A 72,089-nucleotide genomic window follows, 5' to 3' on the forward strand; every position below is an offset into this window, starting at 1 on the left:
CATCTCTACTTTTTGGACGTAGGTTTTTTTGGGGTTAAGTACCACAATTTTATCTTCTAACTTATCTACTGAATTTTAAACTCCTACTTTCACAGTATTTATTTACAAGAGCTCTTTTTTTATCCCTTCCCCAGAATATTTTTAGTGTTATTTTTAAAAATAACATTCTCTTTTTTTTTCATGGGTTAAATATTTCTATACCTGTGGACATTAATTACAGGTATTTATTTTAGTCATTGCTTTAGGTCTTTTTCCTGCGTTATTTCTTTTTCTTTCAAGTTTTATTATATTTTCTCTCGTTTGATTCCTTTTCTCCCTTGTTACTGGGGTTTTTCCTATAATATTTTTTATGCTTGTGATCCTTGATTATCAGTTCATATTTTGGAGAGAGACAAAAAAAAAAAAATTGAAAGCTCTTTGAGTACCTAAAGGGGTGGCTGTCAAACAGTGGGCTTCACTGTAGGGTTTTCTGGCTGGGCTGTTTCATCACTGGGGAAATTGCCCCGTTTGCTACCATGTATAAGTCATTTCTCTTAGTTACCCCTCTGAGGAAACTTCCCGGGTTCCATCTGTAAGTTATAAGCCTTACTGCCAGTTTCCTATGACTGAGGAGGGTAGAATACTGAATATCTCAGTGTTTGGTTGGTAGTCATTCACAGAATTTGTTTAAGACTAGTTTTGACACTTGCTGCTGTATCTGGTATTCCTGAATGTGGTTCAACCTTTCAAGAATGTATTAAATAGGATAGGCTAAAGTGCTGTAACAAATAGACACCAAAATGTATGTCTCAAACACAGTAGGATTTTATTTCTTGTTCTGTAAGAGCTAAAATGGGTTTTCCTAATTGGCAAGCAGCTCTTCTGTATGTGGTGAATTAAGGACCCAGGCTTCTCGAGCCTGTGGCTCTGCCGTCCTTAGAGCCCCACCAGCAACTGCACCTAGTGGGCAGAAAGGGAGAGAGAATTGACAAGGGGAAAGTACTTAGCAGATAGTGAAAAGTAAAACGCATGACTGTAACTTAGAGAGGGAAGACGTTGCTAAGTGCTGAGACAATTTCCTACTCCGTTTCTCACAGGTTTTAATTATCCGCCAAACGCTGTGAGTTAAGCTTTATCTCCAAGTGAGAAAGGTGAATTTCTGAGAGAGAAGTAATTTTCTCAGGTTCACTGCTGCTCAGTGGCACAGCCAGGGTTTAAAGCCAGATTTTAAAACCAGTTCAGTTTACCATTATTTTAAATCAGTTGAGTAATCAATTCACTTTTTTGTTGTTTTTTTTTTTTTTAACATCTTTATTGGAGTATAACTGCTTTACAATAGTGTGTTAGTTTCTCCTTTACAACAAAGTGAATCAGTTATACTCAATTCACTTTTTAATCTCTTTTAGCTTTACTTGACCATCATGGAATGCTTTTACAGAGTCTTGATAATTTTTTATGCTTTATTTATTCTCAACATTGTATTGAGGGCCAGAGCATTAATGCAAGGCAAGGGGCTGACAGGCTGTGTCCAAACCCATGGGGCCTGCTGTCTCTTTCGCCCCTTGTTAGCTCCTTCAGGACATTGCCTAGGATTTTCCCGTACACACTTTATGATTGAACCTCACGTGTCCCTCTGTCTCTAATGAAGGTTGACAGACACATGGTTTATAGCAAATCAACACTACACAGATTAAAATTCCTTCAGAAAATCATTCTGTGCTGTCTTTGCAAGATAGCTTAACGACATTAGTTGAAGTAGTCTTCCTATTCAAGGTGACTTTCTTCTTATATAGACACTGGATATTAAAAAATACAGTTCCCAATTTTCCCACTCTCTTGGAGTCATTGGAAGTTCGCACTCAGCACAAAACAAACATTGAAAATAGTTAGAGAAAAGTCATAATTTTACAGGCTGCCTTAGTGTAAATTCTATTTCAAAGTCTATTTCATTGAATAACGGTCCTGAGCCTGGGAGTGTTCTGGAATGAGACCTCTTGGTAGATTCATGTGACTAGAGTCTCGTTGTGATTACCTCTTCAGTGAGAGCTAGGCCCTCATTTGGTTGGTTAATTCTTTCCTCATTCCTGTCTCGCTGACCTTCTCGTTCTTAAGAGGTTCTAATAAACACTGACTGTTCTCAAATCATATATCTTATTCCTCTCTGTTTCAGAGAACATCAATGATACCTATTTTGCAGACAAGAGAATATCAGATTCTAATGTGCCTGATATCATGTAGGAGCTGTCGTGTATATTAATGTCTTTTACTTAATATTTTCTTTCTTATTCTCTTTCATTTCACTTTGTAAAGTTCATATTTCCATTTTACAGATTAAAACAAAAACAGCAACCAAGAAGCTCAGAGAGACTAAGAGACAAAGGTAACAAAGTAAGTTGCTCACATATGGTTCATTCATTTTAATACTCCCCAATAATCCAGTGTTTGAGTATACTGTTGGGCTGTATGTGCGGGTTCTGCTTTAGCGGGTTCTGCACCTGCGGATCAAAAACGTTAAAAAAAAATTCCATACACTTCAAAGAGGAAAAAACTTGAATTTGCTGCCCACAGGCTACTATTTACATGGCATTTACATTCTATGTACAACTATTTCCGTCGCATTTGCATTGTAGTAGGTATTATAAGTATTCTAGAGATGATGAAGTATAAGGAGGATGTGCATAGATTGTATGCAGATACTACACTGTTCTCTATAAGGGACTTGATCATGGCAGATTTGGGTATCTGCTGGGGTCTTGGAACCAATCCCCTGAAATACCAAGGGACATTTGTACTATTACTTTGTTATTTCTTCCCTATTGATTTTTAAGTGTTTCCATATTTTTATTTTATAAATAATGTTTCAGTGAGTAACTGGTACATGGGAGTAGCTGGCAGGTAAACATGGTCCCCTAACAGTTTATTGTGTAAGACTTTTAAATACAAAGGCATCACCGGCACTTGGTGATCTTACATTAGTCAAGACCAATCTCCAGTTAATACTTGAAAATGTAGATCCTATGTGTGGAGCATGGCAATTATTGTTTCTGCTTCTTTCCTACTGCGTTATCAGTATAGGTCACTAGGAATTCTATATGACCCTGACCCTGTATAATGGGTGTATAAGACCGTTCTTATAACAAGAATCTGTTAGAATTTTTGTTTCTGTTAGATTAATATGCTATATTGTTGTTTTCCAGTTTACTTACAGCCAGAGAATTTAATGTATTTGAGTAATTTCATACCAATATTTCTGCATTTAGTAAGTTTTCAAACCAAAGCAGTCCTTTGCGTGAGAATTTACAAGCTGCTGCTCTTATGTCAAAAACTGAACCAAAGTGAACCCCGTTAGGCTACTTTCAGACCTTTTTAAAATTAAATTAAATTGAATTAAGTTAAATTCCATTTGTTTATTTATTTATTTATTTTTGGGCCGGGGCTTCCCCGACCACGGTTTGAACCGAGGCCCCCTGCAGTGGAAGTGCAGAGTCCTAACCACTGGACTGCCAGGAAATTCCTTCTCAGACCTCTTTCAGTAGTTTCATTTTGGTACCAGACTTTTTCATGAACTCAGAGAAATCGGTTTTTCATTTGCACTGTCAGTTTTTTTTACCTCAATGATGTTTTAACTCTGAACAAAATAATTTTATTTTTTGAACAGGTATTTTTCCCTGGGCTATTCTTCAGATATTGCATGTGTGCACGTGTGTGTCCGCCTTGATTAAGTCCTCAGTTGCATCGGTGAACCCTCAGATTCTCAGTGACTTTCTCTTTGCAAGAAGAACATGTTAGTGGACATAATTACGTCCACCTGTGTCACCTCTGCGACGTCCTCTGTCCCGGCCAGCTTTGTCGTGTTCCTGATCCAGGGGTGCGTCAGCAAATAGAAGCACCTGTAGTTCATCAGTGGAGTGAAGCCCATCATTCTACTGGCTCTCCAGTTCTGTCTAGGACACGGTAAGAATGCTGGTCTGCCGCTGCTTTATAAACCTCCAGTAGGGCTCTGGATGGAATGGATGAAAGGGGCCCTGGCCATCACCTGGAAATGTTCTAGCTAGTCCAAAGATGAATGAAAGAGAAAAAGGCAGACCCAGTTGTACACTTTCACGTGACCAAACATGGCCTTAAGCACACGGCTGATCTCAAGCCAGAGGAAATCCGTCCACACAGCCTGCAATTCATCCCACCACCACCTCATTCCCTAAGTGACAACTTTTCAAAAAACTGAGGTGGAAGACCCTTAGTCAAAACTCAAAACCTATGCCTCTGACATGTCTGATAGATTTTAGCCTTCAGAGTCAGGGTGTTCTTTGTCTTACTAGGAACTCATCTGTCCTTCAGATTCCTGCGGGCCAGGTAAGTGAGAGGCGACCGTGCTTCCTGCTTTTCAGGTTTCCCATAGATAGCTAATTCATAATTTATTGTTTGTGCAGTATGTTAGAAACATAAAATAACATAGCTGTAAGTACAAGCTACCAGGAGAGCTGAGAAGTGCCAAATCTAGTTTGAGAAGGCTGAGACACCCAACTGAAATAAAAACTAAAGTTGTCTGTAAGAAAATCCTAGTATGTCTGTGATGGTACTGAAGAAATTCTTCTAAGGTTACTAGCAGGCTATTTACTTGAGGTGACAATATTTACAATAAAGATAGATAGTACATTATTACCGTCTCATTACCTTATGGCAACACAACAATAGCTCCAGAGATGAGGATAAAAATATAAAACACAATAGAAAGAATCAGATTGTATATGTAGGCTTTTATTAGGGCAGACATTTCTATAATTTTAAATCTCATTAAAACAAACAGGTGACCTAACACAACATTGTAAATCAACTATACTGAAATTAAAAAAAAACCAAATCGATGACCAATTATCTTTATTAAACAGTGATCCAAAAAGAAGTAAAAATTAGTAAAATTAACTGTAAGTGAAGACACTGCAAGCACATAAACCAATGAGTTATCAATGTGCTTTAATACCAGGACCTAATAACATTATTTTCCAAGTAATTGATTAGTTATTAATGTAAAAAACATAAGTAACATAAATGACACAGATGATACTGTACTTTCTGTAGTAAAGAAATGTTTAATGGATTTTTTTATGGATCCCAATGGGTATTATGTAGAAAACCTTACTGAACAAAAACTTTTATAATCTCAGAAAAACAGACATGATGAAAAGGTTGATAATTTATGCATATAATTTAACGATGCTATCACAGGTATGGAAATGTAACAATCAAGTGTATGTAAGAAAATGGTATAAAAGCAGAGGGTTGTCAAAATAGAGAACAAGAGATATTCTGAAACAAATGAAAAATCAAGATACTGTAGTAATGGCCACTATTTTTAATGTGTGACAGGTACTGAAATATCAAGGGGAAAATGAACAGACTGTTTCCTGAAGTGGTGGTGACAGTGGCTAGAGAGTAGCTTTTAAGAAATGCAAGGGACATAGCAAATTAGCTTACCACCTCCTCCAAATAAAAGTGAGAATCTCTTGGAAGAATTTAAGCACCGTTAACAGACACGTCTTATGGCAGTTCATGCAATGCTTTGTATTTCCACGGAAAACTATTTCAATGGTGAATATGACGTAGGAATCAGAAGCATATTTTGCTGAGACACTAGGTAATTGACACTTTCCCGAACTGAAAAAAAATTCATAAGAAGGTATATAAAGTTGTTGACTAAATGAAATATGTTCTAAGAATAACTCGTACCTAGTGAAATAGCCTACCAGCTGCCACAACTCTGGGATCCTCATGAGACTGGTGTCTCCCAGCTGCTCGGCTATCCGCACTCTCGTTCCACCAAAGAACATGAACTGCAGAAATAAATAAACCAGAAATACACTGTAAAGACTGTGGCATTCCTCAAATAAGAAAGAAAGAAACATTAATCAGAAACTAAAAGTCCTATTCTTTAAATCAAAATAGTGATTATCAAAAAGGTAGCACTAAGTATGTTAGTGATAAGATTTCAGAGGAGTCAAAGATTTGGGAGAGAAATTTATAAATTAATTAGTCAAACTGGTTTTATAGAAGAAGAAACAGAAGGATTTTACTTTATGTTGAAAAAGCAAGATTATCAAAAAACTATGCTCCCTACTGAATATTTGGCTGATGCAAAGAAGAAATTTGAACGTAGCTGAAATTTAACCACCCAGGGAAAACCTTTATTAATATTTATTGTATTTCTTTTTTTTTTTTTTTTTTTTTTTGCGGTACGCGGGCCTCTCACTGTTGTGGCCTCTCCCATTGTGGAGCACAGGCTCCGGACACGCAGGCTCAGCGGCCATGGCTCACGGGCCCAGCCGGTCCGCGGCATGTGGGATCTTCCCGGACCGGGGCACGAACCCGTGTCCCCAGCACCGGCAGGCGGACTCTCAACCAATGTGCCACCAGGGAAGCCCTATTGTATTTCTTTTAAAAGATGAGAAATATAAAATTAGGGTCTTGCTGTATATTATACTTTGTAATTGATTTTAAAAAGTCAGCAATGAGAAGTTTCTATGACAATGCTATTAATTTTTTTTTTCTTTTTCTTACGTGGGCCTCTCACTGTTGTGGCCTCTCCCATTGCGGAGCACAGGCTCTGGGCGCACAGACTCTGTGGCCATGGCTCACGGGCCCAGCCGCTCCGCAGCATGTGGGATCTTCCCGGACGGGGGCACGAACCCGTGTCCCCAGCACCGGCAGGCGGACTCTCAACCACTGCGCCACCAGGGAAGCCCTATTGTATTTCTTTTAAAAGATGAGAAATATAAAATTAGGGTCTTGCTGTATATTATACTTTGTAATTGATTTTAAAAAGTCAGCAATGAGAAGTTTCTATGACAATGCTATTAATTTTTTTTTTCTTTTTCTTACGTGGGCCTCTCACTGTTGTGGCCTCTCCCATTGCGGAGCACAGGCTCTGGGCGCACAGACTCTGTGGCCATGGCTCACGGGCCCAGCCGCTCCGCAGCATGTGGGATCTTCCCGGACTGGGGCACGAACCCATGTCCCCTGCATTGGCAGGTGGACACTCAACCACTGCGCCACCAGGGAAGCCCAACAATGCTATTAATTTTTAACATGTGAATTCTGCCCCATAGATATAACAACTTTTTATACCAGCCCCTTATTGTTGCTTATTTATATCATTCAAAAGAGTGTGGTATTCTACAAAATACCGAAATAAATGTTCTTTTACTTAATTATTTAAAAATTTAAAAATAATTATAATGTAGTACATGTTGGCTGTATAGCTTTTGGAAAATGCAAATAAATAAAAAGAGAAAGCAGGAATAGTGTCTAATCCTACCACCCAGAATTCACCACTTTGCTATTTTGGTGTATCTTTTCCATATTTATGTATATATGTATGTATTTTTACATATTTATAGACACACAGCATATATGTTATGCTTATATGAGATGCATGATATATATGATGTCTATGTGTGTCTGTGTATTACAAGTATATTATATACATAGGGTCATACTACATTGTTTCTGAAGTTTCCTTATTGTAAACAATGCTGACAAAAACTTCCTTAGAGCAGCACCTATCATGTATATTTATAAAAATAACAATGTCAAAGACAAATGACTACTTACATGTATTGGGTGCTTCCTATGTGCTAGGCCTGGCTCTAAGCGTTCTGCATGTGTTAACTCATTGAGTCTTCACAAGAATCCTAGGTGGTGGGTTATGATTATCATTATTTTATCAGTGAGCAATGTAAGGCACAGAAAGCTTAGGTAACTCACTCCAAGTCACAAAGTTAGTAAGCGGTGGAGCTGGGATTCAAACCCAGGCAGTCTGGATCTCATTATTTCCTCAGTGTAAACTCCTAAAATTTAAATTGAGAGAACCAAAGGGAATATCTTATATAGGTACAGTGTACGTACTAGAAGTTGTCCAGAAATGATGCACTGATTTATACTCAGCATATGACTATTCCCTTTTCTCCACTGAGAATGAATTTAAGATTAAAAAATGTGCCTACTCATTTTCAGTTTTTTCTTATAAAAGTTATATATGTTCATTATAAAAATTAAAATACCACTTAAAAATTATTTTCATCATTCAAGTGACCACTATATATTTTATATCCTTTCAAATTTCCTTCCTGTGTAACTGAACACATCTATTCAACTGTGCATATTTCCTAGAGTATCGGCAAAAATAATTTTAAAATTAAGGCTTTTCATTTATATTGCTGAATTTTGTGGTGGGGAATTATTAAGCCAGCATATGCTACACAGTAGGGGTACTTATTTTTTCCCAGCTTCTCTGGTACTATATCTATGTCTTTATTTGGTGAAAATGGCATCTCCTTATAGTTTTATTTAATCTACGTCTTTCTAAATATATATTTAGTAGTCATCTGTCCATCTACCTTTGCATATGTTTTTACATTTTTTTGCTTTCTTTTTTTTTTTTTGCGGTACGCGAGCCTCTCACTGTTGTGGCCTCTCCCGTTGTGGAGCACAGGCTCCGGACGCGCAGGCTCAGCGGCCATGGCTCACGGGCCTAGCTGCTCTGCGGCATGTGGGATCTTCCCGGACCTGGGCACGAACCCGTGTCCGCTGCATCGGCAGGCGGACTCTCAACCACTGGGCCACCAGGGAAGCCCTCTTTTTGCTTTTGAATTTCATTTCTGGTGTCTCGGGGCATGCAGAAAGATTGATGAGGCTTTTTATAAAAAAATTCATCACTTGATTTTTTTTGCCTTCCTTGTTTTCATTTGTTTTTTGGTTTAGAAATATAGTTCTCATCCATATTATTTTTAAAAAGCATCTAGGGGGACCTCCCTTGTGGTCCAGTGATAAAGAATTCACCTTCCAATGCAGGGGACGCAGGTTCGATCCCTAGTCAGGGAATTAAGATCCCACATGCCGTGGGGCAACTAAGCCCGCGCATCACTACTGAGCTTGCACGCCTCAACGAGAGAGCCCGCGTGCCGCAAACTACAGAGCCCACACGCCCTGGAGCCCTCACACCACAACTAGAGAGAGAAAACCTGTGCTCCACAACTAGAGAGAAGCCCGCGCACTGCAACGAAGGGCCCGCGTGCCGCAGCTAAGACCTGATACAGCCAAAAAAGAAAAAAGCATCTATATTTTATTTTAGTAATTTTATGACTTTTCTTCTACATTGAAATCTATAATCCATTTGAATTTTATTTTAGCATGTGGTATGAGATAGATATCTAATAATTTTCATAATTTTTCTCCTCTTCATATATTTTCTGGCTTGAAAATATTTTTTTCTGTATATTCGGATTCTTTTCTTAGGATATATTACTAGAAGTTAAATTTCTGGGTAAAGATCAGATGCTCAGTTTTGAATATGTTAGGTTTGAGATGTCCACTGGACATTCAAGGAAGGAAGTTGAGGAGGCAGATGGAAATAATGAATTAGCTATTCTTGGTCATTTATCCTTCCAGATGAACTATACAGGCATTTTCTAAAGTTTGCCACAAAAAACTCCGTGAAATTCAGATTGCAGTAACTTTCAAAGTTAACATTGAAAGCCTCAAATGGGTGTTTATTAAGTAAAGATATGCACTATATATCTGTCTGCCATATGTTACTCTCAGTGGAGTGTTAGGAAGTCATTAATCATGCATCTGCATTATTTCTAGAATATATACGAATATGAATATATATGTATACGCATATATACATTCACCTACATATATATGAATGACACAGGAATAGAAAGACCAAAATGTTAACAATATTGTTTCTAAGTAGTGGAAAATGGTTTTTTTTCCACCTTTGGTCATGGCCATGATATTTAGTCTCTGTAAAAATATGTATTACTTTTTCATTCAGAGACAAACACTCTATCCCAAGTAATGTTATTTTAAAAAATCAATAAAAATATATTTAGAGGAAAAAAAAGATGAAGAACAGATTTTTCTTAGGCTCCTTGCAGTTTTTTAATCTTAGAATTTTGATGTCTCATGGAAAACAGCAGTTCAACATTTCGAAGAGCCTTCGTAAGTGGTTAACATTCTAAATAAATATTACATAAAACAGGTATTTTCAACCCTTAAAATGACAAAAAAAACCTAAATATTTGGTAATAAAATTTAAATACATGGCATAATCAAAAACAGTGACCAAATACTGGAGGAACTTAGTAGGTCACCAGTACACTTTAAATTTCATAGAAGAAATGGACAACTATACCTCTGTTGAGTGCTCCATATTCTGTATGGAAAACTCCAACTAGTTTTGAGTAGCCTAGATCGACATGGGCATTAACCGCTCTTTTAAATGCGTCACCCCACAGAGCTGGCCCATCAGGTTTCATCTGAAAAGTTACCAGCTCGCAGACTCCTGGAATAGGGAGAAAATAATGACTTTATACAGGGTATTCAAGAAATTTCTCATCAGGTTAGCATGGTTCCAGTGGAAGGCTAATCTACATATCCAGATTTGGAGGATCAAACATAAAAGTGTTTACACATATTTATGATTTCTTTGCATTTCTTGCATTTTTTCCTAGCTTTTATGTTTAGAAAGTCTTTCTCTATGTTTAAGTGTGAGTTATTAAGCTTATCATAGAGAACAAAGAAAAAGGAAGCTATATTAAGCTATTATCAGCACGATTTTTAATCTGTAAAAGTCATTTAAACAAATATTGAGAATTTATGATAGGATTAGGATTTTTGAGCTGCCTGAGTCTAATTCTAGGTAAGACATGAATAAGAAACGTATTTTCTGATCTCATATATTTCCTTCTTCTTTACAATTCTGAGAGGAAACACTTTTTTGTTTGTATAATTTCCCCCTACAGGTTTCCATTTCTAACAGGAACAGCCAGCAAACAAAGGACCCAAAGTGATACGTGAAATTTTGAGGGGAAAAAAAATGAAGAAGGTGGTTTTATTGTTCCTAAATATCCAGGTAAACACTTGAACGTCAGTTTACCTTCTGGTCAGAAGTATGGAGCAGGTAGAAAAAAAGAAACTAGGGAACAAGTAGATTTGAGAAGTAAAAGGAAAAAAAGTACAAAGCAACTAAAGAATTATAAACAACATAGAGGCAGATAACCAAGATGTGACACTGTTCTAGGAGCCACTAAGTTCACATAGACAGTGCTGAAGGCTGAGGGGAGGTCCAGGTGGATAGGATCCAAATAAGACATTTCAAATCTCTTGTCATCTAAGATAACACTACGAAGTTAGGATTATGGGGGAAAGAAAACTTAAATTAGTTTATGCTTTTAAAAAGTCTGCCTTTTGTTTAAAATTAGGTTGAGGTAAATATTTCTCTTAAGTCAGTAAGAAAGTGAAATCAGCAAGAAGATAAATCTTTAATAATTATTTTCAAACTGAGAAATAAGAGGAAACCAAAACAGTTAAACTACAGTAATTCAGCTTACCAGTTTAAATTAATCCATTCCCCCCAGTTTTACAAGCAAAGATATACTTACTGTTTTTAGATTAACTGTGATTTGTGTAAAAAAAATACTCAGTTATGAGAAAATATCCTACATGTTCCTTACCTACCTGTACACGTGTTCTGTGTTCTAGATCGCCAACTTCTCAACCTCTCTTCCCACGTAAACTTTTCATATTCATACCTAAACTTTAACAGTTTTTCCAAATTGGAAAAAATTTCATTATTTAATGCTCATTGTTTTAATTGTAAGCAAAGAACTCAAATTCATTTTTATCTCTATAATCACAATATATTCTAATATAAAACAAAGGATTATTTTTTCCTACAGAACTTTAGTTTTTATAGCTTAAAATCTTCAGTATGTTCTTCATTAAAATTCAATGTAATTTAGAGAGGCAAACTTACCTTCTTGGGGTGGTTTTTCTAATTTGCACCATGGCACCAGATAAGTAATTTCACTCTCTTGTTTATCAGTAAGCCCCAAAATTGGAATGAGTAATTGTTCTCGCCATTCCTTATCATTGGCCAAGGCTTTCCCAACTTCAGTTTGATGAGCAAAATTGTCTATGGGAATAACAGGAGTAAGAAAAATAAAAATTTTTTATTTAAGATCACCTGTACACCTTTAACATATATAATATTGTATATCAACTATACATCAGTAACAAAATAAAATCACCTGTGCTACTTCTGGGTTTCATTCAATTTAGCAAATGTTTACGGAGGCCACATAAGGACAATATGTTATATCACTAGAGATACCAACATAAGTAGTTAGTTGCTCATGGTCTAAAAGGGGAGTGGCAATGCAAACAACCAATGATGTCATGTAGTAATGGGCTTTGTAGGTGCTACCATTTAGTAGGTAGTTGTGAGACTTAGGTAGGTTATTGAATCATTCTGTGCCTGTCTCTTACTCTGTGAAATAGGGATAATGATATAGTATCTACCTCCTGGGCTGTTGTGAGGATTAAAAGAATTGGTACGTGAAAGGAGCTTAGAACAATGTTTGGCACCAAGTGAGCACTCCATATATATTATTGATTCTTATTACGTGAGGCATTTAAGTTATAGTGTTAGTTTAGAGGAAGACTGTTTATTCGGTATTGCTGGTGGTGGGTAGTCAGGTCAAGGTACAACTGAATTAAATTTAACATAAATGAAATTAAGATTTGCTTTTTCAGCCTCTTTGAACAAACAGCTTCCAAAGAAACAGTGCTAATTCTCACTTACTGACACCCATTCTTTGTACCCAGTACTGTTTCTCTTCTGTTTGTTACCCAGACAGGCATATACATGTAATAACATATAGGCCTAGTACTATATTTATTATTAGGGCCTAAGGTTAATGGTAAAAGAGTTTTCTATGGTTTATGCTAGAGATAAGGAATAACGTCTATGTTAGAGCTTAAGTAAGTTATATCACGATCTTACTAGTAATTTTCTTAATGGGACATAATTCTCCTTGTTGCACATTAAAGCATAAATTGTGTTTTAATGGGGTTTGTCCTATTACAACAGGGAAATCCTCTAAACTATGGCCGTGTTAAATATAGAATGAGCACTTTTCACAATAAAGTATGGGATGAATATTAACTTTGGACACTATATTATGACTCTTAACTTGATGGCCAGACACTAAAGGAAATTACTAAAAGTTCTCTGGATATCATCAAGTCCTATGTGGCCTTCAGAAAGATTAGACACCGGAGTAGCAATCTCGGGATTCCTGTAACCTGTTCTGCGTTGTCCACTAAACCAGCAGTAAGTCAAACTTCAATATGGAGAGAATGCTAATTCCTTTGCCTTTACTTCCCGAGAGCAGCGTAATGATAGTAAATTCCCTGAAACCTTGGGGTACACAAACAAAAGCGGTTCCCTAAATTTAACAGATTATTCAATCTGAGTTAGGTGAGGCCTGGAAGTTAACTATTATCCCCATGAACCTCAACTAACCTCAACTAGAAATACTAAATTGTTTCTACTAAAATCCTGACATCCAGTTGCAGATTCAACAATAAGAAAAAATAACTCTCCCTTTTATGATCTCTAGCCACTTGGGCTCTTGCAATCAATGCTTTAAATTTTTCATAAATGATCTATACAATAAACCATTCTGTGTTCTTTCTGAGCATTAAAGGCTAGTTCACAATGTCATGATTTGAAATGTGAGATGTCACACTTTCCCAACGATGATACATAGGAATTGGGGCAAAAGTTGCTCGAGATACCAGTGGGAGGAGTAATCACTGAATTCAGTTTTTGTTGTTGTTGTATCTGTTGTTCCTCTCTTTAAAAGTTGAATTTAACCTTTATTTATAGGAACATAGACCCAAGAGGTAAGTGTCATGTAACATTTAAAAGAGTGAAAAATCTATACTGAATACTTAAGCTGGAAAAATCATACCATACTTCCAAATATGAAACACTTTATTGATCCTGCCTCCAAATTCTACACTCCAGAATCCAACCAATTCAGAGTGAGCTGTCTGAAGATGTATGTTTTTCTTAACATTTTCCAGAAACTCATTCATCTTTGAAGGTTTAATGCAGTAAGTACGAAACTCATAGACTGTTCCATCGTATTGTCTGGGGCCTGTAGCAAAAGATGAACACACCTGAAGAAACATAAGGTAAATTTAAGTATTTGGGGACCTTAAGGCTTATACTATCATGTTACAACCAAATCTGAATCGGCAAAGGAGGGACACTCATTAGACTCATACTCCATGTTCGTACCTCTATTGTCATCTCTCCTTAGAATTTGCTGAGATGTCAATAAAGATAAGTACTCTTAAGTGTGCTGAATATACAGCTTCTGCTTCCTAGCAGGGGTCCCTTAGACACCTTTTCATGAAAAGTTAATCATAAGAAGGCACTAGGGCCTTAATGAGAGTCCTTCATCCAAGAACTACAACTAGGATTCTAGTTAATTACAAATGGTTTACCTTATTTATCCAATATTCTATCTTTAGTCAATACTATATGTGTTAACAGTTATACATTTAAATGCACTTTATAAAATACACAGGTGTTCTGGCAGTAGTGATGGAAATACGTTTACTTGCAGAAGAATCTTTAGGTTTTTTTTTAAAACCTAAGTTTCAATTCAGGTCAAAGTATTTTCCAAATTCAATGAAGTACATCACTGGTAAATAATAGAACTGGAATGTAACTAATGTTAAAGGGGAATCCATAATCTATTAAATTGCACTATAACATGGTGGTAGACTGTATGAATTCTATAAAGGAAAAATCAACAGGTCAGAACTGTCTGAATCATTATTAGGTTTAATTATAGATGCAGTGAGAAGAAGGGCACTTAATCCATCCAGTTACACTAGGCTGATGGAAATATCCTTTAAGAACCATTAGTTCTTTTTGTATTAGAGGTATGCTCACTATATAAAGTTTTGCTATGTTTAATCTTCTGAGTCTTAGTGAACTTAACTTTGGTAGGAAGTTACCTGCCAGAAATTATCCCCTGTGAATGCAAATGTGTGTATGTAAATACATATACGCACACGTGTATACACACACACTCATATGGCATTTGTGTTTACAATTTCATGTTATTGTAGTTTTGGATATCATGTGCCAATTCCTGAAGCCGATTAATCAGAATTATCTAATACAAATGTTGGTTACAAGCAAAGCTATGGACAAATTTGGGGCTTATGTTGACCAGCTGGTATGTCAAATGAAACCAGTAGGCTCCTTTCTCTGACATATTTTTGGTTATAACACACGATTGCCTATGTATGTGATTTAATTGTGCATAATGTCATATTTATAATTATCTACTTGAGTTCATTCCACTCATGTCCCCTATGAGTTATATTTCTATTGCCCAAGTGTCTAAGCTTACAAATGAAAGCAGGTATTCCCACCAAAAACAACTGCAGCTACTCCTACTTTTGGTGGACATGTTTTTTTGTGTCATTTTAACCAAATTCTCATAAGACAATATTACACAAACAACTGCCTGGTATAATAGTTTGATAAGTATTCTAAATAATATATATCAGAAAATGAGCCAGTGGGGTATTTGTAACAGTTGCTTTTTTAGTTGATTTTTCAGGAATTTGTATTGATACTTGGAAACAAGTGTGTGGTCAAGGCACATAATTTTGTTATCTTTCACCAGAGAAAGAAACAAGTAACAAAGGAAGCCCAGGGAAAGGTTAAACAGCAGTTGACATCAGTATGTGTGTGCTGGGGGGAGGTGATTTTTGTTGCAGGGCAGAAACTAGAACTGTGCTGGGAGAAGAATCATGAGTACTTCAAGCTCCCTTATATTCATGTCAGGGCACATTTTCAGCAAAAATAACTTCCAAGTCACCTATAAGAGAGCATTTGATCGACATTTAGTAAAGTCAGAGTTCAGAATAAACTTGTAAGGAATAATTTTGGCCCTGCACCGCTAGGGAGATTCAGGATAAAGACTGTATTGCTAATCTTGAGTGATGGGGCCATTATGGCTCCTCCTTAGTCTTTACAGAAAGTCAGTCTCTACGTAAATCACCTTCTTGTCCTATTGCTTGAGAAAGGAGTACAAAGCTAAACATCAAAAACATTTGCAAATGAAGCAACTGACAAAGGATTAATCTCCAAAATTTACAAGCAGCTCATGCACCTCAATAACAAAAAACAAACAACCCAATCTAAAAATGGGCAGAAGACCTACACAGACACTTTATACAGATTGCCAACAAACACATGAAAGAATGCTCAACATCATTAATCATTAGAGAAATGCAAATCAAAACTACAATGAGATATCATCTCACACCGGTCAGGATGGCCATCATCAAAAAATCTATAAACAATAAATGCTGGAGAGGGTGTGGAGAAAAGGGAACCCTCTTGCACTGTTGGTGGGAATGTAAATTGATACAGCCTCTATGGAGAACAGTATGGAGCTGCCTTAAAAAACTACAAATAGAACTACCATACGACCCAGCAATCCCACTACTGGGCATATACTGGGCACCAAAAGAGAAAACCACAGATGGGGTGCCTTAAACAGCAGAAATTTATGTTCTCCCAGTTCTAGAGGCTACAAGTACAGAATCAAGGTGCTGTCGGGGTTGGTTTGGGTCAGACTTCTCTTTCTGGCTTGTGGACAGCCACCTTCTAACTACATCCTCACATGGCCTCTTCTCCGTGCACACACACACACCCAGTTCTGGGGTCTCTTCCTCTTCTGAGAAGGACACTACTCCTGTCAGATTAAGGCCCCACCCTTATGGCCTCATTTAACCCCTAACCTCCTTAGAGACCCAACCTCCAAATACAGTCACACTGGTGGTTAGAGCTTCAATATATAAATTTTGAGGGAAAAAAAAAAAAAAAAAAAAATTTTTGAGGGGACAGAAACGGGTCCGGAACATTATGCCCTTTGGTCCCCCCAAAATTTACGTCCTTCTCATGGGCAAAATACACTCACCCCATCTCAATATCCCCAGAGGTCTTAACCCATTCCAACACCAATTCCAAGTCCAAAGCCTCATTAAATTTCACCTGATCAGGTATGGGTGAGAAACGGCACATAAAACTAACCATCACAGAACCTATAAAGAAAACTGTAACACACCGTTGAACCACGTAACAGAAAAGCCAAACAGTCCATTTCTTTAAGTGAACTGAAACATGTTACGTAATTCCAACTCAGATTACCGTAGAATTCTTTTTTCGGAACTTAACGATAATTTTGACATTCATGTGGGAGGAATGAGTGAGGACGAGTAAGTTTCAGAAAAGCAAATTACTAGAGGTATAGAAAGACTTTCCTTATCTGATGTCAAAGCATGCCGTAAAGCTATTGTAGTAAAATAGTGCAGCATTAGTACAGGAATAGACGTTGAGTCATGGAATATAATTAGAGTAGAGAAACAGACCCATGTAAAATGAGTTTAACAGGCCATCATAGAGGGAAGAATAGTTCAAACAAAAATAAACAGTATAAAACTACAGAAAGTTGTTTTTTTTTTTTTCCGAGACATTAAAGAAGATTTAAATAAATGAAAAGACATCCTATATTTATGGATCAAAAGACTTACTATTATTCAGATGACAGCACTCCCCAGGCTGATCTACAGATTCAACACAATCCCTTTCAAAATCCCAGCTTCTCTGCAGAAATTGACAAGCTGATCCTAAAATTCATGTGGAAATATAAAGGACTCAGAATAGCCAGAACAATCTAGAAAAAGAACAGAGTTGGAGGGCTCAGACTTCTCAATTTCAAAACTTACTACAAAACTGTGATAATCATGAGAGTGTGGTACTAGCATAGCATAGACACACAGATTGATGCAAAGAGAGTTGCAAGTGTGGCGATAAATCCATGTATCGGTGTCAACTGATTTTCTGCCAAGGTGACAAGACCCTTCAACGGGGAAGGAATAGTCTCCTCAACAAATGGTGCAGGACAACTGAATAGCCACATACAAAAGAATGAGCTTGGATTCCGAGCCTACAACATATACAAAAAATTAAGGCAAAACTTATCAGACACCTAAACTTAAGAGCTAAAAACTCTAAAGCTCCTGGAAGAAAGTGTAGCCATAAATCTTCATGCTTTGGATTAGGAGATGGTTTCTTAGACATGACACCAAAACACAAGCTACAACCACAACAAAAATAAATTCGACCACATCAAAATTAAAAACTTTGTTTGCTACAAAGGACATGATCCAGAAAGTGGACAGCCCACAGAGTGGGAGAAAGTATTTTAAAATCATATATATGAAAGGGGACTTGTTTCTAAAACAAAACATACAAAGAACACTCAAACTCAATAATAAAAACGCAAATCAACTAATTAAAATATTGAAAAGGATCTGAATAGACGTTTCTCCCATAAAGACTTACACATGGCCAATGAGAACAGGAAAAGATATTTAGCATCATTAGTCATTGGGGAAATGCTAATCACAAAGAGAGAGAGTAGCAAGTGTTGATGAGGACATGGAGAAATTGCAACCTTAATACTTTGCAAACGGGAATGTAAAATGGTCTAGCCACTTTGGAAAACAGTCTGACAGTTCTTCGAAAGGTTCCATGTATGGGTTACCATATGACCCAGTGATTCTACTCCTCGGTATGGACCGAAGAGAAACGAAAACAGGTTCACCCAAAAACTTGTGCGTGAATGTTCACAGCAGCATTGTTTATAAGAACCAAAAAGTGGGAGTAACTCAAATCAAAGCCATAATAAAGCTCCCAAAATTGGAAATAACTGACCGATAGGTAAATGTGGTGTATTTGTACAATGGAATATCATCTGGCCATTAAAAAGAATAGAGTACTAATATGTATTACAAAGGTGATGAACCTTAAAGACATCATGGTCAGGGAGGGAAGAAGGCAGATACAAAAGACCACAGATTGTATGATTCTCTTCATACGAAGTGTCTACACTCGGTAAGCCTCTAGAGAAAAAAGTAGCTCAACAGTCAGTTGTGACAGGCCTGAGGGGGAGAGGCCATGGGAGGAATTGGGAGTAGATGCTAAAGGGGACAGGGTTTCTTTGGGGGATGGTGATAATGTCTTAAAGTTGACTGTGGCGATGGTGGCACAACTCTAAAAACCATTCAATTGTATACATTAAACAGCGACTTGTACAGTATGTGAATTATATCACAATAATGTTGTTAGAAAAAAAAAAAGATTGTATGAGGGAAACTGGTCAACTAACGTCAGAAAAGAAAGCAAAATGAGAGCTCAAACTCACATACATCACGTACGTCAGAATAAATTCTGACTTGATTAAAGTGCTCAGTGGAAAAGTAGCTAAACTGGACTAGAACTATCAGGACGGGAAAGACCTTTTCAAGCATAAAACACATTACAAGAAAAATTAATAGGTGCTATGAGTACAGAAAAATTTAAGAACTGCATGTCAAATTTTTTTTTTTTTTTTTCTGTAACTGAACTCACCTCAACACAGAGCCTTCATTTTTGCTCTGAGCAGGAAAACCCAACCTTGCCCATGGCTTCTGGTTTTAAGCACAGTCACTGCCGAACCTAAGCCTGGTCAATTACAGACGGGCCCTGTCCTTTCCCCTTCTGCCCAGAGGTGGTCGAAGTTTCTGGGGGAAAAGAGGAGGAAAGGAAACTTCTGGCTCTGAAGGAGGGCTGTCTGGTCCTTAGAGCTGGGCTTCCATCCTCCCTCACTTCCCTCGGGGACAGCTGACCCCCTCCCCTCCCTGTAGCTAGTCCTCAGCAATGCCGCCGCAGCACACGGTTTTGGAACCCCAGCATGCATGAGCTCACGACGTTGTTTATACCGCATTGTGCTTTTCTTCCAGTGTCCTGGACGTTGCCTGGGTCGCGCTGTGAGGATGCAGCAGCAGCATCATATAATTTGTCAACACCCCAAGGTTGTTCTGAGTCCGGCTGTGATGACAGGAGGTACCGGCCCCGCCCTAGGGCAGCACACAACCTCTGCCACCTCAGTAGTGACTATGATCGCCTGAAAGTGGCATCCTCTGTCCTCCGTACCGCCTCTCACAATGGACAGTTCCTACTAAATTATGATTTCTCATGGTGCCACCCTCGATAGTATGTATTATACCAAAATACTCATTAACATGCACTATTTATCATTACAAATTATTTGGATGTTCAACATACAGGGACACCGCAAAGAGAAAGGAAAAAGTAGCACTGAGAATAGACAGGTATCTTTCCCTCTATACACAAAGCTGATGGAGCCTCATAATATTTCATTTAGGTTTACAGATTAAATCTGTCACCTAGTGTTTCCAAGGAACTACTTTATTCCTTTGTTTAGACACTGTTTGATTAGGACGTTGGCACAGAATCACGTCCAACGTTATTAGCAGAGAATAAAATTAACTTTTATCTCGTTAAGGGGCTGACACACACACACAAATGCTTCCCTCTTTTATAGAAGTCTGAGCTGACAGATGATTTAGGGATAGAAGAACTCTGTTTGTGATTTTCCCTGGCGGGGAAGGGGGGCGCCCCAACTCCCACATTGTGCAAGGGTCAAGTGTATAGTGCTTCGAGATGAGCAGTGAGTCTTTCTAGAAAACATTCATGGTGCTGGGATTGAAATTCCCCTTCACTTGCGACAGGCCTTGGAGTTTCCAAGGTCACTTGATGAAGACAAAAATCAACCATTTTACAGTAACTTGTAAGACTGTGTTAGCCTAATGAGGCTGAGCCACACAGAACATAAGTAATGGGACACCTCAGAGATCTCAACGATGTACTTCCTTCTTTCCTTTCCTTTCTTTCCTTCCTTCTGTCCTTTCCTCCTTCTCTCCTTGACTCTTTCCCTCTTTCCCCTTCCTTCCCTCCCTCCCTCCCTTCCTTCTCTAAGGCCTACATAGGTTACAAGCAGTGGGCAGCATTATCGGGACAGTGGAAAAGGTACACCTTTATTTCCAACTCAGATAAATTTTTCTAGGAAATCCCCTCTATTTTCTTGGCAGTTTGAAATACGTTGTAATCTTTAGTAACTCCGCAAGGACACCGAACAAAGTCCACATTTTACAATCTAAACACTAATGTAAGGCTTGGGTCCTCTCTCATGTACAGGGTGATGAAATCCCAAATATTCTGGGCTTTTACATATCAACATTTTGGGATTTTACCATTTTTCCACTATTGTCCTTTATTCTGCCCGAGGTCTAATCCAGGATCCCACATTGTGTTTGGTTGCCTTGCCTCTCTAGCCTCCTCCAATCTGTGATGCTTCCCCAATTTCTTCTTGTCTTTCATGACCTTGACACTTTTGACCATGACACTGGCTACAGGTTTTGTAGAATGTCCCTCAATCCGGGGTTATCTAGTGTTTTCTCAAGATTAGAGCGAGGTTATGCATTACTGCCCTTCTTAATGCATACTAACAGGGGGAACAACAGGTCACTAAGTCCTATTACTAGTGACTTGATCCTTGGTTCAGGTAGTTTCTGCCAAGTTTCCTGTCTATTAAGTTCCTATTTTTCTCCTTGTAATTAATAAATACTTATTTGGGAGACAACCCTTTGACACTGTACAAATACTCTGCTTCTTCTTAAAGTACTATCCCTCAATGTTAGCGTCCACTGTGCATTGTGCCTACAACAATTATCACGAAGTTGTTCTAACCGTGACCTTCTATTTCCTTCGTTCCTTCTACTTCTGCTAATTGGAATCCTCTGGAAGGGAAGAGTTGTCCCTTCTTCCCCATTTATGCACTTTATAGATATCCATATAGACTCCAGGGGATGCATATATATCTAGACATAGTTATAGATATCTGTATCTACATATATATCAAGGGACTGAAATCCAACACTGTCATTATTTTGTTGCTCAAAGCATGCTAGCTTTGGCCATTGGGAGGGTTAAAAGGTTGACTGCGTATACACTGATCCTTGAATATGCGTGCACGCGCGCGCACACACACGCAATTTTTTTTTTTTCCCCTGTATCTATGCGTTCATACTGAAACCTTGAATGCCATTCCAGCACACAGGGTCATTATTATATGGTCCGTACCTTTTTCCTGTTGGTAAACTTCTTTCTCTGACAGGGAGAAGCCAGGCTTTCGTTATCTGCAATATATTTTCTTGGTCGTAGTTTCAGAGCTGCTAACACATACCCCTGTGAAAGCAAAACAAGAAATTACCAACTAGAGTACACTATTTGTATAGCATTCTTTTTGTCTACTGCCTTATGGTGTCCAGTGAGAACCCACTTCCAGAGTGACTTAGGTCATCCCCTTCCTTCCCACCCCCTGCAGTGTGGTTCTGTGATTCATTCGTAGTACAGCCATCCTCATTTATCACGGTCTGCACTCCTCCTTGCGTTCTCCCCGCCTCCTGGTGACAGATTTTCTAAATCTCGTTTAAAACTTTAAAACAGGATGTTTTTCAGCTCTCATAAACATTTTTTCCTACCACAGAAAGTTGGTGTTGCCCTCGGGAAACCAATGTTCTGTTACTTAGCTTCCTTTTAAACGTGATTTGATGATTAGAAGTCTCAGTCCTCTAGCCTACCATGCCCCCTCATCACTCAGCACACATCCCGCGAGGAAAACCAGCCACACATCAGGGCTATTTACAGACCCCGGTTGGTCACACTGGCCTACATGTCAGGTGCTCCGCTGGTTTCCTTCCCTTCCCCTAGGAGGGCCCCGCTGCTGATGCTACCCTAATTTTCAGCCTTGGCCTAGACTTGACAAATGCTCCCAGAGAAGTACACAGTTGGCCATCTCAGCTCATGTAGGAAGGGCTCCCCTCGGTCTGTAATTTTAGTTCTTTGCTTCCATTAAAAAGAGATTTTTTAAAATTTATGTATCTTTTTAAGCTGTTTCAGTGGAAGTAATGGCTTTCTGCCATCTGCTATGTCCTATCTGGTAGCAGAACTGAGAACTTGTTACTGGCTACTAGAAAAACGTTAATGAAGCTCCTCAGTCTGACAAGCAAGACTTCACAATCTGATCTCAACCTACCTGTTTGGAACCATACACCGATCTCTCAGATCCTGAAATTCTCTGGTTCCCACCATGTTCGCCGAACCACCCTCTCATCTTTCTGGCTTTATGATTTTTTTGCTCGCCTCATCCTAAGCTTTTAGGATATCCCTCCTCTTTCTATATATCAATACTTACTAGTCCGTGATGCATTCCCAGACTAGCCTGGAGTGGTGTCCTGCTTAGTCTAAGTGTTTGAAGCCCTAGTTGTTCCATTACTTTCCTCGTGAATTATTCGCCTCTTCTTGTGATATCTCCTGTTTTGGTTTCTCGTATGACTTACCTAATTCTTCAGGCTACTACCGCTCTTCTTTCTCAACTCAACTGTAAAGTTTCTAAATGTCAACAACGATGCTCAATTCAGATCTCTATTCCTTATAGTGCCCGGCACACAGAAGAGTCGTCCCTAAAAAGTATCACATCAAATACTGACCTATTTTCATTATCTACATGTTCATCTGAACGACTTTTTAAAGCAAGGCTGCTGCTAGGGGCAGGTATGTTTCTGTGTCTAAGAGCCACCAGTTTCACAGAACCACATCTCCAGAATCTACATGTCACCCTTCTCACCATCTTGTAGAGTTTTTCGTTTTTGTTTTTAATCATATCCCATTTCTGCCTTTGCTCTGTTCTCTAATTCTTCGGTGACAGTGAGAGAGAGTCCCTTCCCATTGTGATTTCTCTTCAGCTACAGACCTGTCTGTCCTGCCGTAGGTATCTACAAAGCCTGCAGTACAACCATCACGCAGAACGACGACTTATTCCCTCGGCCCTTAGTATTCGTTGTCTCATGCCCGAAAACCTGGAAATACAAGGATCCCTGTTCCTCACTAGGGAAGATGAGGAGAGAGAAGGCCAGAAGGAACCCAGGGATCCTCAACACTGGATTACGGGAGTGGAAGTACAGGAATCTATAGGAAACCCAGCTAATGAGAAGCCAGAACTAGTGTTGGTGTGTGTGAATGTGTGTGTCTCATATGTAAATAGTCACAGCATCAAGGAGTATCACTACTGTTGTGTTTTTCAATAGACTTTGTGGGAGAAAAAAGAGAAAAGAAAATCTCACTATGGTTGTTTTAAAAGACCTAGTACAGACCGTTCACCAATTACCTTTTTATGTCAAATTATTACACAACACACTGTCTCCTCTGCATACCAATAAATACGTATCTTAACAATTACTGTATGCTATATTAGATTCTAACAATATATTTGTTCACCATGTGCATTGTCTTAAAAATGTGTCCTTTGTACAGATCTCCCACCTGGGCTGACGTACAGATCACAGCCATACTGATACCATATACTTTAGTTACCCATTAAACTGGTAAGAGTGACATTGAAAGAAAAAGTATGTATTCTCTTATTACCGCTTTAACGTATAAATCATTACTTTTACTGTGGATGGCATCACTCGTACAAAAGGGTTGTATATTAGGACATACCCGTTCAGCTATATCACATAACCAGTGAAAAGGCTGTAAGCCTAAATATGCAATTACATTATTAACGAAAAAAATATGAACTAACAAGACAGCCTATTGTGTAAAAATAAAGGACCCCACTCCCTGCCCAAAAGCAACAGACCATTATAGACTCAGATTGATTGGGGGGGAAGCACCTGGTCATACGTTGTACAGTCCTTACTCTTCCAAGTCAGTTGCCAGGAAGCAGGAGGTATTCCAGGCTGGAAGTCTTGGAGGAGCAGGTTGCCTAGGTGGTGCTCCAACACTGTCTCGCTGGGTGGACAAGCCTATTGTATTCTGAGGTTCCGTATCAGGGACCATCTGCTAACAGATGCAAGCTTCACCCTCTACTCCAGCCTTTCTCAGTATAAAGGGAGTATTTTGGTTCTCTACCTGCTCACTCTTTTGCTTTATCGCTTGGTTCAGAACTTGAATGGAGAAGAGGGCTGCTCCTTATTTGACTTTCTCAAAGGCTCCAGGATGCTCAGTAAAGTTTCAACCCATGCTGGGATGGAAGGAAAGGAACAGTGCCGACTAAATGTGGCATAATGTGACACATATGACATAATGCTTGTTCAGTGGTATCCTTTGCTTTCATGGCTGGAGACGGAGAAAACTAATTAAGTGGCTGAATTTGGACAGGAATCCAGGCCTCTTAACTCTCCATCAAGCAAACAGTCCGCTTTTTTCTCACTATACAATACTATGTAGACAACAGGGAAAAACGTTTTTTCCTAAGCCACGGAGACTTACGTTTGGCAATGCACCAAAATCACGATCTGATGTTAGATCTCAAAGCTGGAAGGAAGTTTTTGGTTTTTGGCTCTTTAGTTTTTGAAATGGCAAGTTACCTTTATAGGTCGGGACGGTATCCAGCTTCCCTTTTTTAACGTGTCTCTCCAAAGGCCGAGCTATTGCCACACGCTGCACTTTACAAGAATGAAGATGCCGTGTGCAGGTAGTACCAAGATCAATCTCCCCCTGCTTTGGTTTATAGTACTTCTGGTGCATGGCGAGGCTGTTTGACTATTTCAGAAGGACGAGAATCCGACCTGAAACATATAAATTTGAAACATAGCTTCACAGGTTCTTTTATTTCTAAGTTTTTCAATGCAGTATTAAAATTTTCCAGACTTTTTTTTACGTGAAAAGTCTAAGAAGATATTAAAATGGTGATGGTTGATAAGCTCCTTGAAAGACATTATTGAATTCCTTTATGTCCTATCCAGTGACTAAATATAAGAAAAATAAATGTCAGAGATCCTAGTTTTCGAAACATCTTTACAGTGGATCCTCAGTTAACTGGCTCTTACATAAATACCATCTTCAAATCACTGAATATTTTCCTAACCCGGAAGGAAATCTCAGGTTAAAGATTTAATGAATCTGAAAACAATTTTAACTCTATCGCCTGGGTCCACTTTGTCAAAATCCTTCTTCATCCTATTAAGGACTCTAATAAACGATTTGGGCATGCTCTCTTCTTGTTGAAGTCATGCTGTCTTTCTGCTCACCATTAAGTAATCAATTAAGGAAAGAATTTAACGTCTAAACTCTGGCCTTTAGACATACATCATATTCAGAGTACTGATGTGGGTCGGAGTCATATGGTACCCTAGCCACCCTGGGCATTATGTAACATTATGTGGCAGAGGTGGTACTGCAGACGCTGAGGTTGTCTGGTGGGGTGGTGAGACCACGGACTCAGACCGATCAGACTCCCTGGGTCCAAGTGCTGCCTCTGTCATTCACCAGATTTATGATGTGGGATAACTTTACCCTGTCTATGCTCCAGTTTCCTTAGATATCAAATAGGACAAGAATACCATCTACCTCACCGGGTGGTTGGAAGGACTGACACATGCACGCATGTACAGCATACGCATGAGTGTTCAGTACACAGTAAGGATGATATGTTAGCTCTACAGATGACTACACGTCTTCAAAATGGCTTTTTTTCTCTGGGACACTATGGACTGTTCCACTCACTGCCTCACTTATTTAAACCATCCTGTATTAATCAATATTTTCTGTTTATGTCCATAAGCTCCAAAAACCAAAACTCACTGAATCCCTTCTCCAGTCACGATGTGACCTCTCCGACTTGTTAACTCCGTTGCCTCACCCCCATCAACCCACTTCAACCCGGTTGCCAGCACTGTCACTTCTCTAACACAGCTTGAAGGTGCGCCGTGACTTCTACGTGATTAAATCCATCAGGCGTTTTTAGTCCTCATCTTACTTAACCTCTCAAGTCGTAATCGACATTATTGCCCACTCCCTCTATTTCTGAGAAATTCTCTCTCCCTGCCTTCCTCGCTATTTCTTCTTGGTCTCCTACGCAGCTTCGCCCTCCTATAGTCAGTCAGTCATGAGGTTGGGCAGTTCCTCGACACTGGGCCTACCCACTCTCCCCTTCTCACCCAACGTTCCCTCCTGAGGACAACGCCTCTTACGCCCACAGCTGCCATCACCAACTATGTGGAAACACCTCTCACTCGTACGGCTCCACTCAGACCTCCTCTCTTAGCTCCGTACCAGTCTTTACAGTGGCCTGCTGGATATTCAGTGGCACCTCGAAACTTAGCAGACCCCTAATCAAACTAGTTCCCCCCAACAAATCTGGGCCTATTGGCGTCTTCCCTATTTTTAGTGACTGGCATCACCGTCTCGTCAGCTGCACTCAGAAACCTAGGACGAACCCTTCACGCCTCACCTCCCTCCTGTATTTCGTTCATCATCAGCTCCTGTCAATTCTGCCTCTTAAATATCTCTTAAATCCGCTTTTCTCTCTCTCATCACCATCCCAAGCTTTCATAATAGCTCGTTCAAATCAATTCAATACCTTCCTAAACTCATTTACTAGTTCTCTCTCCAATCTTTTCTTACACTGCACCCACAGTCATCCTGTCACACATAAATTTGATCAGGTCATTCTTGCCCTCATCTCCCTAGCCTCTTCCTCACCTCTCTTTCGTACCCCACCCCCCTCAACAAACAAACACACAAACAAAAGACAAGAAAGAAAAGAAAGCTTCAGTGGCTTCTTATCGCTCTAAGGATATAGGAAAAAAACGGAACACGGCCTCTCTCACTAGCTTCAAATCACACCGTGCTTCCTCTTGCTTTTTCTCTGCTCCTGCTGGCCTTCTCGGACCATTTCCTTCTTTCCATGCTCCTTCCTGCTACAGGCTGCCCTCTCCTTGGAAGGCACTTTCTTACAGTCTTAATCCAGTTAATTGCTTTACAGCCTTCAGATTTTAGCTCATTCTTCTCACTTCCCCGATAAAGTCAAGCCTCTTGTTCCGGATCCGAAGTTACCTTGCGCCTACCCTTCACAGATCTGATCACTGTTGCTATCTCATACTTATTTTGAGTGATGTTTTTGACTGACACCTTCACGAGACTGCAACGTCTGTGAGCACAGAGATCATGACTGTTTTGCTCACCACTGTATCCCAGGTGCCTAGCATAGCACCTGACACTTAACGAATGCCTATGAAATATTATTTAGTGGATAAATCCCATACCTCTGCTTCTCAAGACATCTGAGTTGTTCTTTGCTCTTCCCAAATACCAGCTAGAGAGGAATAGGCTAAAATGCAGTCAGGAAGTGGAGAGGACAGAGGAAGCTTAGAAGTCTTCGTTTCTCTAGTAAGATTAGTTAGGAGTTAGAAAGTTTACCTCCAAACCCAAAGCTACTTTCTATGGAGAAGTAGTAAAGGGTAAATGCACTCTTAGTCATCTGATACATCCTAAAACCCTTGACGTGTCTGGAATCATACTTTCAGGGCAGACTTCCGGCCAACTCTGGCGATCATCTACTGTGCGACAGCTGTAATGCTATAAAGGATCAAAAGTCCTGTACAAGTCCAGACATCTGCTCTTTACACAGTCTCTTCCTATATTACAGAGAAGTATAGAACAGAATGACACATGATTCTGTGTTGGTACAGATGAATCAGCGGCTTTCTGCTGCCTAGTCAACGTGGTCCCCGTGAGGGAGTCAAGCAAGACTTCCAAACCCCTTGAATATGGCTCTTGGAAATACTGCTAGTTCCCTAGTCCAACTACGAAGAAAAGATCTAATGTTTTAGGAAGTGGAAAGACGACGATATGAGAAATGGAAGTTTTGCTTTTGTTGGCATATTTGAACCTTTTGGGAGTTGGGACATTTCTTTTATTTTTTTATTTTATTATTATTATTATTATTATTATTTTTATTTTTACTATTACAGGCTACTTGAACAAGGCAACTGAGAAAGCCCAGAATGGAAAAGCAACTGCCTTTGACAGAGAGATGTGGCAGGTTAAACTTTCTTGATTTTAACACTCCGAGTTGGTTAAATGCAAAATCTTTATTCGATAAACATGAACAGTGTGAAAGTTATTTCAAATTTCCATTATGAATCATTAAGGCATCAAGAAAGAAAGGAATAAAGGTGAAGAGAAAAGAGCAACCATTCCCATTTGCTCTATCTCAACCCACTGCTCAATCCCTTCATCTCATTGACTATAATGTGTCGTTATCTCGTTTACCTGATCTTTGCTGTGGGACTATCATTCCCACAAGACTATAAACATAGTGGGAAAGCCCTTCTTTCCGTTCCCTGTCATACCCAGTGAAGAGTCCGATACCTGCCCACTGCATTGTGTCTGTAGCAACAGAATCACCAGCAGTGCTGGTTAAAAATGCATATTCCTGGGATCCACTTCAGTATCTAGTGACTATTTTAGGTGGAGCTCTGGAATCTGCAATTTTAACCTTTCTAGATGATTCCAAATCACACCAAAGTATGAGGACTATGGAAAATCTTCACATCTCTGGAAGAGCCGCAAACCTACAAAAGTAACTGGAATCACCAAAGCACTGCAAGAGTTGCCTGAAACGTTAAAGGTACAAGTACTGGAGTAAAAAGTTTGAAGGTCTCCACCTTTGCTAGGTAAGTAAAATAAACTCTATCTGAAATGAAAAGAAAATGGATAGCACTGAAAGTTAAAGTTGTTACAGAGCATGTCAAAAACCCTCAATTACAGAAAGCTGATGTATGCGTTCCTGGAAAGCAAGAACCTCTCTTTATTGATATTTTTATACTTACTGCCTAAGACTGTACCTTGACTATAGTGTACACAATTAAGAAAATAGAGAAAAGAACCCACTGAACTGACAGAGATCAAAAGACCTGAGTCCAAACGAGAAGTTTAGGCTCAAAAGGACTTTTTTGTCTTTCACACACTGAATAAATAGGGAGTGCCTACTATGGGCAATGATGCCCATTCCATGTGGGCAACGATGTCGCCTATGCAAACATAAATCACTTATCATAGTTTCACTCACATGAGCAATTGTATATACACACGGCAGAGAAAACGATGTTCTGAGATGGATGGCTGTTTTGACTGACACAGGGAAGGAAACAGACATTTGAAAAGATTTAGTTCCACAGTATGAAAAAAAAAAAGATTCAAACAGCAAGATGAAAAAGTAGCAGATGCAGGTCAAAACTTCCCTGAAGGGGTCTCCTAAAGAGAGGCAATGAACTGAAATATTAGTGAGTTTGTTCTCCCAGTTCTTTTCCCCTCCTTTATTTCAAGCGGGTAGTCAGGACCCTGATATTTCCTTCTTGCAGGACTTTTGGAAGGGCCGAGGATATAAGCTGCCTGAAGTCAACACGTTCTCCTGTCTTTTAGAAAACAATTCATGAAGAGATGAAATCAGACGTCCTTCTGGAAATAAGGTCCTAAGAGGAAACAGATGGTCCTGGACTGCAAGAGAGGGAAGAGGGGACGATTCCCCAGAGAGAGGAAGGAGGTAGAAGATTGAGGGGGAGGGAGCTCTTAGAAGAGCGGGGGTCTTTGCCCCATTCTATCAGTGTCCCAGGAGGTGGCCGGATATCAAGAGTTGGCTAGGTGGAAGCCTACAACAGCGGCTCCCAGCTTTGCCAAGATTCTTGTACCTCATACGTAAACTTCAAAGCAGCGGAGGCACCGCTCCTGAAGGGATTCTGCGAACTTCAGCCAGAGACATTTCAGGGGGAAGCATTATTACCAATGTCTAAAGCCCAGAGAAGACTCCTCTTGCATTGGCAATGCCTCTGCTCCCTGGATCATTTTCCTGCTTGGAGAAAAGGGAGCCTCCAACATAATGAAGACTGAAATTGCCTGACAGCTGGATGGGAAAGGAACTTAGGTTGGATAGAAATTAATTTAAAGATTAGAAAAAAAATTAAACAATTTTCTTGCCTATCAGGGTTTTCAGATAGGAATCAAATCCTCAAAGGTCGACTTATCTTTAAATCTGCATCCAATCAGTAAATTAAAAACAACATTTTCCATGAAACTACGGGGACACTGCTTTCCATCACCATGTGAAGGGTTTTTCCTTTGGAGGGGATTACAGGACGACGGGATTGACGTATTCATAATATTTATTTAGCAAACAGTCGTCTAATCCCTGGGTCAGCAAGGAAGCTGAGGAAGGAGATGACCGCTTACAGGTTAGGCAGCAGAACTCACTGACCAATTCTGGGCTTCAGGAGACTACCTACTCCATTTTCAGGCTGGCAGATCCCACAGGAAAGCAGTCTGGATGGGACTGGGAAAGGGAATATGGTCGGGCTGGGATGGAAAGCTAGGAACAGAAGAAAGCGTAACACGGGTCGAAAACCCACAGACTTGCACACCGTTCTACTCTCCTTCCGTTTCCTTTGATTTACTTATTTTTTTAATTTTGTGGGCATAGGGGCTTCCCTGGTGGCGCAGTGGTTGAGAATCTGCTGGCCAATGCAAGGGACACGGGTTCGAGCCCTGGTCCCGGAAGACCCCGCATGCCGCGAAGCAACTAGGCCCGGGAGCCACAACTACCGAGCCTGAATTGGCTGCTTGTTTCCCTGTGGTATTTGAAGGAGAAACTGATGAGGAGGTTAACTGGGAACCCCTCCCTTATAAAATTATAAAGGAATTAAAAGTAGCCTGTGCAGATTATGGGCCTTTGGCACCATAGACTCTTACAGTATCGGATACTCTAGCTAATAGATGGATGACTATTTATGATTGGACACAAGTGTGCACCTCCACGGTCTGGGGCCAGTGTCCTGTGCTTTCTCATCCTGAGTCTCCTCGGGGTGGTGCACCGTCAGGGCAGCCATGTGATGGCTTGATGGCTGCAACATCCTTTGTTTACTGATATGGCAGGCAATATTGTAGCTCACAGTGCCAAAATTCACAGTGAAAACAAAGAAAAAAAAAAAACCAAACAAACCAAGACAAAAAAACCAAACACTAGTAGCACTTACTGAGCATAAACCTGTGAGGCAGACACTATTATCAACCTCATTTTACTGAGGAGGAATCGGAGGTGTACATAATGTTGTACAGCTCACTGCTCTGTGCAAATGCCCACCCCGGATCCATGATCTGTGCCTTGGAGGAGAAGCGGGAGGCATGGTCACACCGCGAAACAAAGGAGATGCCTCGGAACACGTTCTTAGAAGAGCCGTGGGTACCGCAGACCCCTTGACCGCTCTTCCAGTGCCGCAGGCACCTTGACTCTGGCATGAGCTCTTCCTATCCTTCAAAGGAAGAGCTTGTGCAAGAGTCATCTGTCCCTCAGGAAGCAGCAAACCCATGCTAGAATAACTGGGAGGGATTTGATCCAAGAAAACTGGTTTACGTCAATTCTTGATTCTCACAAAGTGAGAATTCACACTGGGAAATTTATCCTTATTTACTGAGTGCTCTCAAGCCTTTAGCCGCTCCTAGAAAAAGCAGAGTCATACACTTTCAGACCGAGAAGACACAGTAGAGATCATCTAACCCTAGGTCCCTCTACATCAGGGGTCCTTCCCATTTCAGTGCCACGGAGCCCTCCGTAGTCTAGAGAAGCCTGTGGCTCCCTTCTCAAACAAGGGTTTTAAATCTATAAAATAAAATACACTTGATTCCAAAGGAAGCCAACTAATTATACTGAAATACAGTTACTGCAGGAGTTTTAAATGTGATGTAGTAGTAAAGCTGCTTCTCTATTAACACACAAAATAATAGGATCTACTAGTACCACTGATTTTGAAACGGTGATGAATGCAATTGCTGTTTTGGATGCCTGCCACAATTTTCATGTCATGTGAAAAGAGCTATGATTTCTATTGGTAACAAAATCACAGGTATTGCTGCTACTCCTACTACACGTTGTGGCCTGCATTTTTACAACTGAAGGCAATACCCAACCGCCGTTAGAGCTTAGTGACAATGAAGATGTACTCCTTTTCCCATCCAAGTCCATGGTTCCCTTGGAGAACCACGGGGCTCACGTTAGGAACCCCTACTCTGCAGCCTCCTGGTGGCAGCTCGGACATCTTGAGTGACAGAGCACTCAATATCTCCAAGGTGTCCAGTTCCTGGTTCAGTCCCCTTTAATCATTGTGAACTTTAGGGTGAGAGATAAAACTAGAAGCAGTCCCAGCTTTGCTGGCATGTTAGTCATGTGACCAGAGTCATGTGACCAGAGTCAGTTAAATGACCAGAGCCATTTAACCCTGTGGACATCGGTGTCTTCACTGCAAGAATGGGAACAAGATGACAATTACATTAGAAAACATGCAAATGTCTCAGAGCACAAAGAGCACATAGGTGACTTAGCACTATTTTCTTCCCTTTGGTTTCAGTGAGTTGAAACCCACCTTTTTGAAGTTTCCACCTAATTTTGCCCTAGCTCTACTCTATGAAGCCGCACAAGTCATGGCTCCTTACGTACTTGAAGACGGCTCTATCCCGCCCCTCTACTGGCTGTCTCCACGTGGTGATTCTGTTGCTTCTGTGAGTAAAAGAAAAGCTGAGCGTATGGCTGGGAGTTATCTGTGCTGCTGCCCATTCCCAGAGAGACGTGTGAGGGCCCTGCAACAAGTCATCACGTTAGGATCGATTTTTCCTTTGGAAGGCACTTCCTGTAGGATCTGTCCTACCTGTCCTTACTAAGCTGCTGTACTTTTTGTTCAGGTGGTTCACGGGCACGTGGTCAGAGTGCTCTGTGTCTTGCGGTGAAGGATTCCGCAGTCGGCAAGTGACCTGTAAGCGCACGAGAGTCAACGGGACTGTGCAGGTGATGCCTCCGAGAGCACGTGCCCCCAGAGACAGGCCTCTGGGAAGAAGACCCTGCTCCAGTCACCCGTGTGTTCAAGGGCTCATTGAACCAGGGAACCAGGGAACGCTGACAAATCTAGTGTTTTGAAAGTATGCTCATCTAGTATAATCTTCCAGTCCCCGTGGTCAAACCCTTGTATCAAAACAATGAAATTTAAAAAGAGACTTCCCTGGCAGTCCAGTGGTGAAGACTTCGCCTTCCAGGGCAGGGGGTACGGGTTGGATCCCTTGTCGGGGACCAAGATCCCACATGCCTCGCGGCCAAAGAAACCAAAACATAAACCAGAAGGAGTGTTGTAACAAATGCAATAAAGACTTTTAAAATGGTGCACATCCAAAAAATAAAATACACCCATGCATCAGGGCCCCCTCCGCACGGGGGAAGAGGAGAGCCCAACTGCCGCGTTGACAGTCATGAAACTCAGCTGCACAGGGACCTTACCACACCGCGCACAGGCTGGTTCACGGGGCCTTCTTATCCTCTCAGGGGCCTCTCTGTTGTCATGAACACAGGCTGCAGGGACCAAACGTTCCCCTCGGCCCTTCTGAAAATGTTCGGTAACGTTAGCGCAGGAAGGTATTTCACACTTTCTGCATCTCTGCCCTGCGGTGCAGCAGTTGTTGCTGTTGGGAGTCACTGTGCTAATTCTCTTAGGTCATCTTGCCCTTTAGTTGTTCTGATTAACTCCAAGCACTACATGGTTACACACTTGTCTACCTGGAAAATGCACAGCGCCAATTCTGTGCAGGGAAGACGCAAAGCAGAGTGTGATACATCTTTCTGGAGCATCAAGTTTATTAAGTAGAATTGGAAGAAGCAAGGAGTTCTTGGAACAAGAACTATCCCCCCCACCGCCTCCCCCACCAACCAAGAACTATCCCCCCCACCGCCTCCCCCACCAACACGGAAGACAGAAGACTGGGGGAGGGGAGACGTGCCCCAGGAATCACAGTCCAGTCTCTGAAGTTTCACCCAGGTGGGGGTTGAGGGGCGGACCTGCAGCCACGGTGGCCTCTCTCTCAGTCGCCCTGGCTGCTCCGGACCATCCTCTGAGCTGGCCAGGGTCTTGGATACGATGCTTCTGAAGGCCGTGCAGAGAACACACACACACACACACCTTCCACTGGACCGGGTCCCAGGGAGCGCGGCGGCCTGACCTTCCTGCCTCGGTCACCCATGGGGTTCAGATGGGCTTCACTTTATTGTGACGCCTCATGCTGGGCAGTTTGCAACTGCAACAAAGATGCCTTGCAAAGAAGGTCCAGATTCTCCCAGCCACCCCTTGCTTTTTCTGGCTGTGGCCAGAGGGAATGGATGAGGACATACTCTCAGGCTGCGCAGCGTGGGAGGACCTTCCACTGTTGGACACACGCAGGGGGCAGCTGGTTCCCTCTGGGGCTCCAGTCCTGCTGCTGGTGGAGGGGGACGCCCCAGGGCCACACTGGTGGGCTGGGCTGAGGGTGGCAGTCCTCGACTCCAGGCTGGCTGGGGGACAGGCAGGCTCACTGGTCTTCTGCCCTGCCTGCCGGTCTTCCCGCTGTGGCACATTTTCTCCCTGGTGGAGCTGCCCGGTTTCCCGGGTGGACAACTCAGGGCTTGGCAAAGGCTCGAGCTCACCGCCACGGACGTCCCCGGAACACAAGGGCCCTGCAGCTGTGATGGAGGACACCACCGTTGCTTTCCTGGGGCCCACGCTGCCTTCCCCTCCGGCCTGCATGTCGTCCCACACCGAGTCCAGCATACTCGTCACCGTCCCCTCCAGGTCCTCTTCACAGGGTGGCTGGGGTGGCTTCTTCCGGCCCATCGTCACCCATGGGTGCCTCATGAGGTCAGGTAAGGTGCCTCTGTCACTGGGGTTGAGGGCGATCATTTTTCGTAGGAGACTCCGTACCTCTAAAGAAAGGTAGGTTGGGATGGGGTATTGCCCTGTTAAGATCCGCTCCCGCAGCTCCTGCACGTCTTTTCCCACAAAGGGCCGGGACCCGGTTACCATGAAGTAGAGCACTACTCCCAGGCTCCACACGTCCACCGCAGGGCCGCTGTAGCTCTGCCCCAGCAAGAGTTCCGGGGCAGTGTATGGGAGTGTGCCGCAGATCGTGTCCAGTGTCCCGCTGGTGTCACATATGTTGCTGAAGCCAAAGTCTGTAAGTTTTAGGTTCATGTTGCCATCGAAGAGGAGGTTCGGTGGCTTCAGGTCCCGGTGCACGACGCCCCTCTGGTGGCAGTGTTGCAGAGCGGAGACCAGCTGCTGGAACAGGCCTCGGGCCTGTGCCTCTGTCATACGGCCATGTGTGGTTAAGTAGTCGAACATGTCCCCACCACTGAGGTACTCCATTATCAAGAACATCGCCTCCTCTGTGTCAGTCACCCCCAGCAGTCTGACAATATTGGGGTGATTCAGAGATTTCATACTGTGCACTTCCCGCAACAGTAGCTTCTGGAGAGTCAAGAAGTTCCGATGCCTCTTTTTGATGACCTTCACAGCCACCTGTGTCCCGGTCAGAATGTGCCGGGCCAGCTTCACTTTAGCGAAGCTGCCTTCGCCAATGGTGTGGAGGATCTCATAATCACTAATATGAGCCTCCTTGGCAGCGGAGTTGGCTGTGAGGCCCTGCATCCTTGTGGCCTAACTACACTGACTAGGCAAGGCTAAATAACTATCCTCACTAACAAACAACGCTAACTACGCTAACTGTGCCAACAGCGCTAACTGGTACTAACTACACTAACTATGCTAAAAAACTATAACTATAAAAAAATATAACTAAAAAAAATCAACAAAATGGCAGGAACAAGGGAAAAACAAGCTAACTGTGGGTCCAAGGCCGTCAGGTCACCAAAAGCAGCTTCCTGGGCTTCAAGGACCAAGAACCTGGGCCCAGCTGGGCTCTTATAGGGCTTCTGTGAAGTACATCACAGTGGTGCACTGTGAGGTCAGAGCAAGAAATGGACCCATCGCAGCTGGGGATAAACGACAGTGGTTTTCTCACTTTTTGAGTTCAAGGCCCCTTTACACTTAGGAAAAAGGATCCCCAAGAAATTTTTCTTTACGTGTGTTATTAGATATTGGTATTCACTTTGTTATAAATTAAAATCGGTTAGGATACTTCAGTGGCCTTTTTATTTCTAGTTTGAAAATGTGTAATAATTTTAAAGACCTCATAATGTCTACACTTGAAACATTCAATTCCTTTCCCTTAAATTCTGGTCTCCAAATAATGTTACAACTTAACTGACTTCACAATACCATACAAAATGTTCTGTTGCATAAGACACGATAAGGCACGTTATGAAAGTCTATGAAGCTGAGAGAAGATTTGCTAGGAAGGTCATGAGCAGATAGATTTCTCATCAGGAGCCTCGGAGGCCAGATGGCATGGCTCAATGTACTTGAAGTGTTGAAGGAAAGAAACCGTCAACCAAGAATCCTGTATCTAGCAAAACTTTCCTTCGAAAATGAGGGAGAAATCAAGACGTTCTCAGTTAATCAAGAGTTGAGAGAGTTCTTAACCACCAGACCTGCCTTGCCACAGGGAGTTCTTCAGGTTGGAGTCAAGGACCCTGGACAGTAGTAACTCAAAGCCTTAGGAAGAAATAAAGACCTCGGGTAAAAGTAGATAGACGGGTGATGAGAAAAGCTAGTACTGTCGTAACTTTGGCTTGTAGTTCCGCTTTTTGTTTTCTGTTTGATTTAAGAGACTAATATATAATAAAGCACACACACGTAACAAATCATCACCTCGTTTCTAATACTGTCTTGTTTTTAATTTGGGGGGAAAGTCCGACCGGTCTCTAAGATGAATGAATGTATGTGTCTGACCTCAAGGACTGCATTTGGAAATCACAGTGTCTCCGTCTCCAGTACAAAGGTTAATAACCAAGGTCGGGTCCCTTTGAATGCAGCAGCTCAATAACAAGCTACAAGATAGATGGATCTGAGGCAACAGGGACAAGAGCAGGCTTCAAGAAAAGGAGCAGAGGAACACTAGTAATACGTGCACAGAAGTCTCAGAACCGGTATTCCAAATACCACCTTGAATGCTATTATAATAAAAAAAATACCTGGGAAAAAATGCTTAAGAAATGTGTAGTAGACCCTGTCTTAGTCTGCAGGGCACCAAAAGAGAAAACCACAGATGGGGTGCCTTAAACAGCAGAAATTTATGTTCTCCCAGTTCTAGAGGCTACAAGTCCAGAATCAAGGTGCTGTCGGGGTTGGTTTGGGTCAGACTTCTCTTTCTGGCTTGTGGACAGCCACCTTCTAACTACATCCTCACATGGCCTCTTCTCCGTGCACACACACACCCAGTTCTGGGGTCTCTTCCTCTTCTGAGAAGGATACTACTCCTGTCAGATTAAGGCCCCACCCTTATGGCCTCATTTAACCCCTAACCTCCTTAGAGACCCTACCTCTCCAAATACAGTCACACTGGTGGTTAGAGCTTCAATATATAAATTTTGAGGGGACAGAAACGGGTCCGGAACATTATGCCCTTTGGTCCCCCCAAAATTTACGTCCTTCTCATGAGCAAAATACACTCACCCCATCTCAATATCCCCAGAGGTCTTAACCCATTCCAACACCAATTCCAAGTCCAAAGCCTCATTAAATTTCACCTGATCAGGTATGGGTGAGAAACGGCACATAAAACTAACCATCACAGAACCTATAAAGAAAACTGTAACACACCGTTGAACCACGTAACAGAAAAGCCAAACAGTCCATTTCTTTAAGTGAACTGAAACATGTTACGTAATTCCAACTCAGATTACCGTAGAATTCTTTTTTCGGAACTTAAACGATGATTTTGACATTCATGTGGGAGGAATGAGTGAGGACGAGTAAGTTTCAGAAAAGCAAATTACTAGAGGTATAGAAAGACTTTCCTTATCTGATGTCAAAGCATGCCGTAAAGCTATTGTAGTAAAATAGTGCAGCATTAGTACAGGAATAGACGTTGAGTCATGGAATATAATTAGAGTAGAGAAACAGACCCATGTAAAATGAGTTTAACAGGCCATCATAGAGGGAAGAATAGTTCAAACAAAAATAAACAGTATAAAACTACAGAAAGTTGTTTTTTTTTTTTCCGAGACATTAAAGAAGATTTAAATAAATGAAAAGACATCCTATATTTATGGATCAAAAGACTTACTATTATTCAGATGACAGCACTCCCCAGGCTGATCTACAGATTCAACACAATCCCTTTCAAAATCCCAGCTTCTCTGCAGAAATTGACAAGCTGATCCTAAAATTCATGTGGAAATATAAAGGACTCAGAATAGCCAGAACAATCTAGAAAAAGAACAGAGTTGGAGGGCTCAGACTTCTCAATTTCAAAACTTACTACAAAACTGTGATAATCATGAGAGTGTGGTACTAGCATAGCATAGACACACAGATTGATGCAAAGAGAGTTGCAAGTGTGGCGATAAATCCATGTATCGGTGTCAACTGATTTTCTGCCAAGGTGACAAGACCCTTCAACGGGGAAGGAATAGTCTCCTCAACAAATGGTGCAGGACAACTGAATAGCCACATACAAAAGAATGAGCTTGGATTCCGAGCCTACAACATATACAAAAAATTAAGGCAAAACTTATCAGACACCTAAACTTAAGAGCTAAAAACTCTAAAGCTCCTGGAAGAAAGTGTAGCCATAAATCTTCATGCTTTGGATTAGGAGATGGTTTCTTAGACATGACACCAAAACACAAGCTACAACCACAACAAAAATAAATTCGACCACATCAAAATTAAAAACTTTGTTTGCTACAAAGGACATGATCCAGAAAGTGGACAGCCCACAGAGTGGGAGAAAGTATTTTAAAATCATATATATGAAAGGGGACTTGTTTCTAAAACAAAACATACAAAGAACACTCAAACTCAATAATAAAAACGCAAATCAACTAATTAAAATATTGAAAAGGATCTGAATAGACGTTTCTCCCATAAAGACTTACACATGGCCAATGAGAACAGGAAAAGATATTTAGCATCATTAGTCATTGGGGAAATGCTAATCACAAAGAGAGAGAGTAGCAAGTGTTGATGAGGACATGGAGAAATTGCAACCTTAATACTTTGCAAACGGGAATGTAAAATGGTCTAGCCACTTTGGAAAACAGTCTGACAGTTCTTCGAAAGGTTCCATGTATGGGTTACCATATGACCCAGTGATTCTACTCCTCGGTATGGACCGAAGAGAAACGAAAACAGGTTCACCCAAAAACTTGTGCGTGAATGTTCACAGCAGCATTGTTTATAAGAACCAAAAAGTGGGAGTAACTCAAATCAAAGCCATAATAAAGCTCCCAAAATTGGAAATAACTGACCGATAGGTAAATGTGGTGTATTTGTACAATGGAATATCATCTGGCCATTAAAAAGAATAGAGTACTAATATGTATTACAAAGGTGATGAACCTTAAAGACATCATGGTCAGGGAGGGAAGAAGGCAGATACAAAAGACCACAGATTGTATGATTCTCTTCATACGAAGTGTCTACACTCGGTAAGCCTCTAGAGAAAAAAGTAGCTCAACAGTCAGTTGTGACAGGCCTGAGGGGGAGAGGCCATGGGAGGAATTGGGAGTAGATGCTAAAGGGGACAGGGTTTCTTTGGGGGATGGTGATAATGTCTTAAAGTTGACTGTGGCGATGGTGGCACAACTCTAAAAACCATTCAATTGTATACATTAAACAGCGACTTGTACAGTATGTGAATTATATCACAATAATGTTGTTAGAAAAAAAAAAAGATTGTATGAGGGAAACTGGTCAACTAACGTCAGAAAAGAAAGCAAAATGAGAGCTCAAACTCACATACATCACGTACGTCAGAATAAATTCTGACTTGATTAAAGTGCTCAGTGGAAAAGTAGCTAAACTGGACTAGAACTATCAGGACGGGAAAGACCTTTTCAAGCATAAAACACATTACAAGAAAAATTAATAGGTGCTATGAGTACAGAAAAATTTAAGAACTGCATGTCAAATTTTTTTTTTTTTTTTTCTGTAACTGAACTCACCTCAACACAGAGCCTTCATTTTTGCTCTGAGCAGGAAAACCCAACCTTGCCCATGGCTTCTGGTTTTAAGCACAGTCACTGCCGAACCTAAGCCTGGTCAATTACAGACGGGCCCTGTCCTTTCCCCTTCTGCCCAGAGGTGGTCGAAGTTTCTGGGGGAAAAGAGGAGGAAAGGAAACTTCTGGCTCTGAAGGAGGGCTGTCTGGTCCTTAGAGCTGGGCTTCCATCCTCCCTCACTTCCCTCGGGGACAGCTGACCCCCTCCCCTCCCTGTAGCTAGTCCTCAGCAATGCCGCCGCAGCACACGGTTTTGGAACCCCAGCATGCATGAGCTCACGACGTTGTTTATACCGCATTGTGCTTTTCTTCCAGTGTCCTGGACGTTGCCTGGGTCGCGCTGTGAGGATGCAGCAGCAGCATCATATAATTTGTCAACACCCCAAGGTTGTTCTGAGTCCGGCTGTGATGACAGGAGGTACCGGCCCCGCCCTAGGGCAGCACACAACCTCTGCCACCTCAGTAGTGACTATGATCGCCTGAAAGTGGCATCCTCTGTCCTCCGTACCGCCTCTCACAATGGACAGTTCCTACTAAATTATGATTTCTCATGGTGCCACCCTCGATAGTATGTATTATACCAAAATACTCATTAACATGCACTATTTATCATTACAAATTATTTGGATGTTCAACATACAGGGACACCGCAAAGAGAAAGGAAAAAGTAGCACTGAGAATAGACAGGTATCTTTCCCTCTATACACAAAGCTGATGGAGCCTCATAATATTTCATTTAGGTTTACAGATTAAATCTGTCACCTAGTGTTTCCAAGGAACTACTTTATTCCTTTGTTTAGACACTGTTTGATTAGGACGTTGGCACAGAATCACGTCCAACGTTATTAGCAGAGAATAAAATTAACTTTTATCTCGTTAAGGGGCTGACACACACACACAAATGCTTCCCTCTTTTATAGAAGTCTGAGCTGACAGATGATTTAGGGATAGAAGAACTCTGTTTGTGATTTTCCCTGGCGGGGAAGGGGGGCGCCCCAACTCCCACATTGTGCAAGGGTCAAGTGTATAGTGCTTCGAGATGAGCAGTGAGTCTTTCTAGAAAACATTCATGGTGCTGGGATTGAAATTCCCCTTCACTTGCGACAGGCCTTGGAGTTTCCAAGGTCACTTGATGAAGACAAAAATCAACCATTTTACAGTAACTTGTAAGACTGTGTTAGCCTAATGAGGCTGAGCCACACAGAACATAAGTAATGGGACACCTCAGAGATCTCAACGATGTACTTCCTTCTTTCCTTTCCTTTCTTTCCTTCCTTCTGTCCTTTCCTCCTTCTCTCCTTGACTCTTTCCCTCTTTCCCCTTCCTTCCCTCCCTCCCTCCCTTCCTTCTCTAAGGCCTACATAGGTTACAAGCAGTGGGCAGCATTATCGGGACAGTGGAAAAGGTACACCTTTATTTCCAACTCAGATAAATTTTTCTAGGAAATCCCCTCTATTTTCTTGGCAGTTTGAAATACGTTGTAATCTTTAGTAACTCCGCAAGGACACCGAACAAAGTCCACATTTTACAATCTAAACACTAATGTAAGGCTTGGGTCCTCTCTCATGTACAGGGTGATGAAATCCCAAATATTCTGGGCTTTTACATATCAACATTTTGGGATTTTACCATTTTTCCACTATTGTCCTTTATTCTGCCCGAGGTCTAATCCAGGATCCCACATTGTGTTTGGTTGCCTTGCCTCTCTAGCCTCCTCCAATCTGTGATGCTTCCCCAATTTCTTCTTGTCTTTCATGACCTTGACACTTTTGACCATGACACTGGCTACAGGTTTTGTAGAATGTCCCTCAATCCGGGGTTATCTAGTGTTTTCTCAAGATTAGAGCGAGGTTATGCATTACTGCCCTTCTTAATGCATACTAACAGGGGGAACAACAGGTCACTAAGTCCTATTACTAGTGACTTGATCCTTGGTTCAGGTAGTTTCTGCCAAGTTTCCTGTCTATTAAGTTCCTATTTTTCTCCTTGTAATTAATAAATACTTATTTGGGAGACAACCCTTTGACACTGTACAAATACTCTGCTTCTTCTTAAAGTACTATCCCTCAATGTTAGCGTCCACTGTGCATTGTGCCTACAACAATTATCACGAAGTTGTTCTAACCGTGACCTTCTATTTCCTTCGTTCCTTCTACTTCTGCTAATTGGAATCCTCTGGAAGGGAAGAGTTGTCCCTTCTTCCCCATTTATGCACTTTATAGATATCCATATAGACTCCAGGGGATGCATATATATCTAGACATAGTTATAGATATCTGTATCTACATATATATCAAGGGACTGAAATCCAACACTGTCATTATTTTGTTGCTCAAAGCATGCTAGCTTTGGCCATTGGGAGGGTTAAAAGGTTGACTGCGTATACACTGATCCTTGAATATGCGTGCACGCGCGCGCACACACACGCAATTTTTTTTTTTTCCCCTGTATCTATGCGTTCATACTGAAACCTTGAATGCCATTCCAGCACACAGGGTCATTATTATATGGTCCGTACCTTTTTCCTGTTGGTAAACTTCTTTCTCTGACAGGGAGAAGCCAGGCTTTCGTTATCTGCAATATATTTTCTTGGTCGTAGTTTCAGAGCTGCTAACACATACCCCTGTGAAAGCAAAACAAGAAATTACCAACTAGAGTACACTATTTGTATAGCATTCTTTTTGTCTACTGCCTTATGGTGTCCAGTGAGAACCCACTTCCAGAGTGACTTAGGTCATCCCCTTCCTTCCCACCCCCTGCAGTGTGGTTCTGTGATTCATTCGTAGTACAGCCATCCTCATTTATCACGGTCTGCACTCCTCCTTGCGTTCTCCCCGCCTCCTGGTGACAGATTTTCTAAATCTCGTTTAAAACTTTAAAACAGGATGTTTTTCAGCTCTCATAAACATTTTTTCCTACCACAGAAAGTTGGTGTTGCCCTCGGGAAACCAATGTTCTGTTACTTAGCTTCCTTTTAAACGTGATTTGATGATTAGAAGTCTCAGTCCTCTAGCCTACCATGCCCCCTCATCACTCAGCACACATCCCGCGAGGAAAACCAGCCACACATCAGGGCTATTTACAGACCCCGGTTGGTCACACTGGCCTACATGTCAGGTGCTCCGCTGGTTTCCTTCCCTTCCCCTAGGAGGGCCCCGCTGCTGATGCTACCCTAATTTTCAGCCTTGGCCTAGACTTGACAAATGCTCCCAGAGAAGTACACAGTTGGCCATCTCAGCTCATGTAGGAAGGGCTCCCCTCGGTCTGTAATTTTAGTTCTTTGCTTCCATTAAAAAGAGATTTTTTAAAATTTATGTATCTTTTTAAGCTGTTTCAGTGGAAGTAATGGCTTTCTGCCATCTGCTATGTCCTATCTGGTAGCAGAACTGAGAACTTGTTACTGGCTACTAGAAAAACGTTAATGAAGCTCCTCAGTCTGACAAGCAAGACTTCACAATCTGATCTCAACCTACCTGTTTGGAACCATACACCGATCTCTCAGATCCTGAAATTCTCTGGTTCCCACCATGTTCGCCGAACCACCCTCTCATCTTTCTGGCTTTATGATTTTTTTGCTCGCCTCATCCTAAGCTTTTAGGATATCCCTCCTCTTTCTATATATCAATACTTACTAGTCCGTGATGCATTCCCAGACTAGCCTGGAGTGGTGTCCTGCTTAGTCTAAGTGTTTGAAGCCCTAGTTGTTCCATTACTTTCCTCGTGAATTATTCGCCTCTTCTTGTGATATCTCCTGTTTTGGTTTCTCGTATGACTTACCTAATTCTTCAGGCTACTACCGCTCTTCTTTCTCAACTCAACTGTAAAGTTTCTAAATGTCAACAACGATGCTCAATTCAGATCTCTATTCCTTATAGTGCCCGGCACACAGAAGAGTCGTCCCTAAAAAGTATCACATCAAATACTGACCTATTTTCATTATCTACATGTTCATCTGAACGACTTTCTAAAGCAAGGCTGCTGCTAGGGGCAGGTATGTTTCTGTGTCTAAGAGCCACCAGTTTCACAGAACCACATCTCCAGAATCTACATGTCACCCTTCTCACCATCTTGTAGAGTTTTTCGTTTTTGTTTTTAATCATATCCCATTTCTGCCTTTGCTCTGTTCTCTAATTCTTCGGTGACAGTGAGAGAGAGTCCCTTCCCATTGTGATTTCTCTTCAGCTACAGACCTGTCTGTCCTGCCGTAGGTATCTACAAAGCCTGCAGTACAACCATCACGCAGAACGACGACTTATTCCCTCGGCCCTTAGTATTCGTTGTCTCATGCCCGAAAACCTGGAAATACAAGGATCCCTGTTCCTCACTAGGGAAGATGAGGAGAGAGAAGGCCAGAAGGAACCCAGGGATCCTCAACACTGGATTACGGGAGTGGAAGTACAGGAATCTATAGGAAACCCAGCTAATGAGAAGCCAGAACTAGTGTTGGTGTGTGTGAATGTGTGTGTCTCATATGTAAATAGTCACAGCATCAAGGAGTATCACTACTGTTGTGTTTTTCAATAGACTTTGTGGGAGAAAAAAGAGAAAAGAAAATCTCACTATGGTTGTTTTAAAAGACCTAGTACAGACCGTTCACCAATTACCTTTTTATGTCAAATTATTACACAACACACTGTCTCCTCTGCATACCAATAAATACGTATCTTAACAATTACTGTATGCTATATTAGATTCTAACAATATATTTGTTCACCATGTGCATTGTCTTAAAAATGTGTCCTTTGTACAGATCTCCCACCTGGGCTGACGTACAGATCACAGCCATACTGATACCATATACTTTAGTTACCCATTAAACTGGTAAGAGTGACATTGAAAGAAAAAGTATGTATTCTCTTATTACCGCTTTAACGTATAAATCATTACTTTTACTGTGGATGGCATCACTCGTACAAAAGGGTTGTATATTAGGACATACCCGTTCAGCTATATCACATAACCAGTGAAAAGGCTGTAAGCCTAAATATGCAATTACATTATTAACGAAAAAAATATGAACTAACAAGACAGCCTATTGTGTAAAAATAAAGGACCCCACTCCCTGCCCAAAAGCAACAGACCATTATAGACTCAGATTGATTGGGGGGGAAGCACCTGGTCATACGTTGTACAGTCCTTACTCTTCCAAGTCAGTTGCCAGGAAGCAGGAGGTATTCCAGGCTGGAAGTCTTGGAGGAGCAGGTTGCCTAGGTGGTGCTCCAACACTGTCTCGCTGGGTGGACAAGCCTATTGTATTCTGAGGTTCCGTATCAGGGACCATCTGCTAACAGATGCAAGCTTCACCCTCTACTCCAGCCTTTCTCAGTATAAAGGGAGTATTTTGGTTCTCTACCTGCTCACTCTTTTGCTTTATCGCTTGGTTCAGAACTTGAATGGAGAAGAGGGCTGCTCCTTATTTGACTTTCTCAAAGGCTCCAGGATGCTCAGTAAAGTTTCAACCCATGCTGGGATGGAAGGAAAGGAACAGTGCCGACTAAATGTGGCATAATGTGACACATATGACATAATGCTTGTTCAGTGGTATCCTTTGCTTTCATGGCTGGAGACGGAGAAAACTAATTAAGTGGCTGAATTTGGACAGGAATCCAGGCCTCTTAACTCTCCATCAAGCAAACAGTCCGCTTTTTTCTCACTATACAATACTATGTAGACAACAGGGAAAAACGTTTTTTCCTAAGCCACGGAGACTTACGTTTGGCAATGCACCAAAATCACGATCTGATGTTAGATCTCAAAGCTGGAAGGAAGTTTTTGGTTTTTGGCTCTTTAGTTTTTGAAATGGCAAGTTACCTTTATAGGTCGGGACGGTATCCAGCTTCCCTTTTTTAACGTGTCTCTCCAAAGGCCGAGCTATTGCCACATGCTGCACTTTACAAGAATGAAGATGCCGTGTGCAGGTAGTACCAAGATCAATCTCCCCCTGCTTTGGTTTATAGTACTTCTGGTGCATGGCGAGGCTGTTTGACTATTTCAGAAGGACGAGAATCCGACCTGAAACATATAAATTTGAAACATAGCTTCACAGGTTCTTTTATTTCTAAGTTTTTCAATGCAGTATTAAAATTTTCCAGACTTTTTTTTTTTTTTACGTGAAAAGTCTAAGAAGATATTAAAATGGTGATGGTTGATAAGCTCCTTGAAAGACATTATTGAATTCCTTTATGTCCTATCCAGTGACTAAATATAAGAAAAATAAATGTCAGAGATCCTAGTTTTCGAAACATCTTTACAGTGGATCCTCAGTTAACTGGCTCTTACATAAATACCATCTTCAAATCACTGAATGTTTTCCTAACCCGGAAGGAAATCTCAGGTTAAAGATTTAATGAATCTGAAAACAATTTTAACTCTATCGCCTGGGTCCACTTTGTCAAAATCCTTCTTCATCCTATTAAGGACTCTAATAAACGATTTGGGCATGCTCTCTTCTTGTTGAAGACACGCTGTCTTTCTGCTCACCATTAAGTAATCAATTAAGGAAAGAATTTAACGTCTAATCTCTGGCCTTTAGACATATATCATATTCAGAGTATTGATGTGGGTCTTATCCATCTTCAGATCCTCAGAAGCCCTTGCCAGCTATAGGAGTCATATGGTACCCTAGCCACCCTGGGCATTATATAACATTATGTGGCAGAGGTGGTACTGCAGACGCTGAGGTTGTCTGGTGGGGTGGTGAGACCACGGACTCAGACCGATCAGACTCCCTGGGTCCAAATGCTGCCTCTGTCATTCACCAGATTTATGATGTGGGATAACTTTACCCTGTCTATGCTCCAGTTTCCTTAGATATCAAATAGGACAAGAATACCATCTACCTCACCGGGTGGCTGGAAGGACTGACACATGCACTCATGAACAGCATACGCATGAGTGTTCAGTACACAGTAAGGATGATATGTTAGCTCTACAGATGACTACAAGTCTTCAAAATGGCTTTTTTTCCTCTGGGACACTATGGACTGTTCCACTCACTGCATCACTTATTTAAACCATCCTGTATTAATCAATATTTTCTGTTTATGTCCATAAGCTCCAAAAACCAAAACTCACTGAATCCCTTCTCCAGTCACGATGTGACCTCTCCGACTTGTTAACTCTGCTGGCCAATGCAAGGGACACGGGTTCGAGCCCTGGTCTCGGAAAACCCCACATGCCGCGAAGCAACTAGTCCCGTGAGCCACAACTACCGAGCCTGAGCGTCTAGAGCCCATGCTCCGCAACAAAAGGGGCGCGATAGTGAGAGGCCCCCGCTTGCCCCAACTTGAGAAAGCCCTCGCACAGAAACAAGACCCAACACAGCCAAAAACAAATAAATTTAAAAAGAAATTTTGTGGGCATACAATGTCCCCGTCGGTTCAGGTCTCCACACTTGGCAGCCTGACATCCAGCCGCTGCTACACTGGCGTATATCATCCGCCTGGCGCCATAGCATTTCAGTCTGCGACCCTGGATAGGGGCCGACAAAGCAGAACTGGTTAACCCGCGGTAGCTGGCGGCTGAGCACCGAGCAACTGCGAACCAGGGATAAGTGAGACGTCGTTGGGCCCCGCGTCCTCCAACATGGCGGCGCGGCCACTCTGTGGGCTCCGTTCCCCGAGACCCCAGCTCGCTTCCAAGCCCCGGCGGTCGCCACACCGGCCGTTTCTTACCCGCAGGTCCAATTCTGACACAGACTCCAGGTCCTCATGCTCCCGGGTCTTGGGGTCAGCTCCACAGCTCCTCCGCACCCGCAGCTTCTGCAACTCCACAGCGCTTACCTCAGTCCAGGCAACCGGCGGGGCGGGGCTAACGCACGCACGGCCTACTTCCGGCGGCGCCAGAGACGCGGACGGGTCAAAGGTCGTGCGTCCTCAGCCCCGCCCCTGACGCGCGGGCGTATGGTGGACGCGGAAGTTCGGGCGCCTGCGAAGAGCGTGGTGTGGCCGGGCGCTGGGGTCCGAGGCGGACTGGCTGGTCGGCGGCAGCCGGTAAGTGCGGGCCCGCAGGCGTCCGGGCGTCCTCTTCCGCCTACTCCAGGCAGTGGCGGTCTCGGGTCGCCGCGGCGGCAGGGCGGGCACAGGGCTAGGGGCGAGCCGGGGCTGGGAGCGGCTGCCGTCCGAGCGTAGTGTCCTGACCGGGTCGTCCGTTTCTCAGTGCGAACCCGGGATCCTCAAAGAAAAAGGGAGTGAGGATAAGGGGAATGTAGAGTTGAGGGTTTGTTTTTTCTTTGTTTCCCCAGTGTGGAAAGGAATGGAAGATGTTCAGTGCACCTGCACGTGACCCCAAAATTTAGTCGGGAAGCTGGGTGTTTCACCTCCAGTGAAAGCAAGTGGGCGTGATAGGAGAGGCTTGGAAAAAGATCCAGCAGGGGAAGAGAGAGATGTAGGCATCTTCTCTCCCTCCTGCATAAGACCCTTCCAGTATGTAATCACTGACCTGGAGAAATAATTCCCGAGTACAAAGTACGGGGCAGAGTTCCAGGTGACACTGTGCACCCAACCCCCACGAGCTTTGTGATTCATCGCAAACGGCCGATCCGGAAGGATGAGTAAACTCCGCAAGTACAGTCGTGGTACAGTATTAGTTGAAGCGCTCAAATTGGACTTGGGCCTGAGTGGGTCTCTCCCTTCAGGAAGCATCCGTTAGGTTCTTACTTTAAGGGACTCGAGAAGTCTTGTCAGCTCCCAGCAGTAGAAGAAACCATGATCTTTTAACGCCCCGATCTTCAGCCATTTGTAATACGTATTTAATTATTAGTCACAGGAAATAAGTGATCATGGTGCTAAATAGTTTGGATAAGATGATTCAACTCCAGAAAAACACGACTAACATCAGGAATATCTGTGTTTTGGCTCATGTTGACCATGGTAAGAATCCTTTCAAATGGCTTATTTTCAGTATTTAAGGGGGTGCCTCTTCGCATGTGTCAGTGGAGTGATGCTCTGGGCAGCAGATGAGAGTGATGCTTGCTAAGCTGCAAGTCTTATTTCCTTTAAAAGTGTGCTGTGGGAGGAACACAGCTAAGTAGTGATTGTTACTCTTCTATGCAGTATATTTTGTTGTCTTTTAAACGAAAAGTTGAGTTTTTAAGTATTTGTCAAGTATTTTGAAATGGCTTTGTAATATAACACGTCTGTAGCCTTGACATAATATCCTCAGAACCTGTGTTACGTGATTGTTTAACTCGTCCGATGATTTTTGTTTGTTTGGTTGGTTGGTTTTTGTTTTGGGGTACGCGGGCCTCTCACTGTTGTGGCCTCTCCCGTTGTGGAGCACAGGCTCCGGACACACAGGCTCATGGGCCATGGCTCATGGGCCCAGCCGCTTCGCGGCATGTGGGATCTTCCCGTACGGGATCTTCCCATACTGGGGCACGAACCCGTGACCCCTGCATCGGCAGGAGAATTCTCAACCACTGCGCCACAGGGGAAGCCCTGTGAGATGTTTTATATTTTGATTGGTACAGTGTTTTGTCTTATCACTTAAGAGTCTGTGCATTTTGCTCTGTGTAAATTATGCCTCAATTTAAAAAAATTTTTCTGTCCTTAAAAAACAATGTTGCTTGACGGATTTTAAAGTGAGGTTGATCCGCAGGGTTGGCAGCACAGATTACAGCACTGTGGAGTGCTGGAATCTGTGTCCTTCCACGTGATGTTTTGTTCAAAGTTCTAATTAATATGCCCGTTGTATCTCGCTTCACTTAGTATAGGTAAATAGGAAATATTTACTAAATCTCATTTGATTATAAGTATGTCCCAGTTTTTGTATGGGACATAATTACATTTAAAATGATTCATTGTTTATCTGAAAATCAAATTTATCAGGGGTTCTGTATTTTATCTGGCAACTCTACTTCCAGAGGATTCCAGTGCATGCCAAAGTTTGAGAAGCAGTGGCATAGAGACTTTGGTCTAGGTCAAATGCCCTGTTTGGGCTTTTTCAAAGCCCTTTTCTGGCTTTTGCAGTGAAATGATGAACTCCAAAAGTCCTATTTCTTTAGATCTCTCTTACTTTTATCACTCTGGTCCTTTTATAACCAGTGACTCCATGTTCTACAGACTTCTTTTCCTGAATCTGAGTGCTAGCTTATCCAATTAAACAGTTGCTTAGAATGTGGTTGTGTTTTCATCTTGTACCTACTGAAGGGGATTTGAAATATAGACATTATTGGGAAGAAGGATGGTAGTCTCATCAGAATTTGCAAGCTAAACTGCTGTCCCCTCCTCCTCATCTCTGTCCTTATGCAGCACTGACAGGTTGACTTAAGATTTTCTCTGATATTTGCACTGTTACCTGAAAGTATTACTATTTGTTCCCATGGAAGCAGACTTGAGAGGGTCACTGTGGCCTCCTCTCCAGCCCCTCAAAAGTTCTCCAAAAAGAGCAGGAATATTGGGCACACAGCCATCTCCCAGATTGCACCTGTTATCAAAACTCAGCAGACAGTCCATGGAACAGCACATTTCTGGAATGACAGAAATTGAGAGATTGCAGCCAAGCATTAAACTATAATTTATTTTACTATCAAAGTGACACATTGTTATGGAGGGACAGAGGTCTCAGATGTGCTGATGTGAACCTTGGACAGCAGTCCAACGCAAGGGGTGAGCTGATCGTCCTGGCCCCTTCACAGGGGTTTAGAAGGTCCAAGAAGGGGGCTACATTGTCTATTTGTGGGATTCTTAAAGGCAAAAACAGTACAGCTATTGACCATAAAATCTTTGATTTCTTACTTAATAACAAAGTGATCACTGAAAAAATCAAAGAGGAAATCAAAAAATACCTAGAAACAAATGACAATGGAGAAAGGACAACCCAAAACCTATGGGATGCAGCAAAAGCAGTTCTAAGAGGGAAGTTTATAGCAATACAAGCCTACCTTAAGAAACAGGAAACATCTCAAATAAACAACCTAACCTTTCACCTACAGCAATTAGAGAAAGAAGAACAAAAGAACCCCAAAGTTAGCAGAAGGAAAGAAATCATAAAGATCAGATCAGAAATAAATGAAAAAGAAATGAAGGAAAAAACAGTAAAGATCAATAAAACTAAAAGCTGGTTCTTGGAGAAGATAAATAAAATTGATAAACCATTAGCCAGACTCATCAAGAAAAAAGGGAGAAGACTCAAATCAATAGAATTAGAAAAGAAAAAGGAGAAGTAACAACTGACACTACAGAAATACAAGAGATCATGAGAGATTACTACAAGCAACTCTATGTCAATAAAATGGAAAACCTGGAAGAAATGGACAAATTCTTAGAAATGCAATACCTACCAAGACTGAATCAGGAAGAAACAGAAAATATGAACAGACCAATCACAAAGGGAGGAACACTCCCAAACTCATTCTACGAGGCCACCATCACCCTGATACCAAAACCAGACAAAGATATCACAAAGAAAGAAAACTACAGGCCAATATCACTGATGAACATAGATGCAAAAATCCTCAGCAAATACTAGCAAACAGAATCCAACAGCACATTAAAAGGATCATACACCATGATCAAGTGGGGTTTATTCCAGAATGCAAGGATTCTTCAATATATGCAAATCTATCAACGTGATACACCATATTAACAAACTGAAGGAGAAAAACCATATGATCATCTCAATAGATGCAGAGAAAGCTTTTGACAAAATTCAACACCGATTTATGATAAAAACACTGTGGAAAGTAGGCATAGAAGGAACTTTCCTCAACATAATAAAGGCCGTATATGACAAACCCACAGCCAACATCATCCTCAATGGTGAAAAACTGAAACCATTTCCACTAAGATCAGGAACAAGAAAAGGTTGTCCATTCTCACTCTCATAATGTTGTCACTCTTATTCAACATAGTTTTGGAAGTTCTAGCCACAGCAATCAGAGAAGAAAAATAAATAAAAAGGAATCGAAATCGGAAAAGAAGAAGTAAAGCTGTCACTGTTTGCAGATGACATGATGCTACGCATAGAGAATCCTAAAGATGCTACCAGAAAAGTACTAGAGCTAATCAGTGAATTTGTTAAAGTAGCAGGATACAAAATTAATGCACAGAAATCTCTTGCATTCCTATGCACTAATGATGAAAACTCTGAAAGTGAAATTAAGAAAACACTCCCAATTACCATTGCAACAAAAAGAATAAAATATCTAGGAATAAACCTACCTAAGGAGACAAAAGACCTGTATGCAGAAAATTACAAGACACTGATGAAAGAAATTAAAGATGATACAAATAGATGGAGAAACATACCATGTTCTGGATTGCAAGAATCAACATTGTGAAAATGAGTCTACTACCCAAAGCAACCTACAGATTCAATGCAATCCCTATCAAACTACCACTGGCATGTTTCACAGAACTAGAACAAAAAATTTCACAATTTGTATGGAAACACAAAAGACCTTGTATAGCCAAAGTAATCTTGAGAACGAAAAATGGAGCTGGAGGAATCAGGCTCCCTGACTTCAGACTATACTACAAGGCCACAGTAATCGAGACTGTATGGCACTGGCACAAAAATGGAAATATAGATCAATGGAACAGGATAGAAAGCCCAGAGATAAACCCACACACATATGGTCACCTTATCTTTGATAAAGGAGGCAAGAATATATATATATATATATATACAGTGGAGATAAGACAGCCTCTTCAATAAGTGGTGCTGGGAAAACTGGACAGGTATATGTAAAAGCATGAGATTCGAACACTCCCTAACACCATACACAAAAATACACTCAAAATAGATTAAAGACCTAAATGTAAGGCCAGACATCATCAAACTCTTAGAGGAAAACATAGGCAGAACACTCTATGACATAAATCACAGCAAGATCCTTTTTGACCCACCTCCTAGAGAAATGGAAATAAAAACAAAAATAAACAAATGGGACCTAATGAAACTTAAAAGCTTTTGCACAGCAAAGAAAATCATAAACCAGACGAAAAGACAACCCTCAGAATGGGAGAAAATATTTGCAAATGAAGCAAGTGAGAAAGGATTAATCTCCAAAACATACAAGCAACTCATGCAGCTCAATATCAATAAAACAAACAACCCAATCCAAAAATGCACAGAAGACCTAAATAGACATTTCTCCAAAGAAGATATACAGATTGCCAACAAACACATGGAAGAATGCTCAACATCATTAATCATTAGAGAAATGCAAATCAAAACTACAATGAGATATCATCTCACACCAGTCAAAATGGCCATCATCAAAAAATCTAGAAACAATAAATGCTGCAGAGGGTGTGGAGAAAAGGGAACACTCTTGCACTGCTGGTGGGAATGTAAATTGATACAGCCACTGTGGAGAACAGTATGGAGGTTCCTTAAAAAACTACAAATAGAACTACCATATGAGCCAGCAATCCCACTACTGGGCATATACCCTGAGAAAACCATAATTCAAAAAGAGCTATGTACCAGAATGTTCATTGCAGCTCTATTTACAATAGCCAGGAGATGGAAGCAACCTAAATGTCCATCATGGGATGAATGGATAAAGAAGATTTGGCCCTTATATACAATGGAATATTACTCAGCCATAAAAAGAAAGGAAATTGAGTTATTTGTAGTGAGATGGATAAACCTAGAGTCTGTCATACAGAGTGAAGTAAGTCAGAAAGAGAGAAACAAATACCATATGCTAACATATATATATGGAATCTAAGAAAAAAAAAAGGTCATGAAGAACCTAGGGGTAAGACAGGAATGGAGACACACACCTACTAGAGAATGGTTTTGAGGATGTGGGGAGGGGGAAGGTTAGGCTGTGACAAAGTGAGAGAGTGGCATGGACGTATATACACTAACAAACCTAAAATAGATAGCTAGTGGGAAGCATCCGCATAGCACAGGGAGATCAGCTAGGTGCTTTGTGGCCACCTAGAGGGGTGGGATAGGGAGGGTGGAAGGGAGGGAGATGCAAGAGCGAAGAGATATGGGAACATGTGTATATGTATAACTGATTCACTTTGTTATAAAGCAGAAACTAACACACCATTGTAAAGCAATTATACTCCAATAAGATGTTTAAAAAAAAGCTCTGATTTATTTTATTATGATTTCTACTCATCTTGTGTGAAGATTATAGGAGTTAAGCTATGTTAAGTAGTTCAAAATGGAGTCACCATGGCTAATGTGACTTCCATGTTGGTTGTTTTGAAATGTCTGGTTTAAGACTGCAAGTATTTTAGAGTGAGAAGGAGCAACTGATAGAGACAAGACCCCTTTGGTGTCACCATTACACCTTACTGGCAGACTTTTTAAAAGGAGACCACTGAGCCCAGCGACTTGAAGGCTCTTTGCTGGAGGACCCGACTCCATGCTGCTGAGAGCTATTCTAGATGGGCCTGCTGGAGGCTCTGTTGGAGCAGAAGCGACTTCCCACTCACGCTTGTAAAGAGACCCATTGCTGGACCAGAGACTGCTGCTGGTGCTGAGACACCTCCTTCTTGGACTTCTCCCTGGAGTGTTCATTACCCCCTTTCCTGTTTTCTCCCTACTTTGACTAAGCTGTGTTGTGTGCTGATTGTGTGCAATCAACCATGTGACTTGTGAATTGAATATTGGCTACATTTGGTGCATCTCCAATCTCATTTGACACCTCTGGGCCTCACCACTGTGCCCTGTGACAAAGTTTCCAAGTTCAGTTGGCACTTTGGGCAGAAGGAAGTCTTTGATCCTCTCATTCATCTCTCTGTGTACCTTTTTCTCTTCAATTCTTGTCTGAGTCTCTTTGTCTGCTCTCTCATTTACATTTCCTCTGCCTTTTCACATCAGTGGCTTCTTATTTCCATCAGGGATTAAAGATGTCCTCTAAAGAAAAATTGCATGGAGGTAATATATATTCATTTATCGCATGTGGCTAACTCAGAAGGGGTGAGATTGGGCATACGCTGACCAGAACACCAGCTTGCCCAGATCGTTCTGCATCTGGCTCCATGCCTCCACATGCACATATCAAATAGCTCTAGTCATCAAGAGCCATCCGAGTCAAAGGAAAGGAGTCCTCCAGGCTTAAAAATTGTTACAGAATATGCTCTTGCTTTGATTCTGAGCCAGACACTGGGCTGTACAGAGCTCCCTGATGGTTAAAAGACAAAACCTTAAATACAAGGGGCACAGAAATGGTGTGTCATATTGTTTATGATAGACAATAACTAGCAAACCAAGTGTGGTTGAATTATTGATTCAAGGTATTTGTTGGCCTAAAGCATAGGAGGGTCGCATAATATATTATACAGAGAAATGGAGGTAGATATGTTCTACTCCTTGTGGTGGCACATCTGATGACAGACATAATGTCATAGCCTCCAGTGTTGATGGAAGCCTTTAAGCATTGAGTTTTCTTTTTCTTGATCAGAATCTTGTCAAAGATTCAATATAGTGAGGAAATGGTGTGTTTTATTTATGCTTATGCAGGTTGTTGACATATTTATATCAGGCAGGTTTGAATTGAGACAGTGATGCTTGGTCTGGACAACCTCAGAGAGTGATTGCCTGTATGGCCTCAACATTGATTAGGGTAATACTCATAAAAGATCATTCCAGGATCCTGACAACCGAGTTTCAGCACGGTTGCAAAATAGGGCAAACTAGCTCACTGTCATGATATGGACACCCTAACATGCCTGCACTGAGAAACTACTTCACTTGTGTTTATAAAGACCCCTTCTGGGCTTCCCTGGTGGCGCAGTGGTTGAGAATCCACCTGCAGATGCAGGGGACGCGGGTTCGTGCCCCGGTCCGGGAAGATCCCACATGCCGCGGAGCGGCTGGGCCCGTGAGCCATGGCCGCTGGGCCTGTGCGTCCGGAGCCTGTGCTCCGCAACGGGAGAGGCCACAGCAGTGAAAGGCCCGCGTACCACCAAAAAAAAAAAAGACCCCTTCTTATTTAGTCAATATGCAATTGCTGTGTGTTGATTTTCATTGTGTAGACTCGGCACTTAGACAAAAACATAGATGACCCAATGTGGTTCTGGAATAGAGTGTCCGTGGGCTAACCTCAGCAATGCTAAAATCCAGGCACTGCTGGAGGGCAAGCAGTGGGCATTGAGTCTCATAGAGAGGCAAGTTAAGTCAACAAAACAGTGACAGAGGCTTAAAGACATTGTTTAAAGGTATAAACATAAGCAATAAGAGAATCAAAATGAATTGAGAGCTTATAGCAGAGTAATAAGTAGAAAATCGTGGTGGAAGATTCTGAAGAAGGGTAACAGAGTTAGCCATCAGAAAAGTGTTAAAATACAGGTTCCAATTGTGGGAGGAAAACTTTTCCTCTTCAGCATAGGTCCAGGTGGCCAGGGGCCTCCTTAACAGGAGACAAGTTTATCTCACACGCATGCAAAAGCTCTCAAAAATGAGCAGCTCCTCGAAAAGATGGGGTAGGAGGTATACATCACTATAACTAGAGGGGTGTTTGGGCCCCAGCAGGAAGTATTGAAGGTTTTCACAGGGCTCGATACCAATGAGTAATCACAGTTATTTATGACGTTCTAATGTTGTAATTATTAATGAATTAATGAGTTACTAGCTAATTGTTATTAATGAGACACTCTCTAATTCTAGTTCTTGGAGTCCCGCTGTTCAAGTTTCTAAAAATAACAAAGTGGGAGTTAACTTCCAGATATTATTATACTTTAAAATTGTATTGATCCAACCCCATAATTTCTTCAAAGATATGCAATTAAAATGAGTAGAATACGTGCCAACCACTGTCCATTCAGCAGGTGTTCTGTGCTTGCACTGAGGGCCATGCTATGAGAGCCCACGGAGACCCCTGGCCTCACAGAGGCCTCTGTGCTCCTGCTCAGAGCCCTCAGGCCTTGAGCCAGCTGGGGAGCAAGTGCACAGTAACCTAGTTTGTGGAAATACCCAAGAGGGACATCAAGAAAGCCACTGTGTCAGCCTCTGTCTTTAGATGAGGTGGTTAAGAAAAGCTAGCTGATTGTATTAGTCAGGGTTCTCCATAGAAACAAAACTGATAGCATGTGGGTATATATATATAGATAAGATGTTGGGGGGCAGGGGGAGAAAGATTGACTTTGAGGAATTGGCTCATGTGATTGTGGAGGCTGGCAATTCTGAGATCTGCAGGCCAGGTTGGCAAGCTGGAGACCCAGGGAAGGTTGACGCTGCAGCTTGAATCCAAAGGCTGTCTGGAGTGAGAATTTCCTCTCCCTTGGGAGACTTCAGTCTTTTTTTGAAGACCTTCAACTGATTGGATGAGGCCCACCCACATTATGGAGGGCAATCTGCTTTACTCAAAGTCTACTGAGTTAAATGGTCATTTCATCTACTAAATACCTTCACAGAAACATCTATAATAATATTTGGCCAAATATCTGAACACGGTGGCCCCGTCACGTCAACACATGAAATTAACCATCATACTGACCAAGTGAAAATACTGAAGCATGGCCTAGCCATGGGTGGAACGTTCCAAAAAGGAGGACAAGCAGCGTTGGCCTGGAGGGGGAGGAGGCCTGTTCAGGGCTGTGTGCACCGTAGTGTTGCAAGAAAGAGAAGTGTGAGAGATGCTGCGAACCTCAGGCTGAGGCCATATCATGCAGAGCTCTAAAGAGCAAGGCAGGGGGGTGGAATTTATTCTGAGAGCAATGGAGAGAAAACTTCCGAAGGAACAAATATGTGCAGTGATAAGTGTCAGGGCTATTCTGAAAAGATCTTCCAGTTCCATGTGGCAAGTGGGAAACAGGGTGCCTTGCAGACAAAATATTTGCCTTGCTGAATAATGAATACCAGATACTAGCTGAAAAGGAGAATGATATTAAATATGTAAAGTAGCCTTTTCCTTACACTTTCACTCTTAAAGGATACCTTAACAGTCACTGATACCCTAACTACCACTTTCCAATATTTTAATATTATATATGTATATTTATATTTTTCATTTTAAATGACATTGTATTGTATTGTATTGCAGGCCCCTAAAAATGCTGAGACTAGTAAAGACAAATTTTCATCTAGAACACAAGTGGAGTGTATTTTTTTGGTGACTGGGAAGTCAGTTTCTCTTTCATAACGACAATTATTGCAAACATTCCTGGGAACTTTTACAATGTTTTCTTTGGAATGCAACAGTTACCCAATTTCAAAGCAGTCACCATTTAGCACTTTGAACAGAGTGTGAAATAATTGAACTTTGGCTATCACAAAAGGCATGCAGCTTTGTAATGAGAGGCCAAATCTTAAATACTGATAGAGAATCTCCTCAAAGGACTATAAAGCGACACTTCAGAGCCCTTTAGAGAAACAAACCACAGGAAGCGGGGCTGACTGTGAGAGCCAGGCCCATCTGCTGGTGTATGTAGGGTCTGCAGTCAGACAGAGCCTCCTTCATCAGGAATCCAGCAGGTTTTCTAAGAGGTTTCTATTTCTAGCTCCTTTTATGAAATGCATCTCAAGGCAGCTTGATTAGCAGGGAAGTACTTGAGAAAACAAAAGGAAATGGTTCAGTGAGTGGATGAGAGCCTGAGGCTAGTGCTCTCTGGTGCACCTCTCCCGACCTACAACAGTTCCTGAAGCTTAAATGCCCAACAACTCCTTGCTGTGGCGGAGGGTGGGGCCTCTCTGCCTGGAATCGCTAAGTGGCTAAGGCGCCAGCTGGGCTGCGCTGAGAGTACCAGGCACAGCGCAAGAATATCTTCCCAGAAACGCCCGGCTTCAACCTCTTCTTTCTTCTCTGCTTGTGGAGATGCGTGCCCAACTCTGGCAACGACAGGTGACCTTGAGAAAACAAAACCAAAACAGGACACTAACTTGTTTTGCAGGCGGTTTTGACAGCACTCCTGTTCTTTTCACCCAAGTTCTCCTCCTCCCTGTGACTAAAGCACCTGAGGGGATTGATCTCGGAGAGGCAGCAGTGAGCTGTGGCATGAAGACAGATCTTAGTTCCCTGCCCAGGAATGGAACCTGGGCAGCCTGGATGAAAACCAGGAATCCTAGCCACCACACCCCCGGCTCTTGCCCCCAGTGAAAAATGCATTTCTCACGGAGGCAAAAACTATAAAAACAGGTGCAAAGTTTATTATTGGAGGCATAGCACAACAAGTGGGAGAGCACACAGAGAAACTGTTTGTTTAGTTAAGACAGAAGCAAGGCAGAGATGCACACCGGGAGAGCAAGGGTGTGGGCGTCCTCCCGAATGAGGGGGAGCACAGTAAAGAGGTGGTTAAATCATTTATATAGGGCACTTCTTCTGGCTCTTTGTGTACCTTTGGCCAATTATCTGGTTTCTTCTTCTACACCTGACCTGCCCTAGGACCCTCCCCAACATGAGTGTGCAAGTTTTTTCCAAGATGGATTTCAGCCCAGATGCCTATGGGATGGCCTTAGCATCATATATTATGGGGTGGTGCCCCCACCTTTTTGACTCCCAAGGAGCCTTTCTGCTCATGTTCGATGTCTCCCTTGCCCCAAGGATGGGAAGTGTATGACCTGTTAATGCTTTACTGAAACCAATGTTAGCCCCTCTCTGTTCCTGCCATGACTGTTATCTTAAGGTGTCCACAGGAGACAAAGCCTGGCTATTTACCCTGTTTCTGTTGTTACTTCCATTTCCGAGAGCAAACAGGAGGCTGATTGTAAATGCCAAAACTGGAGCCCACCTATCTCTTGTCTCAGGAAATGCAAACAGGAGGCTAGTTTTAAGTGTCTGGCCTGAAAGCCCACGTTTTTCTTGCCTTAGGATGATTTTTCACTTTTCTGAGTCCTTCAAAAGAGGGCACATAGAAAGATGACTCAGTCACGGACTAAATTAGGCCCCATTACACCTGCGGTCTCCGTGGTTTCTACAGAAGTCTGAGGATCATTTCTCAGGACTGTTCTTAAAATCGATAAAAGAAATTTTCACATATTAAGATACAGGGAAGTCATTCTGGCTTATACTTGAGTTAACTTGCACTTTATGCTAACTAAAATAGCCTGTTTGTGGCCTATCAAACATACATTGTACTTCTGCTTTAGTTATTAAGAAAAGGGCACACTGATCAGAAATAAAGAATGTCCATGTTAAAAATGAAGATGAAATGCCTCTCTTCCCAGGGCACCAGTGCCGCAATGCTTGTACTCCTCCTTTGATGTTAAGACTCCCTTCTCAGCTGCCAAGGCCATGCTGACTTGCTGTATATGTGCTGATCTGTGTTGTTATTGTTTTTGTTTGGGGAACCTTGAAGAAATGTATCCCTGACTTGTTTAATATTCTTTGTTCTGACAAGCTAAAAAACTATGCTGGAGCTGTAATGAACATTTTGGTACATGACTCTTTTTGAATTATGGTTTTCTCAGGGTATATGCCCAGTAGTGGGATTGCTGGCTCATATGGTAGTTCTATTTGTAGTTTTTTAAGGGACCTCCATACTGTTCTCCATAGTGGCTGTATCAATTCACATTCCCACCAACAGTGCAAGAGTGTTCCCTTTTCTCCACACCCTCTGCAGCATTTATTGTTTCTAGATTTTTTTGATGACGGCCATTCTGACGGGTGTGAGGTGATACTTCATTGTAGTTTTGATTTGCATTTCTCTAATGATTAATGATGTTGAGGTTCATTGCAGCTCTATTTACAATAGCCAGGACATGGAAGCAACCTAAGTGTCCATCAACAGATGAATGGATAAAGAAGATGTGGCACATATATACAATGGAATATTACTCAGCTATAAAAAGAAATGAAATTGAGTTATCTGTAGTGAGGTGGATGGACCTAGAGTCTGTCATACAGGGTGAAGCAAGTCAGGAGGAGAAAAACAAATACCACATGCTAACACATATATATGGAATCTAAGAAAAAAAAATGTCATGAAAAGCCTAGGGGTAGGACGGGAATAAAACACAGACCTACTAGAGCATGGCCTTGAGGATATGGGGAAGGGGAAGGATAAGCTGTGACAAAGTGAGAGAGTGGCATGGACATATATACAGTACCGAACATAGGGTAGATAGCTAGTGGGAAGCAGCCGCATGGCACAGGGAGATCAGCTAGGTGGTTTGTGACCACCTAGAGGGGTGAGATAGGGAGTGTGGGAGGGAGGGAGACGCAAGAGGGAAGAGATATGGGAACATATGTATATGTATAACTGATTCACTTTGTTATGAAGCAGAAACTAACACACCATTGTAAACCAATTCTACTCCAATAAAGATGTTAAAAAACAAAACAAAACTATGCTGGAAACCATGCTTCTCCAGAGCAGCCTCTGAAAGTAATCTGGGAAGCTGGCTTCTTGGCTAGTCCTCAGTTTGGCTCGAATAAAACCCTTATTATAGATTGTTTACTGATTATTTTCATTGACAAAATTCAGGAGCTTTTTTTTCTCTATGAGCAGACATTTTCTAGCAGAGGCTAACTGTGTAGGTGGAAAATTGAGGTACATCTCAGAATTTTCTTCTTTTTCAGGGCATAAAAAGAAAGATAACTGAAATTAAGAAATTTAGAGACAGGAGCCCACATCCTTCAACCAGATGTAATCTCATTGTGGGCTTAGTGGAGATAAAGAAATGCTTTTGTTTCTACAGGTTTACTTTCCATAGTAATTTGCTTTTGTGGACGAGCCCAGCTCGTCTGCTACAGGTAATGCCGGCACCGGTTCCGGGGTGTGAGCATGGCGGGGGAGGCAGGAAGACGGTGCAGGGCCCTGAAGCGGGAGGGTGGGGAGCACGGCACAGGTGGGACCACTGCTTGTGTCCAGGCCAGTCTTGTATTCTCAGCCTGCCTCTGCAGTTAGGATCTCAGTGTGTGAAAGCAGCTGAGGGACAAACCAGAGGCCAGAGCAGTCCCTGTGTAGCAGAGGCTGTGGGCACTGCCAAGCAAAAATTGCAGTGGAAGAGACCAAACAGGGAAGGACGACTTTACTCAAGGCTATTGCAGTAGGGAGAAAGCGGCCAGACTACATCTGAACTCAACTCCTCTGACACAAAGGGCAGCAGGGCTTTATGTGCTGGCTGAAGGGGAGATGCGAGGCATCTGTTTGTTAATTGGCTTTAACAAAGGAAAAGTGACCTTCTCTTGTCTTTATGGTAGGAGGTAGCTGGACAACTTGGAGATTGGGCTCCTACCCTCTCACAGTAACTGGGACAAAGGGGCACCATCTTCTATGATGTTACATTTCAGAGAGATGGCTCCCAGGTCCTTGAGAAAGACATTTCTGGGTTGTAAACTGGCAAGAGTCTTCAAAAAAGATTTACATAGATCTCGAAGGGGCAGAGAAAGGATTTTACAACTATTAGTTTCCTAAAGAAAATGCTTGTATTAGTCCAAAGAAACAGAACCAATAGGGTACACATATAGAAAGAGATTTATTAAAGGAATCAGCTCACACACTTGTGGAGGCTGACAAGTTCCAACATCTGCAGTCGGCAAGCTGGAGTCCCAGGAAAGCTGATGGTGTAAGTTCCAGTCCAAAGTAAGTCCTAGCCCTGGTGCAGGTGAAGACTTGTGTCCCAGCTCAAAGACAGCCAGAGAGGGAATTCTCCCTTTCTCCAACTTTTTGTTCTATTCAGAACTCCAGTGGGTGGGTAGAATGAGGCTGGCCCACAGTGGGGAGGATGATCTGCTTTACTCAGTCCACCAATTCAAATGCTAATCTTGGGACTTCCCTGGCGGTCCAGTGGTTAAGACTCCGTGCTTCCACTGCAGGGGCACGGGTTCGATCCCTGGTCAGGGAACTAAAATCCCACGTGTGGCCAAACAAACAAGCAAACAAACAAAAAACGAATACTAATCTCATCCAGACACACCCAGAATAATGTTTAATAATATTCACCTGGGTACGAATGGCCCAGTCAAGTCGACACATAAAATTAACCATCACAGTGGGTCAGGGGCCAAGAAGCAGGAGCAGAGGCAGATGCCAGCTCCACTGCCAGCTGACAGCAGAGCTGCAGGCTCTCAGGCCTCTGGAGCCCTCCCTGCCTGGGGGCATGGCTGCTGATGCATGCAGCAAGATCTGCTGCTGATACAGCTGATACAGAGAGCCTAATGCTGTACAGAGCACGAAATAAATAGTTTAGGCTCCAGACGTAATAAGAAGACTGACTTTGAACCCAACTGCTATTATCCAGTGAATAATCCCAGAGCCATGACTCCTGTGCCTGGTTGGGCTGGCACAGATCTGTGGTGCCGTGGGTGGGGAAGGTGCCGTTTCCCCGGCACACGGGTCCTCTGGGCTCGTGTCCTGCCTGCAGAGACTCGTTGGGGGCAGATCTCCCCTTTTTTGTTTGAACTGGATTCAATAACAACCCTAATGTTAACAGCGACATCTGTAACAACAGTGCCCCTGGTGATGGTGCCCGGTTCCCAGGGCTTAGGCAGTGCAGGAGAGGCCTGGGAGTAAACGCGTCACTTTTTATGTTACACATACAAAACAAAGGTGAGTCGTCTTGGTGCTATGCCTCCTTGAGCCTCAGTTTCCTCACCTTTAAGTGAGTGGTAGCCCAGATGAATGGGGGTCTGCTTGCTTGCTTTGATGGAGCCCACCCTCATGTCTCTGAGTTTGGTTCCAAGTGCAGAGTGCACCCCCTTCCCCCACTTCCTCTTTCTCCTCCCCAGTTGCCAGAGAGTCACCACCACTCTGGTCTATGCTGAGATTGAACAGAGTGCAATTGGAGGGCCCCAGGTAAAGGCCATCCTGTCAAATGTGCTGGTTGTCTGCAGGTAGACAGCAATGGGGCAGGAGGGTGGCCTTTGGGCAGGAAAGTCAAGAGATCCTAGCTCCAGGTACACAGGAAAGAAAAAGGTGCAGGAAGGAGGAAGCCTGTCATATAAAGTCAGTAGCACATCCTAGAGCTGGGCCATGCATGTATCAAGTGAGGTTTTGGGGGGAAGTGCTATAAGAAGAGAAGTAGCATAGGGCACAAATTCCTGGAGATCGTCCATCTGCAGGAACATTGTACAACTTGGGACACACCAGGAGAGCATTCTTGGAGCTAGTGACCCTGTGTCCACATGTTTCTGACATTAGGTTCAGGGGACCGGAAACCTCCATGGGAGACTGGCAGGGTAGTGCCAAAGAAGTAAGTGGCCTGATCCTGGGTCTTCAGTTGACTAAGTCAGTCCTCCCTGTCCAGCTTCTTGCAATCTAGATTCGCACCTCCCCGGAATCCCTACTAATCTCCAAGTTTTCCCAGAATTAATCAGCTAGGGTTGCTGTAGCAAAGTATGACAGCCTGGGAAGTGTAAGAAATGGAAATTGATTTTCTCCCAGTCTTGAAGGCTGGAAGTCCAAGATCAAGGTGTTGGCAGGGCTAGTTTCTTCTGAGGTCTCTCTCTTTGGCTTGTACATGGCTGTCTTCTCATGAGGTCATGTCCTCACATGGTCTTCCCTTTGTGCATGTCTGTGTCCTAATCTCCTTTTTCTTAGAAGGACGTCCGATTTGATTAGGGCCCACCCTAAATGACCTCATTTTACCTTAATCATCTCTTTAAAGGCCCTATCTCCAAATACAGTTACCTTCTGAAGTCCTGAGGGTTAAGGGTTAGGAATTTGGGGAGACAACATTCAGCCCATGGCACCCAGTACTCAAATGCATTAGGAAACTGCTGTGTGCTGGGGCTCCCACATCACTTTTCGCAGCTCTCACAATCATATGATATAGGTGGTATTCATATTTTAAAATAAAGGGACTGAGGCATAGACAAAGTAACTCACCCAAGGCTGCCAAGTTGACCAGCAATGGCCAGCACCTGGATTCAGTCTGAGGCTTAGTGGATTTTCAAGCCCAGCTGTGTCCACTTCACAAGGAAGAAGAATGGGCATTGGCCAACTTCAACTCCAATGTAAGGCATCACCAGTGCTCAGAATTCATTGGCAGGAATATGTGGTGAAGTTCCCAGGATATATTCCCAATTTTATGACCTTCAAAGTTTCAAAATACCCCCTAAAAGATCTGCTGCTGATACAGCTGAAAATGCATATGGATTTGTCTCACAGGCTGAGAGGAGTGTTGACATCAGTCATGTCTATGAGCCCTTCACTTAGAAATCATGAGGAATTATGACACTGAATCTTCTCTTAACAAGCTGGTATCTTGTGACTCTTCCCCATTAACAGCTTGAGGTGAGGCCAGTTCTCCACACGTCGATGTCTCAGGCTGGTGTTTATACCTGAGGACACCCAGGGCTTTCCCCAGGGTTTGCCTGTGATATGTGAGCTGCACTGACATCCTTGCAATGTTAAGTTACCCCATCCATGGACATGGTCTGTCTCTCTATTAACTAACTTTTTGTCACCTTTCTAGACTTTTAAAATCATCTCCATAAATCTCACATGCTTTCTTAGGTAGGTTAATTCCTACCATGCTTTAGCTAAAATACATGCTAAAAATACAACAAAAATACTACTGTGTATTTGTGAAGAGGAACACTCATGATTTTACAACTTAATACTTTGCCCAGAAGCCTTTACAAACTCTTCTAAAAGTTTTGATAAGCTTATAAACAGAACTTTGATAAGTTTTGTTGAGATTTATATGTAAACTATCATATCACCTGCAAGTAATGAGAGTTTTATCTTTTTTATTCCAATCTCTGTTTGGATTGCAATTTTAATTTCTTTTAAATGTCTTATAATATGGATTAATACTGCAAGAATTATGTTAAACAATAGCACTAATAATAGGCATAATTGTCCGATTTCCAATCTGAAGTAAATTTACTTAAAACGTCCAAATTAATTACATATTTTTTGCTATGTTTTAACAAATTTAGTCTTTATCAAGTTAAGAACAGTCCTAGTATTTTTATTTCCTGATGTGGTGGTGCTAGGTGGCCAGCTATGGCATCACTGAAGGTCTGGTTGGTGACACTTCTGGCATGACCTTGACTGATTCCCTCTGTCTGGCCTCCCTTCTTTCCTGACTACTTGCAGAGCCTCATTTCTCTGGCCTTCCCATCGACTTTGCTTGCTCACCAACATCCTTCAGTACATTTATTTAAGATGGCCAGGGCCATTTTCTATTACTTGCACCAAAAACTGGACTACCGCAAGGAGTGAGCTGCAGAAAACAAACTCTTAAGGGAAATGAGAGGAATGTGAGATTAGCTACCTGATTTAGTAATCATGAAAGGTAATAAATATTCACTTAGTATTTAGGGAGACAACACTGATATGACATTGAACAGCTTGAAGAAAGATAACAAGAAATTTGAATGCCTTACATTCCAAGATTAAGGCATAAAGTGTACCCCAGGGTCCTTCTAAAACCATGGTACAGTTTGATGCTACAGCATGCAGAGTTGCAAAGTCAGTTGAATTCACAAATCACCTTGTCACTCTGTCAAAGTGAGTGTATTGTTTGGAACTCTAAGAATTAGAATGGGAATATATGAGAGAATCCAAAATATCTGGACTACTCCGAACCCTGCCTTCTCCTTCCCCCCGGGCCTTCCTTACTGGCCCAAGTCCTTCCTTGCGTGAAGACCCTAAAACTCTCTTGCCTGAGTGAGTTCCACTGCAAGGGGAACTGCTCCTTGCACCCCAGTCCTTGCATGCTATTCTGACTGTCTGATGGCCTGTAAGTAGGCTCAGAGCTCCACATGTCCAGGAAATCAACTACAAAGAAATAAGAAAACAACCTGTTTTTTTAAACAGCAAAATCATCAGAATATGAGTGGGAACAGATTTTGATGGTCTAAGACCAAGGAGAAAGAGAATACATTTTTAGGTTGGGCTGAAGTGTCTATATGAGTGAACTATTTGGAGATTGGATTCTGAGTTGCTGTACTACCTGCAGGAGCCCTAAGACTTTGCTCAGTGTTGGGCTGAGGGTAGTGTGGATTAAAGCTTTGGTTTATATGGACTCCTTGATTTCAATGTTGGTTCTGCAGAGGTGGGAGCCACATAGCACAAGTAAATCAGGGTTGTTCACCATAATAGCTCCAGGTCATTTTGCTAAACCAGGTGTTTTCACTGATGAGGCCCCAGGAATGAAATCGACCAGCAGTTTATTGAGGCCCTGTTTGATTTTTAAAATGGAGATTTTTCAGCTCTGGGGAATAGAGGCCTGAATTAAACCATCGTGATGAGGAGTCAAAGCCTCCCTATGTCTAGATTTGAATTGTTCCGCAGGCTATGATCTCCTGAATAAACAGGAGGTCTTCCAAGGAGGATTACATGATATTCTCACAAAATATGCTGTGAGTCTGCTTCCTCATCCTCCCCTAAAGCCTATGGCCACTTACCAAAATAACCCTGCATGGGAAAACACTCAGACACAGGGAATGCTCTCTGAGGTAAGGCTAATCCTCATAGACCAACAAAGTTACTGTGGTCCATCGGCCAGTCTGGGGGTGTATGGTAGGTTTATTAATGTGATAAATGGGATAGGATCCAAGTCTACTTCGTGGCAATCCAACTATCCTGTAGTTATTTCCTGTACATATCTACAATTCCTGTATTTACTTTCCCAGTTCCTGAACGGAGCATTGGTTAGATGACCTCAGCAACTGGTACAATTCTACCACTGGTTCCCTGGTCCAAAGGGTAAAGTTGTTATGGTAGAAAGCCCCAGATAGCTTTCTTCACTGTTAACAAAACAGCCAAAAGCAATAGCAAATGTCTGAGGGAAATTCAGAGGATGTTGGCACTGTTAATGACCAAAGATTCAGGGATGTTGATTCCCATCATGGTCCCATTTAGCTCCCTAATGTAGGCAGTGCAAAAGGTAGGTGAAAGCTGGATAATGACAGAGGATTTTTATTCACTTATCCAGGTGATATCTCTAATAGAAGTTGCTTTTCCAGATGTAGCCTCCTTAGTAGCAAATCAAAAGACCTCCAGTCATCAAGGGTACAGCTAAAGATAAGGAATTTTTTCCCCCCTTATTTCCAAATAACAGAAAGCAATTGAGTTTTATTTGGCCAAGAAAACATCTTCAGTGTCTTGCCTTAGGGGTATTTCAATGCTCTGGCTCCTTCCCACACTTTTTCCATTTCACCACCCTGCAGGACACCATTCTGAGTCACTGCATTGATGACATCTTGCTGACAGGACTCCAAGAGTGGATGGTGGGACACATGTTTTTGTGGGACACATAGGATGGGAGATGAACATACTCCAGCCAATACATCAAGGTGTATCTCCTTGGTGGAGTTTCTAGAGTCCAGTGTCCTAGAATATTTGGGGTTATTTTTTCTAATATGAAAGAATGTTGCTGTGCATTGCATTCTTTACTGCCCAGAAAGATACACAATGCTTGGTGGGCTTCTTTGGCGTTTGGAGGTAACCTACAACAGAGCTGAGTATGCTGTTCTGAGTTACCTGAAAGACCTCCAGTTTTGCATAGAGCACAATGCGTGGGAAGGCAGTAGAGCTGATGATCCACATTGCCCAGGAGAGCGGGCCTGAGGTGAAGATCTGTACTGATTTACGGGCAGGTCCTAATGTCAGTGACTGGGAAGGATGGGTGACAAGGAGTGAGTAAGTAGTGTGACAAGACACTGAGTGCCCAGCAAAAGGAATATTTTTAACACTGACATTGCTTAGGACATCTAGAACATGGCGATAATAAAATGTAGACTTTCCGTTAGCTTTATTCTTATCTTGAAAGTACACCCCCTTACTACCTGAACAGTCCCCACCACTCTGCCCCTGGTATATCAGTGCAAGTAAGTTTGTGCAAGATAAATGTGGATCGTCCCACAGTTTGAGAACATTCTGGGTTTGTAAATAAATAAATAAATAAATAAATAAGACTGTGGTGCCCCACTGTGGATGGAGCTTTTAAGAATCTGGTAGGGCCTCTCTGGTGGCACAGTGGTTGAGAGTCCGCCTGCCGATGCAGGGGACACGGGTTCGTGCCCCGGTCTGGGAAGATCCCACATGCCGTGGAGCGGCTGGGCCCGTGAGCCATGGCTGCTGAGCCTGCGCGTCCAGAACCTGTGCTCCACAACGGGAGAGGCCACAGCAGTGAGAGGCCCGCGTACCTCAAAAAAAAAAAAAGAATCTGGTAGACAAGATAGCCCACATGCTGCAATGAGTCAGCCTTTCCCACTCCGCCAGTGCTTGCCTACTGAACTCGCAAATAGAATGGCAAGGATGGCACTGTTCATCTGTGGGTGTTAGCTGTGATTAACCCTATAACTGGACTTGGGGATCACAGAGTCTGAGGCAGAATCATGACAAAACTAGAAGGAGAATGGACTTCAACCTGATGTCTAGAGGTGGGTGCAATAACTGATGAAGCATTGGCTACCAGGTGGATGGACTGCATGTGTGTTTACCTAAATAAGGGGTAAATAGAAGCTTTTGTTTTGTTTCATTTCACTTTTGGGGGACAGATGTGAAGAGAGTACTGTCGTCATTGTCATCTTCCCCACCTCCGGTGCACTGCAGACACTGCCTGTCTCCCCACCCCAACCCTGTGGGTTCCGCCTACCTCTTCTAACCCATATATCGGCATCCATCCACCTTCCGTCTTCTAGCAATCTGTCAGAGTTTTCAAAGTCTGATGTTCTCCATCCTCCACTCTGCTCCCTTTCCTTGGTTTCCATAGATTTACTCCCACTTGGATTTCCCTTGAATGATTTTAGTGAGGGAGAGGAGGAAAGCAGAGTCTCATTCTGCCATCTTGAGCCAGATGACTGGGGCTTTTAAATAAGGCCTCCCTTTGGTTTAATTATCACCAGACGTCTGTAGAAGTGCAGGGGAAACACCACATGCTTGTAATAGTAGTATTCCTCCTTCCCCTTGGGATGGGAAAAACCCTGCTTTTCTACTTAAAATGAGGAGGAAATGGGCTGGAGAGTGATGAGTGGCCATAGAAGGAGGATATCATTGTGAAATTCCACAAATAATGTTTTACAAAACTCATGTAGAATGATTATTTCTGTTCATCCTGAAAACAACACCAGAGTCCTATGAATATGCTCCCTGGAGCATTTCCAGAATAAAACCAAGGCAGAGAATTAACCCGAGAGCATTGCATTTTCAGTATCAGTCAATACAGTGAAATTATACCCCTCAGTTGCAGCCTGTTGGCCTCACAATGGGTTGTGTGATGGCCACGAGGAGATGCCGGGGGGAAAAAATGTTTAGAAAGAAATGTTTGGCTAAATTCCTCTGAGAACAGCAAGGCAGAGCAGCAGCTTCCAGCCAGCAGGACCATGAATGTGCCACTTGGAGGAAAATGAAGCTCCAATCATTTACCTTCTTCTTTCTCCAGATACTATCAATGGCTTTTTAATCCAGGAGTTGTGTCACATCAAAGCAGACATCTACTGGGTGTCTCTGCGGATTTGTTTTTGTAAAGTGGAGCTGCTTCAACAACTCGGGGTTTCAGTGCTTGCGGCAAGGGACTCCGCATACCCAGAGAGGCTTCTCCATTCCCCTCCCCATGAGTGCCTCTGCGCTCTTTCATCCTCCCTCCCAGTTCCTTCCCTCCCTGCCTTGAAGCACTCTGCATGTTGGAGGTGTGAGGAGAACCAATTGCAGTAACTAGACTCGCTCTTGTTTACTTTGCAGCTTGGTGCCTGGTGCTCATATGAGCTCCGGGTTTTTCATTTCTACCCCTGGGCCAAGCTAGAGAGAGACCTGCTTGTTGTGGCTCTGAGAATTTCTGGCCCACCCCAGCCCCTGCAGCCCCTCCAGGCATCCTCCTCCAGCCCACGCATCCTCCTCTGGTCCCGATGAGACTCCCGGCTGCTTCCTGGGAGGCACTGCTTGTTATTGTCCCTTGCCCTTTTGCACCTAGAGGGTGGGGTCCTCCCCCATCCCCCAGCCCCTCAAGTGCTCCCCCTCCAGGAGCAGGTGGTTCCTGTAAACGTAGGTGAGCATGTCCTGTTCTCCTCAAAACCTGCCTGCAACCTCTGGTCTAGGAATAAAAGCCAAAGTCATGGCATTGCTATGAGGACCACATGGCCATGGCCTTTCTGACCACATCTCTTGCTCCCTGTGGCTCTCCCTGAAGAGCCTCAAACCTCAGGGCCTTTGCACGGGTCACTCCCAAGTCAGCTTGGGCTACTATAACAAAATAAAACAGGCTGGGAGGCTTAAACAACAATTTCTTTCGCACAGTTCTGGAGGCTGGAAGTCTGAGATCAGGGTGCCAGCATGGCTCTGGTGTGAGCCCTCTTCCTAGCTTTCAGACAGTCACCTTTTGCTGTGTCTTCACATGGCAGAGGGGGCACTGATGTCTCTTCATCTTCTTCTAATGCACTATTCCTATCAGATCAGGGCTCCATCCTTATGATCTCAGTTAACCTTAATTACCTCCTTAAAGGCTCTATCTCCAAATAGAGTCACAAGGGGACTTAGGGTTTTAATGTATGAAATTGGGGGGGGGGGACACAATTCAGTCCATAACAGTCCCTCTGTCTGGAATGTTCTCCCTTGGATATCTGCAAAGCCAAAACCTTCACTCCTTAGACCAAGTCACGTGCTGAATTCCTCTGTGGAGTGGTCTTTTCTGGAAACACCTGGACTGATTTGGGGAAATACTCATCACCAATGCAAACTTAGGCTGCTATTGTCACAGGAAT

The 72,089-nt window shown here is 42.3% G+C and overlaps 2 protein-coding genes across 4 annotated transcripts; one reads left to right on the forward strand and one right to left on the reverse strand.

Moving 5' to 3' along the window:
- Window positions 1-782: 782 nt before the first annotated feature.
- On the reverse strand, window positions 783-14,038 carry LOC131761384 (protein NipSnap homolog 3A-like). 2 transcript variants are annotated; one of them, XM_067041047.1, is made up of 5 exons: window positions 13,800-14,038; window positions 11,798-11,956; window positions 10,175-10,324; window positions 5,707-5,810; window positions 783-939 (listed from the first exon to the last, which is right to left on the reverse strand). In XM_067041047.1, exons 1-4 carry the CDS (start codon window positions 14,020-14,022, stop codon window positions 5,707-5,709), a joined length of 636 nt encoding a protein of 211 aa, XP_066897148.1. In that variant the 5' UTR covers window positions 14,023-14,038; the 3' UTR covers window positions 783-939. The 2 variants fall into 2 exon arrangements, with proteins under 2 accessions (XP_066897148.1, XP_058928117.1); XM_059072134.2 differs by lacking the exon at window positions 783-939 and adding an exon at window positions 5,479-5,634 and having other exon boundaries at window positions 5,724-5,810.
- Window positions 14,039-40,769: 26,731 nt separating this feature from the next.
- On the forward strand, window positions 40,770-45,430 carry LOC136794735 (uncharacterized). 2 transcript variants are annotated; one of them, XM_067041049.1, is made up of 3 exons: window positions 40,770-41,003; window positions 44,461-44,576; window positions 44,794-45,430. In XM_067041049.1, exons 1-3 carry the CDS (start codon window positions 40,852-40,854, stop codon window positions 44,994-44,996), a joined length of 471 nt encoding a protein of 156 aa, XP_066897150.1. In that variant the 5' UTR covers window positions 40,770-40,851; the 3' UTR covers window positions 44,997-45,430. The 2 variants fall into 2 exon arrangements, with proteins under 2 accessions (XP_066897150.1, XP_066897149.1); XM_067041048.1 differs by having other exon boundaries at window positions 40,775-41,153.
- The last annotated feature ends 26,659 nt before the right edge of the window (window positions 45,431-72,089 follow it).

The sequence above is a fragment of the Kogia breviceps genome, chromosome 8 (genome assembly GCF_026419965.1).
Source record: "Kogia breviceps isolate mKogBre1 chromosome 8, mKogBre1 haplotype 1, whole genome shotgun sequence".
Taxonomy (NCBI): Eukaryota; Metazoa; Chordata; class Mammalia; order Artiodactyla; family Physeteridae; genus Kogia; species Kogia breviceps.

What these genes read in the sequence shown, in the direction of transcription:
- LOC131761384 (XM_059072134.2), bottom strand. Translation starts at nt 14,022, where the DNA reads ATGTTTCTTCAGGTGTGTTCATCTTTTGCTACAGGCCCCAGACAATAC. An exon ending in AGAAAAACCACCCCAAGAAG is followed by an intron (nt 10,325 to 11,797) that starts GTAAGTTTGCCT and finishes TCCCTATTCCAG; the next exon opens with GAGTCTGCGAGCTGGTAACT. An exon ending in TCCCAGAGTTGTGGCAGCTG is followed by an intron (nt 5,635 to 5,723) that starts GTAGGCTATTTC and finishes ATTTTTTTTCAG; the next exon opens with TTCGGGAAAGTGTCAATTAC.
- LOC136794735 (XM_067041048.1), top strand. Translation starts at nt 40,852, where the DNA reads ATGCATGAGCTCACGACGTTGTTTATACCGCATTGTGCTTTTCTTCCA. An exon ending in TCATGGTGCCACCCTCGATA is followed by an intron (nt 41,154 to 44,460) that starts GTATGTATTATA and finishes TATTCCTTATAG; the next exon opens with TGCCCGGCACACAGAAGAGT. An exon ending in AAGGCTGCTGCTAGGGGCAG is followed by an intron (nt 44,577 to 44,793) that starts GTATGTTTCTGT and finishes GTCCTGCCGTAG; the next exon opens with GTATCTACAAAGCCTGCAGT.